The 72,089-nt window shown below is 47.1% G+C and overlaps 1 long non-coding RNA gene across 1 annotated transcript; it reads right to left on the bottom strand.

The window, feature by feature from the left end:
- Positions 1-2,875: 2,875 nt before the first annotated feature.
- LOC129033941 (uncharacterized) lies at positions 2,876-60,105 on the bottom strand. Its single transcript, XR_008501711.1, has 5 exons — positions 60,000-60,105; positions 31,706-31,778; positions 31,108-31,226; positions 13,697-13,889; positions 2,876-3,267 (listed from the first exon to the last, which is right to left on the bottom strand). It is a non-coding gene; the product is annotated as an uncharacterized LOC129033941 (long non-coding RNA).
- Between the last annotated feature and the right edge of the window lie 11,984 nt (positions 60,106-72,089).

Consider the following 72,089-nt stretch of genomic DNA (forward strand, 5'->3'; position numbering starts at 1 on the left):
AAAGTTCTGAGTAAAATATATGGTGAGTTAGGGGTGAGAACTACAAAGAAAAATGAAGTAGGGCAGGGAAATAGGAAGTGCTGGAGGCCCGAGTGAACGCCCCTAAGAAAGGAGCATCGAACCAGGACCTGAAGGAGGTGAGGGAGCGAGCATCTGGAGGACAGCCACCACCGGGGGAGGGAGCAGCCCGTGCAAAGGCCCTGAGTTGAGGACGAGAGGGCACGTGCTCAGGAAATAGTGAGGACTCTGTGGGCCTGAGGCAGAGTGAGCCAGGGGAAGTAGATAGAGAGGGTCAGGCCAGATGATGTGGGCCTGCAGCCTGAGTGAGGGTTTTGTCTCTGCCTCCGAGGAACGTGGGAGCCATGCAGGGTGTGGAGCGGAGGAGGAAGGTGCCGTGACTTCCAGTTTAGCTGCATGCATTCTGGCTGCATCCGGAAAAGGGATCATAGGAGGGTGGTGGGAGCACAGAAGGGTGAATTGAGAGGCTGTGGCAACGATCTAGGCAGGGGCTGGGGGCTTGGACCAGGAGGTAACCAGGAGTGGGGCAGGGAAGTCCCCCATCCCACCTCTTAGGGAGGCTCCTCCAGATTTGCCCCCACCCCCACCCCTCCCTGCACCCTGGCCCAGGCAGTGTTCACTCAGAAAGCCCTGCCAGCCACCCCCAGGAAAGGCCCAGGCTAGCGGAAAGAGACGTTCGGAGACTGCCAACCCTACAATTACCCGTAAGATGGATTCTTCTCCCTGACAGGGCGCGGGAGCGACCGAGCCTGTTATTACCAAAGCCTAATTACAGCGTCTCGGGCTGCAGTGCTCATTGCAAAAGAAATACCAGCGGCCTGCAAAGCGGGGCTAATTGTTCCCTCCTCCCTCTTTTTTTTTTTGTCAGAGTATTCAATCGGCAGAAATAATTACACATCTTCTGCCCCAAGGGGCTCGGAGACAGGCTTTGCTCTTCTCCCAGGCCTGGAAATTCAGCTCCCTGAATCTGGAATTACCAGCAGGCAGCTTGGATGCTCACATAGAGGGTGGGTGGCCCTAGGCGAGGCGGTTCTCTCTGGGCCTCTATTTCCTGGGTCCCAAGGTCCGGGTCTGAGTCTCAGAGCTGCCTCTGCCCGCCAGGAGCCTCCAGCTTATTTACTATCCAGAGCACCTGTTCATGCCTGAGCACACGACTTCACGTCTGGGAGCCTCAGTTTCCTCATGGGTTAGATGGTTAGATGGCGCCCAGCATAAGGAGTGGCAAACAAATGAGCACAGGCAGGTAAAGCCTTGGCCACATGCTGCTGCAGAGTGGGCGCTAATACCTGGTGCTTCATAGGTCAGAGCCTCTTCTGAGGGTGAAGGAGGTTCTGTGTGTTGAGCACCTACCACATGCCTCACACCCAATGTCCAGCAAGTATTTGTTGAATGGCCCAATGACAGCTCACGACCAACCTAGAAAAGAGAGAGTTATTGTTCCTATTGTACTGATAAGAAAACTGAGTCCCAGAGAGGGCAGGCGCTTCCCCCAGGGTCACGATCACGTGGTGTGTGTGTGTGTCTGTGTGCCTGTGTGTCTGTGTGTGTATCTGTGTGCATCTGTGTGCATGTGTCTGTGTCTGTGTCTGTGTCTGTGTCCATGTGCATCTGTGTGTCTGTGCATCTGGTTGTACCTGTGTATGTGTGTCTGTGTCTGTGTGCATGTGTGTGCACCTGTGTCTGTGTGCATGTGTGTGCGTCTGTGTGCATATGTGTGCATCTGTGTGGTTCTGTGGATGTGTCTCTGTGTGCGTGACTGTGTCTGTGTGTGTCTGTGTCTGTGTGTCTGTGTCTCTCTGTGTGGTCACCAGCACCTGGTGGTCTCTGGAAAGCAGAGCCAGCCCCCTAGCCATGAGTCTTTCAGAACCAGCCTCCTGCTGTGGGTCTTTAAGCACTTGCCGCCTCTTCTTTGGGCCTAGGTTCCCCAAGTTTCCCAAAATATGCCATTATATGGGACCAGAACACTAAGTAATGTGAGCCCGCCTGATGAAAAGGTCCATGATCTCCTCCTCACGCTGACTGCTGCATAGGGAAGGTCTCGGTTGCTGCCAGCCTGTCTCTAGTGCCCTCCAATGTCCGCCCACCGCCTTTATTAGCCAAGGGAACGGACCTCAGGCTTGGCATCCTGAGACACATGCTCACCAGCATTCATCACCACTCCTTAGAAATCACTGGGTTCATTGTTCAGTGTGTTCATCACACACTGCCTTGCATGCATGGTGTGTGATGCTGGATTTGGGGTTGTTGTTGTTTAAGGCAGTTTATCAAGTTTCCATTTGCTTAAGTGGAAAAACGTGAGTGTGCTTGAAGTAAGATGAGCCCAAAGACAAGTCTCCCAAGGATATGGCAAAAATAGGAAGGGGCAGGGCAGCTCCAGAACAACTCAGGAGCATCTGAACCAACCAGAAGCCCTCTCGTGTGGGTTCCCAAAGACTCTGAGCACTGAAATTCTATGAACCCCTGAGCTGAAACCTGGTCCATTCCATCTCTGCCATTGAATTGCTGCCACCCTTTGAAGCACTGTCCCCTCTCTTGGCCTCAGTTTCCTCATCTGTAGAGGGGAAAGGACTGTCCACTGTAGCTGCCCCTTTCCCGGCCTTTCCAGACCCCAGGCCAGGACCCCAGGCTGGACAGCTCTGGGCCTGGGTCCTCTGCCAGGTGCCACAGCTGAGTGAGATGTCAGTGCTCAATGGCTCCATTTAGGCTGATGGGCTAATGAGGGGGCATCTGACAGCCCCAAAGACCTGACATGTCTATTTTCAGGAAACGAAACATCTGGTTCCCAGTCCTGTTCTTCTCCTCTGCACCATCTGCCCAGCTTCAGCAAGGCCCAGTAGTGTCTGTGCCTGACAGATTGCCCTTCTGATATCTTTATTATTGCTTTGAAAAGACACCATGGGGGCTCATGACCCACCATCCTTTCCTGGAGAAATGCTCCCCCCAGGGTGTTCCGATGTCAGCCAGGTTAAGGATGTGACACCACCGGCAGTTCCTGGCCAGAAGTTCCCCTGTCACTCCGACGTCTCCATAAATAATGCCCAGCCTCTCTGAGAAGTCCAACTCAGGACTGGGATTGCAGATGCTTGCACGACACGCTGCCAGTTCCACATTTCCTGCCAGAAGTCAGCTCCTTCCACGAGTTTTGGGAAATAAGAATTTCCAAAAAAACAGTGAATAAGTAAATTCAAGTACCATGGGTTGCACACATCCTTGAGGCCTCAGGTTGAACTCAAAACTTGCCCACTTTTCCTGCAAAGAGAGAATGAGTGTGAGCCATCATGCATTCACTCACTCCTCCATCCATTCATTTCCAAAGCATGTCCATAGGACACACTTTGACCCTGCTTGTTTAAGAAATAAATGGCATGGAAATGAAAAGCAGGGGGAGCACATGTTATAAGGGACACTTAAGAGACTTATCAACCAAAAGCACCATGTGGATCTTACGGAGATCCTGATTTGAATAAACTGGGTGTGAAAAAACACCCTTGAGAGGACCATGGGTGGCCAAACATGGACTAAGCTAGAAGATAGCAAGGAATTATTGTCAATTTTTTTTGGATGCCATGAGAGTTTCATGGTTACTTTTTTTTTTTTAATCCTTATCTGTAAAGTCCAGGATTTCCTTGAAAACATTCCAGCCCCTCCCCCTAGGCACACGCGTGCACACACACACACACACACAACTAAGGACTTTGGGATGAAATGAGAGCAGCAGAGTGGGACAACAACTGCTGCTGCTGGGGCAGAGGTGCGGGAGAGTTCGCATCTGTATAATGATTATGCTGGGCCCTCCAATTCTCAGCTCTTTCTTAATGTCAATAATAATCATAATAAGTTAAAAGGAATGTCAGCCTGCAATGTTGGAAGAATCATTCTGCTAGGTGTGAAAATTAACTGGCACCCAGTAGGTGCTTATTAAGGACAATTCCCTCATCCCTTTTCATGTAATCATCCCCACAACCTTTGTGGTGAGCAGCTGTGTCTCGGAGACATGCAGTGATGGTCACGGGACCAGAACTGAGGCTACCTGGTATCTTAATCTTAGGGGGCCCAAGGCACTCCCCATGTTCCCATGGAAGTCAGCCTTGAGCCTGACTGCAAGGGGTCAGAATTCCATATGAATATAAGTAATAGAGCACATAATACAATATATCATTATATATCATCATCACATATAATTTATTATATCATATAATTTTGTTATAATTACCTACATGTTATCATATGACATATTGTATTATATGTCATATTAGTGTATTACACTATATTACAGTGTTATCACATATAAATATAACAAGGGATGTATTGTCTGTAATATTAGAATGAATATGACATGCAATGTGTTATATTTTATTTTTCTGTAATAACCTTGGGGAGATATGTACATGATTTTAAATTGCAACTGGTCCTCCCAGCACTTTCTCCTTCTCTCTGTTTTATTTCTAATATAGAGGAGCTGTTTTATCATAGAGGATATTAAATGACAGTATATAATGGAGTTATTTATTGTGTTTGCCAAAGCATCAGGAAATTCAGTCAGTTTTGATTCACTCCCAGCACATCATAGGCCCCCAATAAAGCTTTCTGGGCAATTAGACACAGCCTGGGTTTACACACATGTGAATCCCTGGTTCTCACCAGGGTGCAGGCCCAAATGCCCCCTCCTCTTGCCCCCACCCAGAAGCTTTACATCTAGGTGCTCTAAGATCACAGGCACTACTCACTGAGTCATTTATTCATTCCCTCTCTACCTCCCTTATTCACTTACCCATTCCCTCTGCATTTGTTAGCATGGGTATTAGCTCTGCACCAGTCCCAGTGCGACGTGAAGGATAGACAGGTCCCCAAGGGATATGGTTTGGCTGTGTCCCCACCCAAATCTCATCTTGAATTGTAGCTCCCACAATTCCCAGGTGTTGTAGGAGGGACCCAGTGGGAGGTAATTGAATCATGGGAGTGGGTCATTCCCGTGCTGTTCTCGTGATAGTGAATAAGTCTCATGAGATCTGATGGTTCTATAAGGGGAATTTCCCTCACAAGCTCTCTCTTTTCCTGCTTCCATCCATGTAAGACATGACTTGCTCCTCCTTGCCTTCTGCCATGATTGTAAGGTCTCCCCAGCCATGTGGAACTGTAAGTCCATTAAACCTCTTTCCTGTATAAATGACCCAGTCTCAGGTATGTTTTTATTAGCAGCATGAAAACAGACTAATACACTGAGCCTGTGGAGTTTCCTTTTATAAAGGAAGAGGCAAACCAGTAACAAATACTTACATAATTTAAAGAATTGCAGATGGGCATTTGAGAAATAAAAAAGAGGAACTAGCAGATGTTGCTGTGATGGAGAATGAAGGAGATCCACCTTAGACTGGGTGGTCAGGAGCAGATGACATTTGAGGCGAGAGCTGTGAGGAACTGGGGAAAGAGCACCCCAGGCAAGAGAAGAGCAGGTGCAAAGGCCCTGAGGCTGGACCAAGCCCAGCTGTGCAAGGATCAAAGACAGGCTAGAGCCAAGCTCAGGGAGGTGGAGGGACTGGCAAGACGGACAATGGGGTAGCTGGCCTTGAGGGACAGCCAGGATCCTTGTTCTGCGCCTCATTTAAAAAAAAATTACCTTCCTGAATGCTTATGCACTGTTGGTGGGAATGTAAATTAGTTCAGCCCCTATGGAAAGCAGTTTGGAAGTTTCTCAAAGAACTGAAAATAGAACTACCATTAGACCCAGCAATCCCATGACTAGGCATATACACAAAGGAAAATAACTTGTTCTACCAAAATGACACTTACACTGGTGTGTTTATCATAGCACTATTCACAATAGTAAAGGCATGGAATCAACCCAGGTGCCCATCAACGGTGGAATGAATAAAGAAATGTGGTACATATACACCATGGAATACTACACAGCCATAAAAAGGAATAAAATCCTGGCCTTTGCAGCAACATGGATGCAGCTGGAGGCCATTATCCTAAGTGAATTAACACAAAAATAGAAAACCAAATATAATACATTCTCACTCATAAGTGGGAGCTAAACACTGGGTACACATGGGCAAAAAGATGACAATAGTAGACAGCAGGGACTCCAAAAGGAGGAGGGAGAGGGCAAGGGCTGAAAAACTTCCTATTGGGTACAGTGTTCACAATCTGAGTGAAGGGATCAATAGAAGCCCAAACCTCAGCATCATGTAATATATAACAAACCTGCACATGTACTCCCTAAATCTAAAATTAAAATTAAAAAGAATTCCTTTCCCTTTGGTGGGAAATGAGTTTTCCACAGCAATGGGTTGAGTGCTAAGGTGACACAAATGGCATTTGTGCTCTCAAGAGGCAGCCTGGGGGAGCTTCTCACCAATCAGATGGAATTCTTTCTGCCGGGAAGACATAGAACCTCATAGGCCTTCAAAGGAATCCAGTTCTCTGTCTCTCATACCCCATTAAATGCCCAAATTCCCCTCTGCACTTCCTCCAGCACCCAAACCCTGCTCCCCTCTGCCATGGTAAAGTGCTTCCTCCCACCTGGGAAACCCTCCCTGGACAGCTCCAGGGGAAGGAATCTTTCTAACACTAAATTGGAAGCTGTTCCTTGTGGTTCCCTCCCTGCCAAGTATGCTGGTGTTGGCTCTGTCCTATGGTCTCCCACCCCTGGTGCTGCCCCTGCCTCACCTTGACTCATACTAACTGGCCCATGGGAGGTACCAGTTCAAAAAGCAAACTGTATATGTGGATTGCATAACAAAGATCTGATGCCCAGAAGTGAACAAGAAGTTGGCGAGTCCAGCTTCCAGTCATCTGGACACCCAGAAGATCTCAATCTGTGAAACTGCATTGAAGTGATGCCAAATTCTAGTGTCCACTAGGATAATGGTAGAAGCAAACAAAAATATTCTCTGAAAGAGAATACCTACAATCCTAGGCCTCGAGTTATTTTGGCAAACAATTTAGCATATAAAATATCTACCACATAGCTAAACATATCTAAGCAAATGAAGAGACAAGACAACATGAATGAAACCAGCAGTCAACAGATGATAGAAATAGACACACAGAGGCTCTGGATATTGGGATGATCAGGAAAAGTCTTTAAAATTACTATGTGTATAAGTCCCAGGAGACAACAGAAAAGACTGATGATTTCAGCAGAGAATTGAAAACTATATTTTAAAAAAATGAATGGCAGATTTGAGCTAAATAGAAATAAATTCCCCAATTTCAAAATATAAACACTGAAATTAAAAACACAATGGATGGGTTAACAGTGGATTAGACACAGCTAAAGAGAGAATTAAGTTAGATGATAGATTAAAAAGAAAATGTCTAAAATGAAGCACAGTGAGATAAAACTATGAGAGGAAAACAAATGAGGGAATAAAAGACAGAGAGAACACAGTAAAAGGTCTAAATACGTTTCACTGGAATCCAGTAGAAGCTGTGAGATAGAGGGGCAATAAATGATGATAAAATGGCTGAGAATTGTCCAAAGGTGATGAAAAAAATCCATCTATAGATTCAAAAATTCCAACAAATCCCAAGCACAATTTTTTAAAGCCTACACAAATATTTCAAAGTAAAACTGCTGAAAACCGAAGACTAAGAGAAAGTCTTAAAACAGGCAGAAGTACCCAAAAATTACCTTTAAAAAGTGACAATTAGAATGAGTGCTAGCTTTTCCACAAGAAATACAAAAGACAGAGGACAATAGAATGATAATACCAATGTGCCAAAGAAAATAACTACCAACCCAAGAACTTTATAACCAGAGAAAATATCTTTCAAGAGCAAAGATGAATAAAGGCAAGTTCAGATACATTTTAAATTACAGAACTGTCACTAGCAGACAGGAACTAAAGGAAACACTAATAGGTTTTCTTCAAGCAAAAAGGAAATAATTTCAGATGTAATTTCATCAGTTCAATTTTTTAAATGAAGGGTAGTAATAAAAATAATATGCTGTGGTGGGAATGCATAAGACTTCCAGCTATGGTTGTGTGAGGATGTGAGCAAATGCTCTGCTCGAAGAGCTGGATAAAACCGACAGACCAACCATTTAGGCATGCTGAACACGGGCCATATACGTACAGCCATCTGAGAGCTGTCATGCTTGAAAACTTACTGATATTCAAATAGCAACAGGTAAGACTATGACCATAGTACCTAGGGCTGTTCCCAATCCCCTCATCCAGTTGACACAGGCTTCTCTAGGGTATGAGAACCAGAAATGAGGCTGCCATGGTTGAAGGTGACTCATTGAATGTGGAGCAGTGTGTGATGGCTACTTGGTGAAAGTGATAATCTCAGAATGGGGAAACAGGCGGGCCAAGAGCTCTACTATTCTGAGTTGTCATTGTGACTGGGGCAAAGACAGTCCCAGCAGCATGTGTGAAATAAAGAATGGAGAAGGCTATGCACACATGTTGGCCAACCCTGAGTCTATGCACAGTTGTCTAAGAGACATGACAGTGCCCAGAAGAAAGTGAAAACCACAGCAGACTTGAAAACATCCTGAACTTTGAATGCACTCTTTCCCCCACACACATAGATCAGCAGAAGACAAAAGCCATACTGGCTCAAAGTGTTTGAGTGCAACCTCTGCATGATCATTTTAAGCTACTAGACACAGGGATGACCCCTAGGAAACCAGGCTTAAGAGTAAAAACAAGAATAAAAAACTGGACAGAGACATCAGGGGCCACACTGTGTAAGGGAGACAGATTTCACACTTTTAACTAGGCAATTTACTAAATAAACAAGCAGACAAACAGAGTGTCAACAACTGTCAGAGTGAACAAATCAGAATCCAGAGTTACTACAATATTTTATCTAAAATGTCTAATTTTCAACAAAACTATGAGACATGAAAAGAAACAGTAAAATGTGACCCATACTCAGGAAAAAGACTCTCACTAGAAACTATTGCTGATGGTTCCTGGATGTTCGACTTAGCAGAAAAATACTTCAAATACACTATATGTTCAAATAACTAAAGAAACCATATTTAAAGAACTAAAGGAAAGTATAACCATAACGAATCAACAAAAAGAGATCACTGATTAGGAGATATGAGTTATAGAAAAAGAACCAAAATGAAATTCTGGAGCTGATTATTTCGTAACTTGCCTGGTTAAAAGGGTGAAATCTGTCTCCCTTACACAGTGTGGCTTCTGATGTCTCTGTCCAGTTTTTTATTCTTGTTTTTACTCTTAAGCCTGATTTCCTAGGGATCATCCCTGTGTCTGGGTAGCTTATTGCACTCTTGTAAGATAATTGAAATGAAAAAACATCACTAGAAGGGTTCAACAGCAGATTTGAGATAGAAGAAACAATTCTTAAACTTGAAGAAAGATCAGTAGAAATTATTCAATCTAAAAAACTAAGAGTTAAAGAGACTGAAAATCATAAAGAGAGCCTCAGAGACCTGTCAGACAATATGAAGCACACAAATATATGTGTAAAGGGAGTCCCAAAAATACACAGAGAGAGAGAAAGAGGCAGAAAGAATTTTTTAATATATTAATATATTGGCCAAAACTTCCTAAATTTAATTTAAACATTTTTAATTACACATCCAAGAAGCTCAACAAACCCCAAACTGAAAATATACAAAGACATATGCACATAGGCACACCACAGTAAAACTGTTGAAAGCAAAGGAGAAAGTGAAAATCTTAATAGCAGCAAGAGAAAATAGACTCATGTATAGGGGAGCAAGAGTAAAATTAATTTTCCTGACTTCTCACTAGAAACAATAGACACCATAAGGCAGTGCGATACCACATTCCAAGTGATGACAGGAAAAGACCATCAACCAAAATTACTGTACCCAAAAAAACTATCCTCCAAACATTAATGCAAAATAAAAACATTCCCAGAAATACAAAAACTGACAGAATCTATTGCTGACTGGCTTACCTTAGAAGAAGTTCTCTAAGAAGTCTACCAAGCTAAAAAGAAATGACTTCAGAGAGTTACTAAAATCCGCATAAAGAAATGAAAAACACCAGAAATGGTAAATAAAGGCATACATAAAAGATATTGCAGGTTTAATTCCAGACCACTGCAATAAAGCAAATATCACAATAAAGCAAATTGCACAGACTTTTTGGTTTTCCAGTGCATATAAAAGTTATGTTTACATTATACCTTTATACTGTAGTCTATTAAGTCTGCAATAGCATTATGTCTACAAATGTACATACCTTAATTTAAAAATACTTTTATTGCTAAAAGATGCTTTAAAAAAACCATCTGAGTTTTCAGCAAGTCATAGTCTTTTTGCTGGTGGAGGATCTTGCCTCTATATGATGGCTATTGACTGATCAGGGTGTTGGTTGCTAAAGGAAGTGTGGTTGTGACAATTTCTGAAAATAAGACAACAGTGAAGCTTGCTGCATTGATTGATTCTTTCACTAAAGATTTCTCTGTACCACGTGGTGCTGTTTGGTAGCATTTTACCCACAGTAGAAATTCTTTCAAAATTGGAGTTAATCCTTTTAAGCCCTGCTGCTGCCTTAATCAACCAAGTTTATGTATTAGTCTAAATCCTTTGTTGCCATTTCAACAATGTTCACAGTATCTTCAAATGGAGTAGATTCCATTTTAAGAAACCACTTTATTTTATCATCATAAGAAGCAACTTCTCATCAGTTAAAATTGTATTATGGGATTGTGGCAGTTCAGTCACATCCTCAGGCTCCACTTCTAATTCTAGTTCTCTTGCTGTTTCCACCACAACTGCAGTGACTTTCTCTACTGAAGTCTTGAACCGCTCAAAGCTATCCATCAAGGTTGGAATCAGCTTCTTCCAAACTGCTGTTAATGTTGACATTTTGACCTCCTCCCATGAATCATGAATGTTCTTAATGGCATCTAGAATGGTGAATTCTTTCCAGAAAGTTTTCAACTTACTTTGCCCAGATCCATCAGAGGAATCACTATCTATATCAGCTATAGCTTTATGAAATGTATTTCTTAATTAAGAAGACTTGAAAATCAAAATTACTTCTTGATCCATGGGCTGCAAAATGGATATATTAGCAGGCATAAAAACAATATTAATCTACTTATACATCTGTATCAGAGCTCTTGGATGACCAAGTGCATTGTCAATAAACAGTAATATTTTGAAAGGAATATTTTTTGCTGAGCAGTAGGTCTCAACAGTGGGCTTAAAATATTCAGTAAGCCATGCTGTAACAAATGTGCTGTCATCCAGGCTTCGTGGTTCCATTTCTAGAGCACAGGCAGAGTAGATTTAGCCTAATTAATAACATAATTAGTAAGAGCTCTAGGATTTTTGGAATGGTAAGTGAACACTGGCTTCAACTTAAAATCACCAACTTCATGAGCCCCTCACAAGAGAGTCAGCCTGTACTTTGATGCTTTGAAGCCAGGCATTGACTTCTCTCTAGCTGTGAAAGTCCTAGATGGCATTTTCTACCAATAGAAGTATGTTTTATCTCCACTGAAAATCTGTTGTTTAGTGTAGCTACCTCTATCAATTACCATAGCTGGATCTTCTCAATAACTTGCTGCAGCTTCTACATCAGCACTTGCTGCTGCTTCACCTTGCACTTCTGCTATGAAGATGGTTTCTTTCCTCAAACCTCGTGAGCCAATCCCTGCTAGATTCAAACTTTCCTTCTTCAGCTTCCTTACCTCTCTCAGCCTTCATAGAATTGAAGAGAGTTAGGGCCTTTCTCTGGATTAAGCTTTGGCTTAAGGAAGTGTTGTGGCTGGTTTGATCTTCTATCCAGACCACTCAAGCCTTCTCCATATCAGCAGTAAGTCTGCTTCACTTTTTTATCATGCATATGTTTGCTGGAGCAGCACTTTTACTTTCCTTCAAGAACTTTTCCTTTGCATTCACAACTTGCCTAACTGGTGAAAGAGACCTTGCTTTTGGCTTATCTTGGCTTTCAACATACCTTCCTCACTAAGCTTAATCATTTCTAGTTTTTGATTTAAAGGGAAAGATGTAAAACTCTTCCTTTCACTTGAACACTCTCAGGCCATTGTAGGGTTATTAATTAGTGTAACTTTAATATTGTTGTGTCTCAGGGAATAGGGAAGCCAGAAGAGAGAGAGAAACACAGAATGAGTGGTTGGGGGAGCAGTCAGAACACACATATTTATCGATTAAGTTTACTGTATTATATGAGCATAATTTGTGGCACTCCAAAACAATTACAATAGTAACATCAAAGATCACTGATTGCAGTCACCATAACAGATAAAATAATGAAAAACTTTGAAATATTGTGAGAATTACCAAAATGTGACACAGAGACATGAAGTGAACACATGCTGCTGGAAAAATGGTGCCAATAGACTTGCTCAACACAGGGTTGCCACTAACCTCCAATTTGTCAAAAAACACAGCATCTCCAAAGTGCAATAAAACAAGGTATACCTGCACATTAATTAATATAAAAGACTATAAATACATATTTCTCATTTCTTTCTTTAACATCTTTAAAATACATAGTATTGCATAAAGCAATAATTGCAACACTGTATTGTTTGCTTTATAACATATATGAATATAATAGGTTTTAAAATATTAGCACAAAGGAGAGATATGAAAATAGAGATATGCTGGAACAAAGAGTTTATATTTTACCAGTATTAATAATAATTTGAAGTAGACAAGGATTGCTGCTCGCAAGACGGCTGAATAGGACCAGCTCCGGTCTGCATCTTCCAGTGAGATCAACGCAGAAGGCGGGTGATTTCTCCATTTCCAACTGAGGCACCTGGTTTATCTGATTGCAACTGGTTAGACAGTGGGTACAGCCCATGGAGGGCAAGCCGAAGCAGGGTGGGGTGTCACCTCACCAGGGAAGCATAAGGGTTCAGGGAACTTCCTCCTCTAGCCAAAGGAAGTGGTGAAGGACTGTACTATGAGGAACAGGGCACTCTGGCCCAGCTACTACGCTTTTCCCATGGTCTTCATAACCCTCAGACCAGGAGATTCGCTCCGGTGCCTACACCACCAGGGCCCTGGGTTTCAAGCACAAAACTGGGCAGCCATTTGGGCAGACACCAAGCTAGCTGCAAGAGTTTTTTTTTTTTTCATACCCCAGTGGTGCCTGGAAGACCAGTGAGACAGAATCGTTCATTCACTCCCCTGGAAAGGGGGCTGAAGCCAGGGAGCCAAGTGGTCTAGCTCAGCAGATCCCACCCCCACAGAGCCCAGCAAGCTAAGATCCACTAGCTTGAAATTCTCGCTGCCAGCACAGCAGTCTGAGGTCGACCTGGGATGCTTGAGCTTGGTGTGAGGAGGGGCATCCACCATTACTGAGGCTTGAGTAGGAGGTTTTACCCTCACAGTGTAAACAAAGCCACTGGGAAGTTCCAACTGGGCAGAGCCCTCCACAGCTCAGCAAAGCTGCTGTAGCCCGACTGCCTCTCTAGATTCCTCCTCTCTGTGCAGGGCATCTCTGAATAAAAGGCAGCAGCCCCAGTCAGAAAAAAACCCCCATCTCCCTGGGACAGAGCACCTGGGGGAAAGGACACCTGTGGGTGCAGCTTCAGAAGACTTAAACATCCTGCCGGACAGCTCTGAAGAGAGCAGCAGATCTCCCAGCACAGCATTCGAGCTCTGCTAAGGGTCAGACTGCCTCCTCAAGTGCATCCCTGACCCCCATGTCTCCCAGCAGGGATCAAAAGACACCTCATACAGAAAAGCTCCAGTTGGCATCTGGTGGGTGCCTCTCTGGGACGAAGCTTCCAGAGGAAGGAACAGGCAGCAATCTTTGCTGTTCTGCAGCCTCCTCTGGTGATACCCAGGCAAACAGGGTCTGGAGAGGACCTCCAGAAAACTCCAGCAGACTTGCAGCAGAAGGGCCTGACTGTTAGAAGGAAAACTAACAAACAGAAAGGAACAGCATCAATATCAACAAAAAGGACGTCCACTCAGAGACCCCACCCAAAGGTCACCAACATCAAAGACCAAAGGTAGATAAATCCACAAAGATGAGGAGAAACCAGCATGAAAAGGCTGAAAATTCCAAAAACCAGAATGCCTCTTCTCCTCCAAAGGATCACAACTCCTTGCCAGCAATGGAACAAAACTGGATGGAGAATGAGTTTGACGAATTGACAGAAGTAGGCTTCAGAAGGTGGGTAATAACAAACTCCTCCAAGCTAAAGGAGCGTGTTCTAACCCAATGCAAGGAAGCTAAGAACCCTGAAAAAATATTAGAGGAATTGCTAACCAGAATAACCAGTTTAGAGAAGAACATAAATGATCTGATGGAGCTGAAAAACACAGCATGAGAACTTCAGGAAACATACACAAGTATCAATAGCTGAATCAATCAAGCTGAAGAAAGCATATCAGAGACTGAAGATCAACTTAATGAAATAAAGTGAGAAGACAAGATTAGAGAAAAAAGAATGAAAAGGAACAAACAAAGCCTCCAAGAAATGTGGGACTATGTGAAAAGACCAAATCTACGTCTGATTGGTGTACCTGAAAGTGACGGGGAGAATGGAACCAAGTTGGAAAACACTCTTCAGGAGATTATCCAGAAGAACTTGCCCAACCCAGCAAGACAGCCCAACATTCAAATTCAGTAAATACAGAGACCACCACAAAGATACTCCTTGAGAAGAGCAACCCCAAGACACATAATCACCAGATTCACCAAGGTTGAAATGAAGGAAAAAATGTTAAGGGCAGCCAGAGAGAAAGGTCGGCTTACTCACAAAGGGAAGCCCATCAGACTAACAGTGGATCTCTCATAAGAAACTCTACAAGCCAGAAGAGAGTGGGGACCAATATTCAACATTCTTAAGGAAAAGAATTTTCAACCCAGAATTTTATATCCAGCCAAACTAAGCTTCATAAGCAAAGGAGAAATAAAATCCTTTACAGACAAGCAAATGCTGAGAGATTTTGTCACCACCAGGCTTGCCTTACAAGAGCTCCTAAAAGAAGCACTAAACATGGAAAGGAACAACTGGGACCAGCCACTGCAAAAACATACCAAATTGTAAAGACCATTGACACTATGAAGAAACTGCATCAACTAAAAGGCAAAATAACCAGCTAGCATCATAATAACAAAATCAAATTCACACAAAACAATATTAACCTTAAACGTAAATGGGCTAAATGCCCCAATTAAAAGACACAGACTGGCAAATTGGATAAAGAGTCAAGACCCATCAGTGTGCTGTATTCAGGAGACCCATCTCACTTGCAAAGACACACAAAGGCTCAAAATAAAGGGATGGAGGAAGATGTACCAAGCAAATTGAAAGCAAAAAAAAAGCAAGGGTTGCAATCCTAGCTCTCTGATAAAACAGACTTTAAACCAACAAAGATCAAAAGAGACAAAGAAGGGCATTACATAATGGTAAAGGGATCAATGCAACAAGAAGAGCTAACTATCCTAAATATATATGCATCCAATACAGGAGCACCCAGATTAAAAAAGCAAGTTCTTAGAGACCTACAAAGAGACTTAGACTCCCACACAACAATAGTTGGAGATTTTAACACCCCACTGTCAATATTAGACAGATCAACGAGACAGAAAATTAACAAAGATATTCAGAACTTGTACTCATCTCTGGGCCAAGCAGATCTAATAGACATCTAGAGAACTCTCCACCCCAAATCAACAGAATATACATTCTTCTCAGGACCACATCACACTTATTCTAAACTTGACTACATAATTGGAAGTAAAACACTCCTCAGCAAATGCAAAAGAATGGAAATCATAACAAACAGTCTCTCAGACCACAGTGCAATTAAATTGGAACTCAGGATTAAGAAACTCACTCAAAACCGCACAACTACATGGAAACTGAACAGCCTGCTACTGAATGACTACTGGATAAATAACAAAATTAAGGCAGTAATAAATAAGTTCTTTGAAACCAATGAGAACAAAGACACAATGTCCCAGAATCTCTGGGACACATTTAAAGCAGTGTTTAGAGGGAAATTTATAGCACTAAATGCCCACAAGAGAAAGCAGGAAAGATCGTATATCGACACCCTAACATCACAATGAAAAGAACTAGAGAAGCAAGACCAAATTCAAAAGCTAGCAGAAGACAAGAAATAACTAAGATCAGAGCAGAACTGAAGGAGTTAGAGACACAAAAAGTCCCTCAAAAAATCAATGAATCCATGAGCCGGTTTTTTGAAATGATCGACAAACTAGATAGACTGCTAGCAAGATTAATAAAGAAGGTGAGAGAAGAATCAAATGGACGCAACAAAAAATGATAAAGGGAATATCACCACTGATCCCACAGAAATACAAACTACCATCAGAGAATGCTATGAACACCTCTATGCAAATAAACTAGAAAATCTTGAAGAAATGGATAAATTCCTGGACTCATACACCCTCCCAAGTCTAAACCAGGAAGAAGTCAAATCCCTGAATAGACCAGTAACAAGTTCTGAAATTGAGGCAGTAATTAATAGCCTACCAACCAAAAAAATCCAGGACCAGACAGATTCACAGCTGACTTTTACGAGAGGTACAAAAAGGAGCTGGTACCATTCTTTCTGAAACTATTTCAAACAATAGAAAAAGAGAGAATCCTCCCTAACTCATTTCATGAGGCCAGCATCATCCTGATATGCAAACCCGGCAGAGACACAACAAAAAAAAAGAAAATTTCAGGCCAGTATCCCTAATGAACATTGATGCAAAAATCCTCAATAAAATACTGGCAAACCAAATCCAGCAGCACATGAAAAAGCTTATCCACCACAATCAAGTCAGCTTCATCCCTGGATGCAAGACTGGTTCAACATATGCAAATCAACAAATGTAATCCATCACATGAACAGAACCAATGACAAAAACCACATGATTATCTCAATAGATGCAGAAAAGGCATATGACAAAATTCAACACCCCTTCATGTTAAAAATTCTCAATAAACTAGGTATTGATGGAACATATCTCAAAATAATAAGAGCTACTTATGACAAACTCACAGCCAATATCATACTGAATGGGCAAAAACTGGAAGCATTCCCTTTGAAAACTAGCACAAGACAAGGATGCCCTCTATCACCATGCCTATTCAATCTAGTATTGCAAGTTCCGGCCAGGGCAATCAGGCAAAAGAAAGAAATAAAGGGTATTCAAATAGGAAGAGAGGAAATCAAACTGTCTCTGTTTGCAGATGACATGATTGTATATTTAGAAAACCCCATCGTCTCAAGCCCAAAATCTCCTTATGCTGATAAGCAACTTCAGCAAAGTCTCAGGATACAAAATTAATGTGCAAAAATTATAAGCATTCCTATACACCAATAATAGACAAACAGAGAGCCAAATCATGAGTGAACTCCCATTCAAAATTTCTGCAAAGAGAATAAAATACCTAGGAATACAACTTACAAGAGATATGAAGGACCTCTTCAAGGAGAACTACAAACCACTGCTCAAGGAAATAAGAGGGGACACAAACAAATGGAAAAACATTCCATGCTCATGGATAGGAAGAATCAGTATCATGAAAATAGCCATACTGCCCAAAGTAATTTATAGACTCATTGCTAACCCCATCAAGCTACCATTGACTTTCTTCGCAGAATTAGAAAAAACTACTTTAAATTTCATATAGAACCAAAAAAGAGCCTGTAAGCCAAGACAATCCTAGGCAAAAAGAACAAAGCTGGAAGCATCACCCTACCTGACTTCAAACTATACTACAAGGCTACAGGAACAAAAACAGCATGGTACTGGTACCAAAACAGATATATAGACCAATGGGACAGAACGGAGGCCTCAAAAATAACACCACACATCTATAACCAGCTGATCTTTGACAAACCTGACAAAAACAAGCAATGGGGAAAGGATTCCCTATTTAATAAATGGCATTGGGAAAACTGGCTAGCCATATGCAAAAAAACTGAAACTGGACCTTTTTCTTACACCTTATACAAAAATTAACTCAAGATGGATTAAAGACTTAAACATAAGACCTAAAATCATAAAAACCCTAGAAGAAAACCTAGGCAATACCATTCAGGACATAGGCATGGACAAAAACTTCATGACTAAAACACCAAAAGCAATGGCAACAGGAGCCAAAATGGACAAATGGGATCTAATTAAACTAAAGAGCTTCTGCACAGCAAAAGAAACTATCATCAGAATGATCAGGCAACCTACAGAATGGGAGAAAATTTTTGCAATCTATCCATCTGACAAAGGACTAATATCCAGAATCTACAAAGGACTTAAACAAATTTACAAGAAAAAAACAAAGAACCCCATAAAAAAGTGGGCAAAGGATATGAACAGACACTTCTCAAAAGAAGATATTTATGCAGCCAACAAACCTATGAAAAAAAGCTCATCATCACTGGTCATTAGAGAAACGCAAATCAAAACCATAATGAGATACCATCTCATGCCAGTTAGAATGGCGATCACTAAAAAGTCAGGGAACAACAGATGCTGGAGAGGATGTGGAGAAATAGGAATGCTTTTACACTGTTGGTGGGAGTGTAAATTTGTTCAACAATTGTGGAAGACAGTGTGGTGATTCCTCAAGGATCTAGAACCAGAAATACCATTTGACCCAGCAATCCTATTACTGGGAATATACCCTAAGGATTATAAATCCTTCTACTATAAAGACATATGCTCATGTATGTTTACTGTGGCACTGTTGACAATAGCAAAGACTTTGAACCAACCCAAATGCCCATCAGTGATAGACTGGATAAAGAAAATGTATCACATATACACCATGGAATACTATGCAGCCATAAAAAGGATGAGTTCATGTCCTTTGCAGGGACATAGATGAAGCTGGAACCCATCTTCTCAGCAAACTAACACAAGAACAGAAAACCAAACACCGCACATTCTCACTCATAAGTGGGAGTTGAACAATGAGAACACATGGACACAGGGAGGGGAATATCACACACCGGGGCCTGTCGGGGGATGGGGGGCTAGGGGAGGGATAGCATTAGGAGAAATATCTAATGTAGATGACAGGTTGATGGGTACAGCAAACCACCATGGCATGTGTATACCTATGTAACAAACCTGCACGTTCTGCACATGTACCCCAGAACTTAAAGTATAATTTTAAAAAAATTTTGAAGTAGACTGTGATAAGTTAAGATGCATATTGAAATCTCTGTAACAATAATTAAGAAAATAACCAAAAATATAGAAAAAAATCAATGGTGAAATTAAAATGGTACACTAAATAATATTCACTTAACACGAAGGAAAGCAGTCAAGGAAAAACAGAGAAAAAAGGCAGGAGACAGAAAACAATAGCGAAATGGCCAATGTAAGTCTAGCCATATTAATAGTTACATTAAGCAAATGACTTAAATACCCAAATATAAAGGCACAGAGGGTTAGACTGCATTAAAAAAGTGAGATCTAACTATAAACTGTTGATAAGAGACAAACTTTAGAGTTAAAGACACAGAAAAAGATCCATACTGTACAATAATAACCATACAAAGCCACAGTGGCTACATTAGCATCAGACAAAATAGACTTCAGGCTAAAAAATATTGCTAGAGACAAAAAGGACATGTCAGAATGAAAAAATTAAGTGCATCAGAAAGATATAACTGCCTCACTTTTAAAATTATAAACATACAGACATCTAATAAGAGCCTCAAAATGAAGGAAAAACTAATAAAATTGAAAGAAAAAATAGACGATTCAACAATAATAATTGGAGACAAAGAAGGACATTTTTATGACAATAGATGGGTCATTCTATGAGGAACATGTAACTGTAAACATATTTTTTCCAACAACAGAGCCCTAAAATACAAAAACCTTAACTGATGGAAATGAAGAGAGAAATGGCCAATTCAACAATAGTTGGACTTAAAACTCCACTTTTAATCATGGATAGAACACTCAGGAAGGAGATTAACACGGAAATAGCAGACATGAACAACCAACTAGATCTAACAGACATCTATAGAACACTCCACCCAACAATAGCAGACTATACATTCCTCTCAAGTGCACATGGGACATTTTTCAGGATAAACTATATGTTAGGCCACAAGCAAGTCCCAATACATTTTTAAAATTGAAGCCATACAAAATATGTTCCCTAACCACAAAGAAATTAAATTAGAAATCAACAACAGAAAGAAACCTGGGAAATCCTCAACTATTTGGAAATTAACACACTTCCAAATAACACATGAGTGCAAAAATAAATAACGAAGAAAGTTAGAAAATATTTTGACCTAATTTTTTTAATATCAAAATTTATGGGATGCACTAAACTAGTATTTAGCAGGACATTTAAAGTTTCCGTCTTAAGAAACTAGAAAATGAAGAGTATGCTAAATGCAAAGAAAACAGAAGAAAGGAAATAACAAAGGTTAGAACAGAAATCAATAAGAAATGAACAGTAGAGTAAATCAATAAAACCAAAATTTGGTTCTTTGAAAAGATTAATTTAATTGAGCTAGACTGACCTGGAAAAAAAGACAGAAGGCATAAATTACCAAAATCAGGAATTAAAGAGGAAACATCCCTACTTACCCTGAAATGGATTATAAGAAAATGTTATAAGCAACTTTATACCAACAAATTAGACAACTTAGAGGAAATAGGCAAATTTCCAACAGACACAAATAAACAAAATTGATTAAAGAAAAAATAGAAAATCTGAATACAACTATAATAAATAAATTGAATTAAGAATGAAAATCTTCACACAGGACAAGATGGAGTAGTTGCAATTTGGCCTATTCTTCTCTAACTACGGCTTGAAAACCTCATTTCATATGTAAAACAATGGTAAGATGCCAGAAAGTGGAGAGAAGAGAGCAGACCAGCTAAAGACCTTGAGACCCAAGGGGCAACAGAACAGTGTGCTCCCTGAAGTGTCCTTTTGCCTCCTGGATCTCGGACTGTGTGCTAGAAAAACCAGAAACACCAAAGGTTATAGAAGTTTTAAAGTCCTACTTAAAGCCTGATTTCTGTAGCCAAAGGACCAGGAAAGAAGTGACCTAGCCAGATTTAAAACTTTAAGAAAATAGCTGCCCTCCAAACAGCCCTATTCCTACATGGCAAAAAAAAAAAACAAAACACAAAAAAACCTGTGTACTCAGCCCCACTCTTATCAGCAGAAGTTGAGTAGGGAGCCAGGACATTTGTCCCCACCCAGTAATAATAAGGTGTCCCTCCTTCTCCCCTCTGGGTGTTGTCAGAGAAGGCCAAGTGGAAAACAAGATTTTCACCATTGCCTAGTGGTAATGAGAAACCTGCCCCATTATGTCAGTGGAAGCCACATGAGAGGTAACAAAGTGTCCCTCTCCCTCAAAGTCATATTGTGTTGGCAGAAGCCTATTGAGGACCTTCCACACCCAGCAGTAACAAACTGTCAGCTCTGGGGGATGTCCATGGAGGCCTATTAAAAAACCTGGACCGGCCAGGCACAGCGGCTTATGCCTGTAACCCCAGCATTTTGGGAGGCCGAGGTGGGTGGATCACAAAGTCAGGAGATGGAGACCTTCCTGGCCAACGTGGTGAAACCCCGTCTCTTCTAAAATACAAAAAATTAGCCAGGCATGGTGGCGCATGCCTGTAACCCCAGCTACTTGGGAAGCTGGGGCAGGGGAATTGCTTGAATCCAGGAGGCGGAGGTTGCAGTGAGCTGAGATCGCACCACTGCACTTCAGCCTGGCAACAGAGCAAGACTCCGTCTCAAAAAAAAAAAAAAAAAAAAAAAAGCAACAACAACAAAAAAACCTGGACCTCCACTCCTAATTGAAGATTCTGAGCTTCTTAATGTATCACACAAAATGTTCAGGATACAATCACACCAAGAACCAAGAAAAACTCAACTAGAATGAGAAAAGACATTAACAAATGCCAACACTAAGATGACACAGAAATTAGAATGATCTGACAAGGATTTTAAAGCAGCCATCATAAAAATTCTTCCACTAGCAATTATAAGCATACTTGAAACAAGTGAAAAAATAGAAAATTTCAACAAAGAAATAGAAGTCATATAGAAGGACAAAATGGAAATCTTATAACTGGAAAATACATAACTGAATTAAAAACTCAATGGATAGGTTCAACAGCAGAATGCAGGGAGTAAAGGAAAGAATCCATGAACTTGAAGATAAAGCAATAGACATTGTCTTATCTGCATAAAGAAAGAAAATAAACAGAAAAAAAAAAGCAGAGCCTCTGCAACCTATGGGATTATCAAAAAAAAAAAAAAAAAAAAATCTAACATGTCATCAAAGTCCCCAGAGGAGAGAGGAAAAAGGATGAGGATGAAAAAGTATCCAAAGAAATAATGACTGAAAATACTCAAGAGCTGAGCCGATGCCAAATAAGACACACTCAAAGATATCCACACCAAGACATACCACAATTAAACTCCTGAAAACAAAAGACAAAGAAAAAATCTTGAAAGCTGTGAGAGAAATATGACACTTTCCTATGTGAGAAAACCATTCAGATGACAGTAGATTTCTCATCAGAAACCATAGAGACCAGAAGAAATTGGCATGACATTTTTCAAAGTGCTGAAAGAACAGAACGCTTAATTCAGAATCCTATACCAAACAAAATTATTCTTCAGAAATGAAGAGAAAATCAAGATATTCTTAGATGAAGTAAAACTAAGAGATTGTCACCAGCAGACCTAACCTAAAATAATAGCTAAAGGAAGTTCTTGAAAGAGAAAATAAGTAATTTAAAAAAAGGAATTTTGGAACATCAAGAAGGAAAAGAAAGAATGAAAGTCTGGGTAAATACAGTAGATGTTCTTTCACCTCTTGAGCTTTCAAAATTTTGTTGGAGTAACAAAACTTTTAAAATTATCTGACGTAGTTCTCAATGTATGCAGAGCAAATATTTAAGACAAATTATAAATGAGAGAGGGCAAAGGAATGTGAAGAGAGATAGGTTTCTGCACTTTACTCAAGTTGGTAAAATGTCAATACTAGTAGGCTCTGATAAGTTATGTATGTACCATATAATATCTATAGTAACCACAAAAAATCTATACAAAGAGATATACACAAATACACTGTAGATAAATCAAAATGTGATTCTAATAATTGTTTAAGTAACCACAGGAAATGAGGGAAAAAATGGAGAAATAGAAACAGAGGGAAAAAATAGAAAAGAAAATGGCAGACATAGCCCTTACCAGGCAATAATTAATTACATTAAATTTAAATGGCATTATATTAAATGTAAATTAAGACAGATTGGCAGGGTAGATACAAATATGATCCTATATGCATACAACTATATGCTTTCTACAAGAAACAGATTTGCCTAACACATACAACATTGCATCTACAAGTACAAAATGTTTGTTTTTTTCAAACACAGATGGAGCATTGATAAAAAAATTGATCATATCTTAAGATGCAGAGCAACTTTTAACACAGGTCAAAGATTTGAAATCACCTAGAATACATTCTGTGACCAAAATACAATTAAGGTAGAAATCAATAATTTGTGAGGGAGGCAGGGGATAATATATTTCTACCTTAATTGTACTGTAAATTATCACTTTTTTTGAAATTAAAAAATACACTTGCAAATAACCAATAGGTCAAAAAAGGAATCACAATAAAATTGGAAAATATATTTCAGTGAAAGGTAATGAAAATGCTACATATCAAAACTTTTGGCTAAAGCTAATGCAATGATTAATGGCTAATTTAATATTTCTAGTATTCAGAAAGAAGAAAGGCTGAGAAATCAGTGACCCATCACAAGAAGTTAGAAAAAGATAACAAAAGAAACCCAAAGAAAGTAAGAGAAGGAAAATAATAAAGAAAATACCAGAAATTAATAAAACAGAAAACATAGCAAAGATGATCAATAATGCCAAAAGTTTATCTTTTTGAAAAAAGCAATAAGGTCAATAAACTCCTTACAAAACTGATCAAGAAAATGAGAGAGTAAATACACAAATTATTAATAATAGGAATTAAAAAGGGGATATTTCTATAGATCCTATAGACACTTAAAAAATGATGTTACAAACAATTTTATACCTGTAAATTTGAAAATTAGGTAAAATGGACAAATTTTTCTTTAAAATGCAATGTATCAAATGGAGACAAGAAGAAATAGAAATATTGTTTAACCATTTTCAAATTTTCATCTGTATTTAAATATTTTTCATGCAGAAAATAAATATACTGGCAAATTCTACAAAAACCATGAAGAAACAAAGTAATTTTCTGCAAATTTTCCAGAAAATCAAAAATAGAAAAAGAGATAAACTCTGCCATTAGTTTTATGAGAGCAGTATAATGTTGATGTTCAAACTCAACAAGGGAATCATAAGAAAGAAAACTACAGCCCAATCTTATTTATGAACAAAGAAGCAAAAATCTTAAAATAATAGTAATTAAAAATCAGTGATATGGTCTCTTTCACATGTTATTCTTTTCATATAAAAAAGTCTCTTTAAAAATGAAAATGATGCTTAGCTCCAGGGTCATACAAAAACAGGCTATCAGCAAGATTTGACCCACTAGTCATGGTTTGACAACTCTTGACCTAAATAAAAGGAGAGAAAACCATGTTCAAGAGTTTACACCTAAGTAATCTAAAGAATCAATCAATGCAATTCCAATAAAAAATACAACAGGTTATTTTGTGAAAATTGATAAAATAATTCTAAATTTTGTACAAATATATAAGAGGCTAAGAATAGCCAAGTTCAATATAAAAATTGATCACAAAATTTTTGTAATTAACACAATGTGCACTTGGCACAAGAATAGATAAATAGATCAGTACAGCAGCATAGAAAGTTTAGAAACAGTCCCAGCCATATTTGAACATTTGAGTTATGACAAAGGAGACTCTTCTGGGCAATGGGGAAGGGATGGTCTCTTCAATTCAGGAGAAAAAGGAAACCTGACCCCTACCTCACATCATATACAAAAATATAAATTCAGGAGAATCGTAGACCTAAATATGAAAGGTGAAGTAATGTAGCTTCTAAACACTATTATGAGGCAATATCTTTGTGAGTTCTACTTCCTGCATGATAGTGTGAGATGTCCTATGGACCACTCCCGGAGTAACTGGTGAAAAAAAAAATTCTTAACAATCATTTAATGTATCTGGAAGTAATTCTAAGGGTGTACAGCTAATTAATAAATTTTTTTTTAAATATACTAAAATTCAGGAAGAACAGCAAGAGTCTGTTGTGTTTAAACCCACAGTAACTGACACAACAAAAAGACAAAAAATCACTTTATTCCTCCTCTCATCCAGCTCAGTGAGACAGAAACTTTACTCCATATGGATACAGCCAAGAACACAGGGTTTCCTCTCCTTCCAGCTTCTAGTCAGGAGCTAGCTTCCCAAGAGAGGCACAATGTCAGCATTTCTCATCCTGCTCGCAGCTGTCTGTTGCTGATTCTATGTTCCAGGCAAGTTCAGCCAGGCGGTGAGGGCTCCCTTCTTCTACCCGGCCCAACTCATGGCATGGAAGCTCTACCTTGGGCACAGATCCACAGAGACTACTGGAGACCCAATCACTCTTGCCCCACTGATGGAGCAAGGATTCCACACTGAGAGACAAGCTGAGGAGACCTGAGGCTATTTCCCCTATACGCTGAGCACTCAATTCCTAAATCTGGTGTGTCATTCAGAGAAAAGTTTACCATTGCCACACTTCCAGCACTAGAGCTTTGCTTCAGAGATTTTTGCCTGGAGGAAGAAACAGACCATAGAACAGAGAGCTCTAAATTTCTCCCCAAAGGAACTGACTTCATTTGCAACCAAATGTGGACAAGTTTAAGCCTAAGAGCCCTCTCAAAAACATTGCAGGTTGTGGTGAAAGACAATCGGGAGGAAATTGATGGGTTCATTGGAGATATAGGCTAAACTATAAACAGCTATTTTACTGGAGAGAATCAAGGAAAGAGACAGCTGGAAAGAGCCCTCCTGGGGGTCACAACAGATCTCAAACACTGACCTCAGGAGCTATCTGTTCAAAGGAGTCTGGCTTTGACGGGATCAGTCTTTAAATAAATATATGTAGTGTTGAAAACAATAGGGCAATCAGCCACCAATTAGTGGAACTTAACAGATGAGTGTGGTCAGAGAAAGATACAATTAAAGACAGCCCTGCAAAAACCACTGTCATCTTAGGGTGACTGTGGGCATACCCAAGGATATACCCTCTAAGAGCAATACCAGAGTCTTCATGCAGGAAAACCAAATTAACTAAAATAATCCAGCAAGTCACAAAAAAGTAAACAAGTAAGTAAGTTCCAAAAGGAAGGACTAATTTATCCAGAGTTACTACATTATTTACAATGTCTACTTTTCAACAACAAAAAACTTAAGAGACATAAAAAGAAACAAGAAAGTATGACTCATACACCAGGAGGTAAAAAAGCAAGCAAAAGAAACTGCCTGTGAGAGAAATCATATGTTGGATTTAACACAAAGACTTAAAAGTGGTAATTGTAAATATGTTCAAATAACTTTAAGGAAATCATGATTAAAGGAGTAAAGGAAAGTATGATGACAAAGTCACATTAAGTGGAGATATTAATAAACAGATAGAAATTATTTTTTAAAATAATCGAATGGAAATCTGGAGTTAAAAGTACAATAACTGAGATTTTCAAAAAATTAACTAGAGGAGCTCAACAGTGTATTTGACCTGGCAGAAGAATTAGTGAAATTGAAGAAAAGTTGATAGAGCTTATGAAATCTAAGAGCAGAGAGAAAACAATAATGAAAAATGAACAGAGCCTGAGAGAAATGTGGCACATCATTAAGCATAACAAATACATGTAGTGGGAGTATTAAAAGGAAAGAAGAAGGAGAAAGAATCAGAAAAGATATTAAAAGAATTAATGGCTGAAAGCAACCCAAATTTACTGAAAAACATTAATCTATACATCTAGGAATCTCAATGAACTCTAAGTAGAATAAACACAAAGAGATCTACAAACAGACAAATCAGAGTAAAAATGTTGAAACCCAAAGACAAGAAGAAAACCTCAAAAGCAATGAGAGAAAAATGACTCAGTTTACAAGAGAATCCTGATAAGATTAACAATGAACCTCTCATCAGGAATAATGGAGGTCAGGAGGCAATGGGATAACATATTCAGAGTGCTCAAAGAAAAAAACTGTCAACTAAACATCCTAGATCCAGCATAGCTGTCTTTTGAAAATGATGATTAATTCAAGACTTTACAAGATAAACAAAACTAGGATCATTTATTTACTAGCAGATCAGCCTTACAGCAGATACTAAAGGAAGTTCTTCAGACTGAAAACAAATGACCCCTGATGATTACTTGATTCCACATGAAAAAAGGCAATTATGCAAGTATAAAAGGCACTACAAATGCATACTTTTTCCTTCCTTCTATTAATTGATTTAAAAGGTAATTATATGAAGCAATTTGCATATAATGTATTGTTGGCCCTATCATACAGAAATATAATACATTTACCAATTATAGCACAAGGAGATGTGTGAGAGAAAAGCTGTACTGGGATAAGAAAATGACTCCAGATGGTAACCCAAATCCACAAGAACAAATGAAGAAAACAAGAAATGACCAACAAGAAGGGTAAACATATACTTGTTCTTCTTTCTACTCTTAGCTTCTTCAAAAATATAAAATTATATAGAATAATAATTTTATAATAATGAACTATTGTGTTTGTACTATTTATAGATGTAATATATGTAACAACAATATCACTAAAATAAAGGAAGAAATAGAGCTGCATTGAAGTAATATTTCAATTTCTAACTGAATTTAAGTTAATATAAATCTAAAACTGATTCTGAAAATTTAAGATTATATATTGTCTTCAAAAATATAAAATTATATAAAATAATAATTCTATAATAATGTATTATTTTGTTTGTAATATTTATAGATATAATATGTATAATAATATCACTAAAAGGGAGGAATAGAGCCGTGTTGAAGTAATATTTCAATTTCTAGCTGAATTTAAGTTAATATAAATCTAAAGCTGATTCTGAAAATGTAAGACATATGTGGAAAGCCCTAGAGCAATCATTAAGAAAATAACTCAAAAATATGTAGTAAAAATAATTAAAGAGGTATACATGCTACATTTTAAAAATCACTTAATAGGAAATAAAATAATAATGACAAATAGAGGAACAGAAAAGACATGAGGAAACAAAAAGTAAAATGGTGGAATGGTGGATGTTAATTCAATGACATCAATAATACCATTAATGTGACTGGATTAAACAATCCAATCAAAAGGCAGAGATTTCCAGACTGGATTTAAAAAAAAAAAAAAACACCAAGATCCAACTATATGCTGTCTATAAGAAATACTCTTTAGATCAGGAAGACATAACAATTATAAACATATGTGCAGCCAACAACAGAGCCCCAGTGTACATGAAGGAAAAACTGACAGAATTGAAGGGAAAAATAATTCAACAATAGAATTAGATATTCTAATTCTAGAATATCTAATCTAGAAAGATAATTCAACAATAATAATTATAAATTACAATATCTTATTTTTAATAATGTACACAAAAAATTGGCAAAAGATCAAAAAGGAAACAAATGACTTTAACAATACTATAAACCAACTAGCCCTAACAGGCTTCTATCAAACACTCTACCCGGCCAGGTGCAGTGGCTCACGCCTGTAACCCCAGCACTTTGGGAGGCTGAGGTGGGCAGATCACAAGGTCAAGATATCGAGACCATCCTGGTCAACATGGTGAAACCCCGTCTCTACTAAAAATACAAAAATTAGCTGGGCATGGTGGTGCACGACTGTAGTCCCGCCTGTAGTCCCAGCTACCCGGGAGGCTGAGGCAGGAGAATCGCTTGAACCCAGGAGGTGGAGGCTGCAGTGAGCCAAGATCGCGCCACTGCACTCCAGCTTGGCAACAGAGCGAGACTCTGTCTCAAAAAACAAAACAAAACAATATACTTTACCCAACAACAGCAGAATATGCATTCAAGGGTACATGGAATATTCTCCAGGATAGACTGTATCTTAGGCCACAAAATAAACACCAATACGTTTAAAATGACAGAAATCATAGAAAGTATGTTCTCTAACCATAAAAGAATAAAATTGGTTAACATTAACAGAAAGAAATTTTGGAAACTCACAAATATGTGGCTATTAAACAACACACTTCTTAGCTAATGAATCAAAAGAGAAATCACAGGGGAAATTAGAAAATACTTTTAATGAAATGAAAATATTTAAAATGAATGAAAATTAAGACACAGCATTACAAAATTTATGAGATACAGCTAAATCAGTGGTTAGAAGGAAATTTACAGTTATAAGTTCCTAGATTCAAAAATGAGAAAGATCTCAAATTAATAATCTAAGTTTCCACCTTCAAGACAGTGAAAAATGAAAAGCAAACTAAATTTAAAGCAAGCTGAAGGAAGGACGTCATAAAGATTAATTAAAGGAAATTAATGAAATAAAAAATAGAAAAACAAAAGAGAAAATCAATGAAACCAAAAGCTGAAAAAAAGATTAACAGAATGTATAAGATTGACCAAGAAAAAGTATATAAGACTCAAATTATTAGAATCAGAAATTAAAGAGGGGACATTACTATCAACCTTAAAGAAATAAAATGGAATATTAAAGAAATAAAATGGAATACTATGAACAATTGTATGCCAACAAATTAGATAATCTAGATGAAATTGTAGAGGTTCGCTAAATGAAAATTTGGGGTTGGGGAGGGGGCTGAGGAGGAGCAGGGATTGGGTACATTTGTTTCCAAACAAAGCCCATTTGCCTAGTCCAGGGGCTGTAGATAGGGTCCTGGGAACCTGAGGTGTTGCCCAGGCTCAGCACCAACTAGCTGCATCATTTTAAGTCCTCCACCCTTTCTGAGCCTCAGTTTACCCATCTTTAAAATGCCAGGGTTGTTGGACTAGATGAGAGTTTCCCAAAGTGTGGACTTACACCACTGTTGGAATGGCAATGCTGCTATACACCAGGACCAGGATGAGGAGAGGCATTTCCTGTCCAAATCTATTTAGTCCTTTTGATTACTTCCTGGCCAAAGTGTCAGCTTGGTGTTGGGTGTCTTCAGTCTGCCATCAACAGTTGCTAGTCCCTCTGGAACTAGGGAGTAGAGGTCAGACCTTGAGCTCAGGGGCCCCCCAGACAACAGGACCCCACTGGAATGTAGTGGTCTTGCTCCATCACCATGTGCTATTGTCATAGGTACCTTCTGTTTACAGAAGGTGGTGGTGTATTTTTTCATTTACACTCACTTAAGTAGAGAAGTTAAAAATACTAAGTGAGAAAAGCGTGTTGTAGGACAGTGTGCATTGCATACTAAAAATTGTCTTTGAATTGGAAAAATATAAAAAATACATATAGTTCATATTCGTTGATGTAAAATAATAATCATGGCTTTGGGGGAGGGGCCAGGGGTGGGAGGCAGACTCCCCTGAAAGCACTTACTAAACTTTTTGATTTTTGAACCATGTGAGCACAGCTCAGATCCAAACAAAAATTAAATGTAAAAATAAATTAAAAATTAAGACAACCATGAAATAAATTATAGTAATGCTCACTCATAAGGCAAAAATCTCAAAGGTGGCGCCCAACTGACTGAGACTGGGGAGACGCCGGGCTGGCTGGGGGCTGTAGTCCCCTCCATCTCTGGCTGTGGTGGTGGGGCCGCATTCCCGGGCACACGGCCCACTCCCCACCCTCCACTGCCGCCTGGTTCCCAGCGGGTGCCCGGGCACAGCTCCCTCAGCCTGTAGGACTCCTATCAGTGCACAATGTCCTGTCTGTTTCTGGTGCCTGGTCCGGTCGGGCCTGCCCACACCAGACATGCCCTTCAGACTCTAGAGGCCCCCACCTCACAGCAAACCCTGGGCTGGGACTTTGGCCTGAAGATAGGAGCTGGCTGGAGTCAGTGTTCTTTGTGAGGACCTCCCCTTCCAGGACAGGCTGCCTTCTCCCTAAGTTGGTTTTCTCGTGTTTCCCCTAGAAGATAATAACAAACAGCACAGCTCTTCCATGCACTGCTCTAAGCATCCATCTTATATTCACTCACTTCATCTGCACAGCAGCTCCAAGAGGGAGTTCCCATTATCATCATCATCATCTTCATCACCCCATTTTCCAGGTGAGCACATAGAGGCAGGCTAAATAACTTGCTCTGAGGCCACACATCTGAAAAGTCAGGGTCTGGATTTGAACCCAGGCCCCCTAATCCTGAATCCACCACAGAGCCAGGTACAGAGCTAAGGCTCTACAAGGGCCTTGAGTCTCAGCCCTTGGACTTCCAGCTGGGGCACCACAGCCCAGAGAGGGAAGGACAACGCACAAAGTCACACAGCCAGGAGGCCAGATCCAGCCCTGCATGGTGGAATCCCTTGGAAAAGGCTGCCCCATCCACAGAGATGTATTTGGTTGGTGCAAAAATAATTGCAGTTTTTGCCATTACTTTAATAGCAAAAACCACAATTACTTTGTACCAACCTAATAATTTGTGCACCTGTTCTCTTGAGAGAGAGAGAGAGAGAGAGCGTGGGAGTCTGAGTCTAGTGAGCCTACCTAGCAGGTTCTGCTGCCAACAGTCCACTCCCCCACCCCACCCACAGCCCCTGCCCTCATAGCCAGGCCCCCTCCCCGCATTGTTCCCATCTCACCTAAAAGAACATGCACATTTTTCTGCAGAAGACACACCTCTTTCCTTGCTGCAATCCAAGGAGGGTGGGGGGACTGAAAATAAATTTAAAAAAAAAAAAACACAGGCAAGCAAGAGATTCAGATTGGAACAGATGTTCTTAAGAGACCCAGTCAGGCAGTGGAAGAGGCTAAGGTTGAGGATCAGGTGGACAGATTGGGTCTCAGAGCCTGTTTTGTCATCAGTAAACAGGGTTCCCAGCATGTCATTTGCATATCTATTGTCAGGGTTAAACAAGATTTGTGTAAAATGGCCTAGCTCAGTGCCCAATCCAGAGTAGGTGCTAATATGCATGCATTTCTTTTCTCTGTGCCTCAGTTTCATCATCTGCAAAGTGGGCATAACAGCAACCTTCTTTTTGAGGTTTTCAGGAGGATTAAATGGGTTAATAATTGTCAAGCTCATGAGAGGTGCCATGTAATCTGTGTGACCAAATGTCTGGATTTGCATCTGTCATCTTGGGGTAGCTGTTAATCATGCCCCTGTTCATTCCCAAAATGCCCTAGCTTGGGGCAAAAACTATTTATGCCCTGTGTCAAACCACTGGCCAAATGAAGAGTGAATACAGAAGAGAACATGGTCGCCAAAGCCACATCCCCCCAAACTGCTCATCTGCACAGGCCCTTGTCAGCCCAGCCTATCTCTGTGTCTCTCCCAGGGCAGGGCTGCCCCTCACAGAGGATCAGGATCCTGAGAGGGTTGGGGGAGGACCCTGGGGCTGAGCAGCCTCACTGCCACTTCCCATTTCGACCAGGGTTAAATTGCAGAGATGGTTTCTCAGGCCACTCACCACCCTCCCAGGTCCTGCAGTTCCCCGCTTCTGTCTCTTAGGCTGTCATTCCATCTTTTGCCTGGCTCCCATACCCAAGGACAAGGCAGACCCAGTGTGATGTCTCTGGCTGGGCTCACTCTGGTTTCTTCTTGCCTCAGGCCTGCACATATTTCCATTGCCTCTCTGGTTGGTGGACTCCTAAGCATCCTTCAAAGGCCAGATCAAATGACCCCTCCCAAAAAAAGCCTTCCTCTTTCCTCCTGGCAGATAATCGCTCCCTTCTCTGGGCCTTTCTCTAAGCTGGGCTCCCTCGCTGCTCTGAGATCCACCACTTACCAGCCGCCTAACCCAAGGAGAGTCTCCTAACCTCTCTGTGCCTCCATTTCCTCATCTGTGAAATGGAAATGAACATAACAAGATCTTCTTCCTAGGGCTGCTGTGAGAATTATATAAGCTGGTACATGTGAAGTGCTTAGAAGTGTGCCTGGGGCATGGTGAGCACATAACTTGTTGTTATGATTACACTCTATTAACTATCTGATAGTAATCATCCTCACTTTCACCCTCACAGCCCACCTCACACCTGTCATTGGTGGTTTCCTGTCTGTCTCGCTTATGAATTGGGGAGTACATACAAGGATAGAGGCTGTGACCATCTGTGGATTCTCAGCCTGCAGCCCTGAGTTGGGCAGAAAATAGATCCAAATGAATGAGTTCATGAATAATCAGATCCCAGTCACCGGATCCCTGGTCCTCCCTTTGAAAGGGACGTCACTGATAGGCCAGCCTGCTGTGGGAACCTGGGTTCTCTTGCAAAGCCGGGCCTGCCTCAGGAGCTCTTAGTTTTCTAACTAGGAACGTGGGCCGTGAGCAGTGACCTATTTAGCAACAAACCGTCCCCCAAATGGGGCAACCTAAAACGCTGATTTACCATTACTTTCTATTCTGTTTGTTAGCAAATACAGGTAGGTTCCTGGCTGGTCTTGCCTGGACACATCCATGAAGCTCCATTCAGCTGGGCTGAAATTTTCAAGACACAATGGGTGCTAGCTGTCTTCTGGAGTGACAGTGCCTCTCCCATGGCCCCCACCCCAAAGGCCAACCAGGATCCTCACACAGGGGCCCCCTCAGTTCCCTCCATGTGACCCCCACAATGGGAAACCAACCTCCTCAAATGGTCCCCAAACCCAATAGTAGACCAGCCCCCTCACACGGGAGTCCCCACAGTTCCCTCCAAGTGTCCCCCAATGGGAGCCCAGCCCCCTCACATGGTGGTCCCCTCAGTTCCCACCACATGGCCCCCCAATGTTAGACCAGCCTCCTAACATAGAGGTCTCCTCAGTTCCCTCCACGTGGCCTCCCAGTGGCAGACCAGCCTCCTCACAAGGCAGGGGTCCCCTCAGTTCCCTCCATGTAACCCTGTCAATGGTAGACCAGCCTCTTCACACAGGAGTACCATCAGTTCCCTTTGTGTGTCCCAACCCCAATGGTAGACTAGCCTCCTCACATTAGGGTCCCCACAGATTCCTACACGTGCCCCTCCACCTCCAGTGGTTGACCAGCCTTCTCACATAGGGACCCACTCAGTTCCCTCCACGTGGCCCCATCAATGGTAGACCAGCCTCCTTACACAAGAATCCCTTCAGTTTCCTTCCCAAGCCTCCACCCCAAAGGTAGACCAGAAGACTCACTGGCCCCCACCACCTCAGTTCTCTCCATGTGCCCACCCCAGTGGAAAAACAGCCTCCACACACAAGGGTCTCCTCAGTTCCCTCCACATGACCACTCAGTGGTAAACCAGCCACCTCACACAAGGGTCCTCTCACTTTCTTCCATGTGCCCCTACCAGTAGACAAGCCTTCTCACACGGAGGTCCCTTCAGTTCCCTCCACCTTAGGCCCCTCAATAGTAGACCAGTCTCCTCAGATTGGGACCCCCTCAGTTCCCTAAAGGTTTCCCCACCCAAATGATAGACCAACCTCCTCAAACAGGGTGCCCATCAGTTCCCTCCACATAGCCCCATCAATGGCAGACCAAGCCTCCTCACACAGTGGTACCCTCAGTTCCCTTTTTGTCCCCCAACCCCAGTGGTAGACTAGCCTCCTCACACTGGGGTCTCCACAGATTCCTACACATGCCCCTCTCAAAGGTGGACCAGCCTCCACACAGTTCCCTCCACGTCCCCCCATGAATGGTAGACCAGCTGCCTCACATGGGGGTCCAAGTTCCCTTTACATGCCACCACTAATGGTAGACTAGCCTCCTCACACAAGGGTCCCATTAGTTCCCCTCCATGTGGACACTTAATGGTAGACCAGCCTCCTCATATAGGGGTCCCCTCGGTTTTCTCCCTGTGTGCCCCCAGTGATAGACCAATCTCCTCACACATGGGTCCCCTCTTTTCCCCTCCTTGTGGCCCCCCAATAAAAGATGGGTCTCTTCAAATGGGGGTCCCCTAACCTCCCGCCATGTGGCCCCTGCAATGGTAGATCATCCTTCTCACATGGGTGTCCCCTCAGTTCTCCTCCATGTGGCCCTCTCAGTGGTAGACCAGCTTCCCCATATGGGGGTCCCTAACTTCCCTACACATGCCCCACACCCCAGTGGTAGACCAACCTCATCACACAGGGGTCCCCATGGTTACCTCCCAACCAAATAGTAGACAAGCCTCCTCAAATCAGGTACCTTCAGTTTTCTTCATGTGGCTCCCTCAATGGTAGACCAGCCTCCTCATATAGGGGTTCCCTCGGTTTCCCTCCATGTGACCCCAACAAAAGACCACTCTCCTCACAGGAGCATCCCCTCAGTTCCCTTCACATGCTCCCACCCCAATAATAGACAAGTGTCCTTACATGGGTGTCCCCTCCAGTTCCTCCAAAAGCCCCCACCACAAAGGTAGACCAGCCTTCTCACATAAGGGTCCACTCAGTTCGTTCCATGTGCCCCCATCCCAATAGTAGATGAGCCTCCCCAGATGGGGGTCCTATCAATACAGCCTTCCCAATGGTAAACCAGCCTCCTCACATGAGGAGGTTCCCTCAGTTCCCTCCATATGCCCCCACACCAATGGTACACCAGCCTCCTCACACGAGGGTTTCCTCACTTCTTTCTACTCGGCCACCTCAAGGGCAGACCAGCCTCTTCACACAGAGTAGCGTCCACAGGTCCCCCTCAATGGTAGACCAGCCCCCTCACATGAATGTCTTCTCAGTTTCTCTCATGTGCCCCACCATGGCAGACCAGTTGCCTCACATGGGGGTCCTCTCGGTTTCCTCCAGGTGGTCCCCCAATGGTAGATCAGCCTCCTCACACAGGGGTTTCCTCAGTTTCCTCCATGTGTCCCCACCGCTATGGTACACCAGCCTTCTCACATGGGTGTCTCCCCAGTTCCCTCCAAGTGCCCCCACCCCAATGGTAGACAAGCACCCCCACAAAGGGGTGCCCTCAATTTCCTCCAAGAACTCCCATTCCACTGGTATACTAGGCTCCTCACACAAGGGTTTCCTCAGTGCCCTAGACGTGATTCCCCCAGTGGTAGACCAGTCACCTCATATGGGGATCCCCTCAGTTCTCCCTACGTGGGCTCCCAGTGGTAGACCAGCCTCCTCACATGAATGTTCCCTCAGTTCCCTCCACATAATCCCACCCAATAATAGACCAACCTTCTCAGATGGGAGTTCCATCAGTTCTCTCCATGTGCCCCCACACCAGTGGTAGATCAGCCTCCTCATGTGTGGTTCCCATCAGTTTTATCCACGTGGTTCCCTCAGTGGTAGGCCAGCCTCCTAACATGGGGGTCCTCTCAGTTCCTTTCATGATCCCCCACCCCAAAGGTAGTCAATCCTCCTCACAAGGGGGTTCTCTCAGTTTCCTCCACATTCCCCCACCTCGATGGTAGACCAGACTCCTCACATGGCGTCCCCTCAGTTTCTTCCACTTAGCCCCCCCAATGGTAGACAGCCTTCTCAGATGGGGTCCCCTCAGTTTCCACCATGTGCCCCCACCACAATGGTAGACCAGACACCTCAAAGGGGGTGTCCATTCAATTTCCTCCACGTGGCCTCCCAAATGTATACCAGCCTCCTCATACCAAAGTCACCTCAGTTTTCTCCATGTGGTACCACCAGTCTGCTTAAATGGCAACCCTCTCAGTTTTCTCCATGTGCCCCCTCAATGTTAGACCAGCCTCCTCACACTGGGGTCCCCTCAGTTTCCTCCACATGACCCCACTATAATGGTAGGCCAAACACCTCACATGAGAGCCTGTTCAGTTTTCTCCACTTGCCCCCACTCCCATGGAAGACCAGTCTCCTCACATGGTGATCCTCTCAGTTTCCTCCACGTGCCCCCTCAATGAAAGACCAGCCTCCTCACACAGAGATTCCCTCAGTTTTTCTTCTTATATCCCCACCCCAATGGTAGACCAGGCTCCTCACACAAAGGTCCACTCATTACCTCTCCAGGTGTCCCCACCTCAGTGATAGAACAGCCTTCTCAAACGGGAGTTCCCTCAAATGTTAGACCAGCCTTCTCACTTGAAGTTTCCTGCAGTTTTTTTCACATACCTCCACCCCAAGGGAGGCTCCATCCCAGTGGTTAAACAGCCCCTTCACATGGGGGTCCCATCAGTTTTCTTCACGTGTCCCACTGAATAACAGATCAGCCTCCTCAAATGGGGGTCTTCTCAGTCCCCCCACCTCAATGGTAGACAAGCCTCCTCACATGGGATTTTCCTCAGTTCCCTCCATGTGACCCAACCCCAGTGGTACATGGGCCTCCTTTTCACGGGCATCCCCTCAGTTCCCTCAACATGCTTCCCCCAGTGGTAGACCCGACATTTAACATGTGGGTGCACTCAATTCCCTCCATGTGGCCTGCTCAAAGGCATAGGAGCTACCTCACGCAGGAGTTCCCTCAGTTTTCTCCTCAAGCCCCTGCAATGGTAGACCAGCCTGCTCACAAGGGGTGGGGGGAAGGATTGTTTCCCTTCACATGCCCCTACCACAATGATAGACGGGCCTCCCCACATAAAGGTCCCCTCAGTTCCCTCCACATGCTCCCATCACAGTGGTATATCAGACTCTTCACCTGGGGGTCCCCTCAGTTCTCTCCACGTGCTCACCCAATGGTAGACAAGCAGCTTCACACCGGGTTTCCTCAGTTCTCTCCACATACCCCCCAACTGCAGTAGTAGACCAACCTTCTTTCATGGGGGTCCCCTCAGTTCCCTCCACGTGCCCCCAAGAATAATAGACCAGCCACCTCTCAAGGGGTTCCCCTCAGTTCACTTCATGTGGTTCACTCAAAGGTAGACCAGTCTCCTAAGACAAGGGTCCCTTCACTTCCCTCCATGTGGCCCTTTTAATGGTAGACAAGCCTCCTCACATGGGGATCTCCTCAGGTTCTCTTCACATGCCCCAGCCCAATGGTAGACCAGCATCCTCACACAGAAGTCCCTCAGTTTCCTCCATGTGCCTCCACCACAATGGTGGACCAGATATCTCACAAGGGGGAAGTCCACTCCATTTCTTCCACATGCCCCCAACAATAGTAGACCAGCCACCTCACACAGATGTCTTAGTTCCTATTCATGTGGACGCTTAATGGCAAACCAACCTCCTCAAATGCAGGTCCCTTCAGTTCCCTCCACATCCCCTTCTGTGGTAGACCAGCCTCCTCACATGCTGATCCCCTCTATTCCCCTCCATGTGGCCCCCTCAATAATAGACCAGTCTGCTTACATAGTGGTCTCCTCACTTCCCTCCTTGTAGCCCCTGCAAAGGTAGGCCACTTTCCTCACACGGGTTTCCTCTGTTTCTCTTCATGTAGCCCCCCTCAAAGGTAGACCAGCCTCCCCACACAAAGGTTCCCTAACTTCCCTTGAGGTGCCCTCAGCCCCGTAGTAGACCACTCTTTTCAGTTCCTCTCAGTCCCTTCACACGCAGGTCTTCTCAGTTATCTCTACAAGGCCCCAACCCAAATGGTAGACCAGACACCTCACACCGGGGATACCCCCAGTTTCCTCCATGTGCCCCCACCACAATGGTAGACTGGCCACCTCACATAGGGGTTCCTACAGTTTCCTCTGCATAGCCCACTGCGTGGTAGACAAGCCTCCTCACACAGGAGTTTCTTCAGTTCCCTCAACATTCCCCGCTCAGTGAAAAACCAGCCCCCTTATATGGGGGTTCTCTGTTTTCTCCACATGCCCCCACTCCTATGGTAAACCAGTCTCTTCAGTTGGGTGTCCACTCAGTTGCCTCCACATCACCCCCATCCCCAATAATAGAACAGCCTCCTAGCACAAGGGTCCTCTCGGTTCCCTTCACTCGCTGCCAACCCAATGGTAGACCAGCCACCTCACAAGAGGGACCCCTCAGTTCCCTCCACGTGGCCCCATCAATGGTGGACCAGCCTCATCACACAAGCATTCTCTCAGTTTCCTCCACATGGCCTTTTCAATGGTAGACCAGCCTCCTCACATGGGGGTCCCCTCAGTATACTTGTGGCCCCCTCAATGGTAGACCAGCTTCCTCACCCTGGGTTTCCTCAGTTCCCTCCACGTGGTCCCCTCAATGATAGACCAGGCTCCTCACTCAGGGATCCTCTCAGTTCCCTACATGTGACCCCCAATGGTAGACCTGCCTCCTCACACAGGGGTCTTTTTAGTTCCACTCCAAGTCCCCCCACCCCAGTGGTAAATCAGTCTCCTCACACAAGGGTTTCCTCACTTCTATCCACATTCCCCAATCCCAACGGTAGGCCAGCCTTCTTTCATTAGCATCCCCTCAGTTCCCTCCACATGCCCCCCACACCATGGTAAACCAGCCCTCTCACATGTAGGTCCCCTCAGTTCCATCCATGTGGCCCACTCAAAGGTATACAAGCCTCCTCACATGGGGGTCCCCTCAGTTATCACCACATGCCCCCATCCCAATGGTAGACCAGCCTCCTCACACAGGGGTCCCCTCAGTTCCCTCCACATGTCCCCCTCAATGGTAGACCAGCCTCCCCACTTGGGCATCTTCTCAGTTCCCCTCACATGCACCCTCAATGGTAGATCAGCCGCTTTACACAGGGGTGTCCCCTCAGTTCCCTCCACATTCTCTCACTCCAATTGTATACTAGCCACCTCACATGGGGGTTTTCTCAGTGCCCTAAGCATGATTACCTCAATGGTAGACTAGACTCCTCACATGGGGGTTCTCTGAGTTTCCTCCATGTGATCCCCAATGATAAACAGTCCTCCTCACAAGAAGATTTCCTCAATTCCCTCCACATAACCATCCTCCAATGATAGATCAGCCTCCTCACGAGGGGTTCCCTCGGTTACCTCCACGTGCCCCCACCACAAAGGTAGACCAGGCTCCTTACATAGGGATCCTCTCAGTTTTCCCCATGTGCCCCCACCACAATGGTAGACCAGATGCCTCAAAATGGGGTGCACTTACTTCTCTCCACATGGCCCCCCAAAGGTAGGCCAGCCTCCTTACATGGGGGTTTCCTCAGTTATGTCCACGTGGCCCCCTCCAATGGCAGACCAGCCTCTTCACACGAAGATCCACTCAGTTCCTCTCCAGGTGCCCCCATCATAATGATAGAAAAGCCTCCTCACATGGGGCTCCCCTCAATTTCCTCCAGGTGCCCCCCACCCCAATAATAGACTGGCTTTACATGGGGGTCTTCTCAGTTTCCTCCTCATCCCCCTCCTCAGTGGTAGACCATCTGCCTCATACGAGGGGTTCCCTCAGTTCCCTTCATGTGCTCCCACCTCAGTTGTAGACAAGCCTCCTCACAAAAGAGTCCTCTCAGTTTCCTCCACATCTCCCCACACCAATGGTAGACCCACCTCCTCAGATAGGGATCCCCTCAGTTCCCTCAATGTGCCCCCATCAATGGTAGACTAGCCTCCTCACACAGAGGCTCTCTGTTTCCTTTTTATGCTTTAACCTCTATGGTAGACCACTCTCCTCACTTTGGTGTCCAGTCAGTTTGTTCCATATGACCCCCTCTAATGATAGATCAGCCTCCTTACACAAGGGCCCCTCAGTTCCCTTCAAGTGCTCCCAACCCAGTGGTAGACCAGCTACCTCACAGGAGGGTCTCCTCACTTCCCTCCACATGATTCCCTCAATGGTAGACCAGCCTCCTCACACAGGTGCCCCTTCAGTTCCCTCCATGTAGCCTTTTCAATGGTAGACCAGCCTTCTCACACGGGGACAAGTTCCCCTCAGTTCCCTCCATGTGCTACCCCTGCCAATGGTAGACCAGCCGCCTCACATGTGGGCCCCCTCAGTTCCCTCCACATAACTCCCTCAATGGTAGACCAGCCTTCTCACAGGGGGGTTCCCCCAGTTCCCCCCACGTGCCACCATCTCAATGGTAAATCAGCCTCCTCACATGTGGGTTCCCTCAGTTTTCTCCACGTGGTTCTCTTAATGCCAGACAAGCCTCCTAAGACGGGGGTCCCCTCAGTTTCATTCATGTACCTCCACCCCAATGGTAAACATGCCTCCTCACATGGGGGTCTCCTCGGTTACTTCCCCATTCCCCCACCCCAGTGGTATACTAGCCTCCTCACATGGGGGTTTCCTTGGTGTCCCAAATGTGATTACCTCAATGGTAAACAGCCTCCTCACTCGGGAGTTCTCTCAGTTTCCTCCACATGCCCTCACCTGTATGGTAGACAACTCTCCTCACATGGGATTACTCAGTTTTCTCCATGGGGCTCCCTCAATGGTAGACCAGTCTCCCCACACAGGGATTCCCCTCATTTACCTCTACCTGTCCCTACCCAAATAATAGACCAGCCTCCTTAGATGGATGTCCTCTGAGTTTTCTCCATGTGCCCGCCCCCATCACAATGGTAGACCAACCTCCTTACATGGGAATCCATTCAGTTCCCCTTCATGTGCCCCCAGCCCAATGGCAGACCAGCCTCCTCAGTGGAAATCCTTTCAATTCCCTCCATGTACCCCCCGATGGCAGACCAGCCTTCTCACACTGGGGTTCTTTTAGTTGCCCTCCGTGTTTCCTAACCCCAATGGCAAACCACCCGCCTCACATTGGGGTTTCCTCAGTTATCGCCACGTGCCCCCATCCCAATGATAGACAAGCCTTCTCACGTGGGCATCCCCTCAGTTTTCTCCATGTGCCCCCCAGTGGTAGACTGGTCTTCTCACAAAGGGGTCCCCTTAGTTTCCTTCAACGTGCCCCCACCCCCAAGGTAGACCAGCCTTCTCACACAGGAGTCCCATCACTCACCTCCATGTTACCCTACCCCAGTGGTAAACAAGCCTCCTCACATGCGCATCCCCTCTGTTCCCTACATGTACCCACCCAATGGTAGACCAGCCTCCTCACACACAGGTTTTCTCAATTATCTCCACGTGGGCTTTACCACAATGATAGACCAGCCTCTCCACACGAGGGTCCCCTCAGGTTCCTCTATGTGCCCTCACCATAATAGTAGACCAGATGCCTCACATGGGGATCCCCTCAGTATTTTTCATGTGCCTTCCTTACAGGTGTCATTTCAATTTCCCTAGACATTTCCTAACCCCAATGATCTACCAATCCCCTCATATGGGGGTTTCCTCAGTTCCCTCCAAGTGCCCCCACCCTGATGGTAGACCAGTCTTCTCAAACGGGGATCCCCTTAGTTCCCCTCTATGTGCCCCCACCCCAAAGGTAGACCAGACTTGTCACACAGGGGTCCCCTCATTTACTTCAATATGCTGCTACCCCAGTGGTAGATAAGCCCTTCCTCAAACCAGGGTCCCCTCAGTTCCCTCCAAGTGCCCCAGACCCAATGGTAGGCCAGCCTCCCAACATGGGGGTTCCAACAGTACCCTCCATGAGACTCCCTAAAGGCAGGACAGCCTCCTCAACTGGGGGTTCTTTCAATTTCCTCCACATGCTTCCACCTCAATGGTACACCAGTCTCCTCCCACGATGGTCCCCTCAGTTCTTTCCATTTGGCCCCCTCAATAGTAGACCAGCCTCATCACATGAAGGGCCCCTTAGTACCCTCTACAGGGCCCCCTCAGTGGTAGACCAGCCTTTTCTCAGTTTTCTCCATGTGCCCACATCCCAATAATAAAAGAGCCTCCTCACATGGGGGGCTCTTCAGTACCCTCCATGTGGACCCTCAACGATACACGAGCTTCCTCACTTAGGGGTCTTCTCAGTTCCCTCCACGTGTACTCCCCGTGGTAGACCAGCCTCCTTACATGGGGTTTTTTTTCATTTCCATTCCAAGGCCCCCACCCCAAGAATAGACCAGCCTCCTCACATGGGGGACCCCTCAGTTTACTCCACATGCCCCTATCATAATGGTAGACCAGATGTCTCACAAGGGGGCCCACTCAGTTTCCTCCACACGGCCCCCTCCAATGGTAGACCAGCCCCCTCCCTCACAGGGGTGTTTCCTCAGTTCCCTCTAGGTGACCCCCCTCAATGTACACCAGCCTCCTTACACAAAAGTCCACTCAGCTCCTCTCCAGGTGGCCCCACTCCAGTCATAGAACAGCCTCCTCACATAAGGGACCCCTCATTTCCCTCCATGTGGCCTGCTCAATGGTAAACCAGCCGCCTTACATGGGGGACTCCTCGGTTCCCTCTACATGCCCCCATCCCAGTGGTAGACCAGCCTTTTTACATGGTGTTCCTCTCAGTTTCCTCCACATGCCCCCCTCCAATGGTAAACCAGCCTTCTCACACAGTGCTTCTCTCCATGTGCCCCATCTACAATGGTAGACCAGCCTCCTTACATAGGGATTTTCTCAGTTCTCTCCACATGCCCCCTCAATGAAAGACCAGCCTCTTCACACAGGGATTCCCCAGTTTCTCTTTACGTGCCTCTGCCCCAATGATAAAGCAGCCTTCTCTCACAAGAGTTTCCTCAGTTCCCTCCATGTGCTCCCACCCTGGTGGTAGACCAGCCTCCTCACAGTTGTTTCGACTCAGCCTCCTCTCAAGTGCCCACCCAATGGTAGACCAGTCTCCTCACATTGGATCCTCTCAGTTCCCTACCTTTTTAATGTTAGAACAGCCTCCTCACATGGGGGTCCCCTTGTTCTCACCACATAACTTACTCAATGGTAAACCAGCCTCCTCACACGAGGGACCCCTCAGTTCCCTCCATGTGCCCTCATCCCAGTGGTAGATCAGCCTCCTCACACGGGATCTCCTCAGTTCCCTTCACATGGTCCCCTCAATGATAGACAAGTCTCCTCACACGGGCATCCCTTCAGTTCCCTCCACATGCCCCAACACGAATGGTAGACCAGCCTCCTCATACAGGGGTCCCCTCAGTTCTCTATATGTGCCTCCACCCAAAGGGTATACATTCCTTCTCACATGGGAATTTCCTCAGTTCCTCTATGTGGCGCCCCAATAGTAGACCACCCTTCTTACACAGAGGTTCGCCCAGTTCTCTCCACATGCACCCATAATAGTAGACCAGTTCCTCACATGAAGGTCCCTCAATTTTTTCCTTGTCCCCCCACCCTAATTGTAGATCAGCCTCCTCAAATGGGGGTCCCCTCCGTTCTTTTCACTTGGCCACCAATGATAGACCAGTATCCTCACACGGAAATCCCCTCATTTCTTTCCACATGGCACCACCAATGCTACACCAGCCTTCTCACATGAAGGTCTCCACAGTTCCCAATGGTAGATCTGCCTCCCCACCAGTGGTTTCCTCTGTTCTCCTCCATGTGCTGCCACCCCAATGAAAGGCCAACCACCTCACACAGGGATCTTAGTTCAATCCACATGCCCCCACCCCAATGGTATGCAAGCCTTCTTACATGGCCATTTCCTCAGTACTTTCCATGTGCACCTCCCCCACCCCACCCCCCCTCCACCCGCCCCGCCAAATTGTAGACCAGCCGCATCACACGGTGGTTTCCTCAGTCCCCTCTATGGAGACCCTTCCAGTGGTAGACCCGCCTCCTCATATGAGGGTCCCCTAAGTTTGCTTTTAGTGATCCCCCAAAAATAGGCCAGTTTTCTCACACGTGCCTTTATTTCTCCCTAAGTTTCCTCCATGTGCCTTTACTTCAATGGTAGAACAGCCTCCTCACACAGGTTTTCACTCAGTTTTCTCCACATGCCTCTACCAGAGTTGTAGACCAGCCTCCTAACATGGGGGTCCCCTCAGTTGCCTCAACTTGGTCCCCGAGTGGTAGATCAGCCTCCTCACCTGGTAGTTTACTCAGTTCTCTAGACACGGCCTCCTCCATGGTAGAGCAGCCTCCTCACACTGGGGTCCCATCAGTTCCCTCCACATGGCCCTCCCTAATAGTGGACCAGCCTCCTCACATGGGGTCCCCTCACTTCTGTCCACATTCCCTTCTTAATGGTAAACCAGCCTTCTCAAAAGGGGATTCTTTCAGTTCCCTTCTTATGGCCCATCAGTGGTAGACAACCCTCCTCATCCCAACGGTAGACCAGCCTCCTCACACACTGGCCTTCTCAGTTATCTCCATATTGCCCTTAGCCCAATGGTAGATGAGCCGCCTTACATGAGGGCTCTCTCAGTTTCCTCCACATACCCTCACCTTTATGGTAGACCAGCCTCCTCACCTGGGGGTCCCTTCAGTTCTCTCCATATGTACCCAACCAATGATAGATGAGCCCCCTTACATGGGGGTCCTTTCAGTACCTTTAAAGTGCTTGCACCCCAGTGACAGACAAACTACCTTACATGTGGGCCCCCTCAATTTCCTCCACATCCGCCCTGTAGTAGACCAGCTTTCTCACATGTGGGTTCCCTCAGTTCCCCTCTATGTGGCCTTCTCAATGATAGACCAACCTCCTCATATGGGGGTCCCCTCATTTCCCTCCATGTGCCCCCCGAATGGTAGAGAAGCCTCTTCACATGGGTTTCCCCTCAGTTCCCATCCATGGGGACCCCTCGACGGTAGACCAACCTCCTCACACTGGGATCCCCTCAGTTCCCTCCATGTGCTCTCACCCCAATGGTAGAATGACCTACTCACATTTGGGGCTTCTCAATTATTCCCACGTGGCCCCCCACCCTAATGGTAGACCAGCCTTCTCACATAGGTGTACCCTGTTTCCTCCACATGGCCCCACTACAATGGTAGACCACTTGCCTCATCCAGAGGTCCCCTCAGCTCCCTCCATGTGACCTCCCCAATGGTAGACCAGCCTCTTCACACAAGAGTCCCCTCCGTTCCTCTCCACATGCCCCCATGTCAGTGGTAGACCAGCCTCCTCACATGGTTATCCTCAGTTCACTCCACATTGCCCTTTTCATCCCACGTTTCATGCCAATGGTAGACCAGCCTCCTCACCCAAGAATTCTTTCAGTTCTACTCTAAGTCCCCCTATGCCAATGGTTGACTAGCCTTCAAACACATGGGTCTTCTCAATCATCTCCATGTGGCTTTTGCCCCAGTGGTAAACCAACCTCCTAACATGGGGGCTTCCTCAGTTTTCTCCATGTGCTCCCACTATGATGGTAGGCCAGCCTCTTCATACAGGAGTCCTTTCAGTTCAACTCCAAGTCCCCCTACCCCAATGGTAGACCAGCCTTCTCACACGGGGGTTTCCTCTGTTCTCTCCAAGTGCCCCAACTTCAGTGGTAGACCAGCCTGTTTTCATGGACATTCCCTCGGTTCCCTCTATGTGACCCCACCTTAATGGTAGACCAGTCTCTTCACATGGGGGTCCCCTCAGTTCCCTCCATATAACCCCCACAATAGACCAGCCCTCTAACACGGGAGTCCCCTCAGTCCCTTCCACCTGCCCCTGCCCCTATGGTAGACCAGCCTCCTTACATGGGGGTTCTGTTTCCTCCACGTGTCCCCCTAAATGTAGAGCAGCTTCCCCATATGGGGGTTCTCTCGGTTTCCTCCACCTTCCCCACTTTTACGGTAGATCAGCCCCGTAACTTAGGTGTCTCCTCAGTTTCCTCCATGTGCCCCTACCCCAATGCTAAGCCAGCCTCCTCACTCAGTGGTCCTCTCAGTTCCCTGTCGTGTGCCCACCCCAGTGGTAGACCAGCCTCTCACACCAGGGTCCCCTTGGTCTCCTCCATGTGCCCCAATCACAGCTTCTGTGCATGGCGTCTGAGACTGTGCTTCAAGAGTGAAGCAGAAGCCCCAAGGTGTCCTGAGGCACAGCCATCACTTCCCCCACGTTCTAGTGGCCAAAGAAAGTCATGTATCCAAGGGGAGGGGAAGTAGCCCAGGCTATGGGTGGGAGGGAGGGACACGTCCCACCTTGGAGAGGCATGGGGGCCAGGAAGGGAGGAATTTGTGGGGGCTGTCTTTGCAAACACACTGCCACATTGGCTTATTTATTGTGGATTATCGAGCACATCATCTGACATACACCTGATGATAGGTGCTGGGGGCACGTAGAAGGACAAGACATGCCCCTGCCCTAAAGGAGTTCCCAATTTGTTTGGTGCAAGAAAGGTATAAACTGATGGTGATGAGGCATTTTAATGAGGGCCACATTAGAAGGTTCTTCATACATCTATTCACTCAGTCATCCAACGGCTGTTTCTTGAATGGGCCTCTCATGCCTTGGACAATGGGGGTACTAGTGTCCCCCAGTGGACAAGACAGACATGGCCCCTGCCCTCCCAAGCTCCTGCTCCAGCAAGGGAGACAGGCAGTAAATACACATCAAAAAACCAATATACATAGGGAAAAATAAAACCGGGTAAGAGGACAGAGAGTGACCATGGGGTCTATTTTAGATACGGTGGTCAGAGAGGCTATCTGAACTCAAGAACATGAACTCAAGGAAGAGCACCTGCTATGTGCTAAGACCTTTATCTTGCTTAATTCCCAGAGCTGCAACATGAAGCAGGGACCATCATTAGCCCCTTTTCATGGATGGGGAAACTGAGGTTCAAAGGTTCCTGGTCTCCCCTGGAGCAGGGACCTTGGAGTGAAGTTCCGTGTGGAAGAACGCTCCCAGGGGAGAGAATTGCAAGTGCAAAGGCCCTGTGGCAGATGTGTTGGGTGCTCTCAAGGAACAGCGAGAAGGGCAGAGTGGAGGGAATGAGGGGAAGCGCAGTAGGAAATTAGACTGGAAAAGGTCCATTAGGTTGACAGAGGGAAGGGGCCTTTTGGGCTGGGCACAGCATAAGCCAAGGCCTGGAGATGGGGAATGTAGGGTGTGCTCCAGCAGGGAGCCTGGCTCAGTGGGACTGGGGCTTCAGGAACGTTGGAGTTAACAGCCTGGGACACTGGCCTTGGGAAGTCTCTCTGGCCCTGTAGGCAGGAGCACCCAGGACGGTGCCTGAGCAATGGCAGGCCAAGGCCCACCTTGAGTTGGGCTGCCCTCCCTGTAAACCCTGAGCTCCTCCTCACCTGGGCGTCACCCCTGCTGGCAAGCCCCTGTCACTGCAGCCCTGGCTGTATCCTACCCTGATGGCATTCACTGTACCCAGACGCCTCGCCAATCTCAAAGGCCTGGCTCTGACTCTCAGCCCCACTGCTGGCCTACTCAGTGACTGCAAATGACTAATTTTCCTTTGCTGCACCTCAGTTTCCCCACATCTAAAGTGAGCAGGGTCGGGGGCTGTTGGCAGTCCTTCCAGTCATACCTGAACCTCAGCTCACATCACAGAGCTTTGGGAGCAACAGCTGTGTGCTTATAACCTGGAGCAGAGAAGCTGAGGCCTTTGTACAGATAGGGAGACTAAGGGCAGGGAGGGTGCGGTTGGCTGAGGTGAGTCTGTTGATAATATATGAGGAGGGAGCATGCAATGTTGTGTGATGCTTCAGACTCTCAGGCTGTGGGACACCTAGTCCCCACTGTTTGGACAGATGGTGATCTCCCTAGCGGAAGTTAATGGGATTCCCATTGTCTGAGAGCTGGGCCCGCCCGACAGTAACAGGATCCTTGACCCCTCTTCCCACCTGCAGGGCAGCCTCTCTGACACCCGAGCCTCAGGATCCAGGCAAGGGGACATAGGCAGGCTTGCTGGTGGGGAGACGCAAACTCAAGGAGGACAAGCACCTGCTATGTGCTAAGACCTTTATCTCACTTAATCCTCAGAGCTGCAAAATAAAGCAGAAACCATAATTATCCCCTTTTCATGGATGAGGAAACTGAGGCTCAGGGAAATCACAGAGGCAAGAGGAGAAGGCATCCCAGGACTCCAAGGAAAACAGAATCCCAAATGCACAGGGGACCAAATTGCCTTTTGTAGAAATGCCTTTTTATTTATCTTTTTAATGTTTCCCCTTCTCATATGCAGGCCCTTCTCAGATGAGCTAGGTAAAATGACGCCTCCCCAGACAGCCTTCCCACCCTCCTGGCAGAGATAACCACTCCTGTCTCTTGGCTCCCAGGATCTCAGCTCTGAGATCCACCACTTACCAGCTGCCTAACCCAGGAAGTCTCCTAACCTCTCTGGGCCTCAGTTTCCTCATCTATAAAATGGGAATAAAAATAAGACCTTCTTCCTAGGGCTGCTGAGAGACTCACATAAGATAGTAGGTATAAAGCGCCTAGAAGTGTGCCTGAGGGATGATGAACTCATAACTTGCTTTTATTAGGATACTCTAATAACTATTATCATTGCCACTATCATCCTCACAGCCCTCGCCTTCATATGCAGGCCCTTCCCAAAGGGAAACTCTTGGTGTTTGCAACAACTTGGGGATGCAATGTTGTTCCATTTCTCAGATGAGGAAACTGAGTCTCCAAGATGTTTGCTGACTTGGCAGTTGGCAAAGGAGGGAGAGAAAGCCAGAAGGATCTGACTCCAAAGCTCTGCCCCACCCCATCTTTCCAGCCATCCCGTGGCAACCACAGACAAGATGCTAACTGTGCTAACCAGCTCCTTCCATTCAGGAATTTCTGCCTGGACCTAGGGAGAGACCCCTTGCTTCTCTTCCCCTGCAGTCAGGGGTGGAACAGAGGCATCTGAGGTGATGGGGTGTGGGTTCAGAACCCGAGCCAGTCTCCAACTGAGCCATGTCTGCCGCTGAGGGTGATAGCAGCTCTTCCCAACTCTAGATACCAGGGTCAGGTGCAAGTCCAGCAGAAGCACCCAGCAGCCTCACTTACATACCTCCCCTGCTGGGGAGGTCAGTACTGGTCCCAGCTCTGCCCTCTGCCTGCTCCGCGCACCCCAGGACAGCCCTGCAGAGACTGGGGGACAGGAAGCCTGGGCAGACAATGGGGCTGACAGGGAGGGGCAAGGAGGTCACCCAGCCTCCCGAGGAGCTCTGCACCTGCCCCCACCAGCTGAGCCACGGGAGGGATGAGGGGCGGCCGGCAGGCAGTGTAATGGTTGGGGCGTGGCCTTCGGGGACCCAACGCCTGTGTTCAAATTTTTCCAGCTAGTAACTGCTGCCCTTGGGCATCGTCCTCTGCCTCAGTTTCCTCATCCATAAAATGGAGCCAAAATGGAGCCAACGTGGAAAGGGCTTCTGTGTCTGTCACAGAGTGAGTGTCCAATATACAAATGTGAGTTGTTGTTTGCATTGTCCCATATTTCTGGATTGAATGAATGGTGCACCCAGGCAGTGGCTGGCATGGGGTGGGATAGAGCAGGACCTAGGCAAGCCCCTCTGGAGCACATCGGGGAGCCCCAGTTCCCCTGGATGGGGCAGGAATTCCCATCCCAAGCCCTGCGATGAGCTCACCCACTCAGCCTGCACCAATAATACATGATCAGCCCATAAATGCCCAGGGGATGCTGGGGCTAGGCCAGTATTTGAATATGAAAGGGTGAGAAACCAAGCAGCATTCTGGGGTCTGGGGGCGGGGTGGGAGTGCGGCTGTGCACAGTCAGCCTGGGTGCAGGCAACACAGCATGCACGCCTTGCACACAGACACATAAAAACACACACATACACGCAAAGACACATACACACAGTAATGCAAATACATACAAAGGCAAATACAAACTCACAAGCACACACAAACACACACATACACACACAAAGGCATACATGCATGTGACAGGCACACACACAAATACAACTCCCTTTCGCCCTCGCAGCTGCACAGAAACAGCAGTAAGACCAGAGTAATGGACATGCATCGAGCACACCGCCTGAATGGCACTCCAGCCACAGCCTCAGATGTTCAAGAAATTTTTAATAAAGATTTCTTTTTTTCTTTTTTGTGAGACAGAGTCTCATTCTGTCACCCAGGCTGGAGTGCAGTGGTGCGATCTCGGCTCACTGCAATCTCCACCTCCCATGTTCAAGTGATTCTCGTGCCTCTGCCTCCCAAGTAACTGGGATTACAGGCATGTGCCACCACACCCGACTAAATTTTTTTTGTATTTTAGTGAGACAGGGTTTCACCATGTTGGCCAGGTGGGTCTCGAACTCCTGACCTCAAGTGGTCCTCCTGCCTCCACCTCCCAAAGTACTGGGATTACAGGCATGAGCCACCGTGCCCAGCAAAAGATTTCTTTTATATCTCAAATTCATTTCTTGGGTCCTACTCTCATAGAAATTTAATCTTGGCCAGTCTGGTATGCCCACCTTTCCCCCAGAGCACCTGAGGTGGGAGCCATTCAACCTGGCCTGGTCTGCTGAGGACCCCACAGGCCACTAGGCCGTCAGCCCTGCAACTCTCCTGCATGTGCCTACAGCTCCCGTGTGCCCCTTCAGGTCCCTCTGATTCTCCATTGCCCCACCCAGGGAAGCTCTCCACCAGCCACCACTCCCATGGAGTGGCAGAGCAAGACCTGCCTGCTATCAGAGCCCACAGCCCACCTGAGCACGCAGAGCCCAGCCAGCTTCCCCCAAGCCTCCTTCCTCGTCTCCACCACCCCCAAGTCTGGGAAACCTCCCTGTGAGCTGGAGCAGGCAGGGAGGAGACTGGGGAGACTCGGACTCCAGGCTCACCACAGCCTATGGCAGAAGAGCACAGTGGTGAAGAATCCAAGCCCCCAAAAGTCACGACCCTCTGACATCACTAGCTGTGTGCCCCTGGGCAACACACATAACCTCTCTGTGCCTCAGTTCTCTCATCTGTGAAATGGAAATAATGAGAGCACCTGCCTCATGGACTGGCCTTAAGATTCCAGGAGACCACGTGTGCACAGCAATGGAAACAGTGCACAGCAATGGGAACAGTGCTCGGCACATGGTGAACTCTCACTACCTTTTTAAAGACCTCCTCTAGGATTTTCCATTCCCATTGGGTCTAGGCTTTCGAAACCAAAAGCTGAGAAGAAGCTGGTTCACTGAATTGATGGAGAAAAGGAAAAGGCAAAAAGGAGCCAAGGGGTAGCACAAGCTATTTGGGGAAAAAGAACTATTCATTAATATTTCAAAATAGAAGCCCTCCAACTCTTCTACTGTAGCCAACAGCATGCTAAGTTCTCTGTAAGCCTCAGCTTCTTTAAGCCTCCTAGAAGATTCATGGGGTCAGTACTGTCCATCACTACCTCCGCTTTGGAGATGAGGAAACCGAGGCCCAGATGGGTGGCACACATGACCCCAGGACCAGGGTCAGAATTGGGAATTAGACACAGCCCTGAAGTCACTTGCCCAGGGCCACAAAGCCAGAACTTTGGCTGAGCCTGGCCTGGAGCCCAGTCCAGAGCTGGGACACTGGACCACCAGCATCATAGCACATAGGTATCTGGGGGCATCGGAGGAAATCCTGGCCAATGGGAGGTGAGCCAAAGAGGCGCATGCCACTTCCAGGTGCACCAGTAAAAAAAACTGTGCCTTCCCCATGTCCTCTTCTTTCCCAGCGGGCTGAGGGGAGGCGAGCACAGGAGCAGCCACCTTGAACTCAGAGACAGAGGTCTTGATACCACAGTCCCCTCCTAGCCCTGAAACACCTTACTAGACCATAAAGTGAAAGAAATAAACAACCTGTTCTCAACCTTGCCGTGTCTCCTACCTGACCCTTTTGGTTAAGCCACTGTGTTTGGGGGTCTCCTCATCACAGCAACTAAGCTATATCCTATGTGATACCAAGAAGGAGGCACAGGGGCCCCAGTGGACCATAAGCTTTAGAAGTCCAGGAAGGGTTGAGCCTCTGTTTCCATCCCTAGCTCAGGAACAGGCATGGAGAAGGGGTCTAGAGACAGTGATGGAAGGAGTAGGAAGAATGAGAAAGCAGATCTCTCCTGGGCCCCAGACCAGCATATCCAAATGCCTGTCTCCCTCTCCCCTTGAAGCAAGGTGAATCTTGTGTGTTCCAGACTGAACTGCAGGTTTGTTCATGCTTTGGTCTTCCCCGTCACAGTAAATGGCACCCCTGGCCACTTAGGGGTCCAGGCCGGAATCCTAGGGGGTCACCTTTGTCTCCCTCATCCCCTCTCATCCTCCTCAAGTTATCACCAAGTCTTGATTTTACTTCTTAAATTTCTTCCAACCCATGGCTTCCCACTAGTTCCACCACCGTGTGTCCCAGCCTCAGCCATCGTTGGTCTCCCTGCCTTCACCCTCACCCGCTACAGTCTCTTGTGCACTCAGCACAAGAGAGTGACCTTTTTAAAACATCATCAGAGAATGTCCCTCCCTGCCCTCAACCTCCCGTGGCTCCCAATTCACTTGGAGGGAACCCTGCCTGGTCTGGCTATGTTACCGCTGACCATGCATCTCCCTCACTGGATGTGCTTCTTCCACCAGGCCCGCACTTGGTCCTCAAACACAGGCAGTGCGCTCCCTCAGCGTTGCAGCCTTAGCCCAGCCAGGCCTTCCCCCAGGACCACTCTCGTCTCCACTCTGCTCATCTGACTTCTCCCTGCAGGATGGTACTAAGGGTGGCTTGGACCCACCCAGCTCTCTCATGCCATTCTTACTTGCAGTTTTAAGAATGGCTGTAGAATGTGCTGGGGATGCAACATCCGGGGATAAGAAGGACCTGGCCAGAACACCTTGGGCTCTGTTCCTGTCCCTCCTAGAGCAGGATGTCCTACAGAGATTTAGCTCAGCAAGTTGCATTGTCCCGGGGATATGAAACCCAGGGCCAACTGCTTTCCAGAGTCCTTCAGCTGCAGTGCAAGTGGGGCACATGCAGACAAGACTCCATCCACCCTGGGCAGCTTTCCCAAGCCTGGGGGACCAGCTGGCCATGAATCCTAGGCTCTGCTGTCCCTTGCTACCTATCTCTAATTAACAAGTCTGGTTTGTGTAACTTGCCGTAGGTGAGTGTTGTCTCACTGGACTTATGCAAGTGATAAATTAACACAACTCAAAGTGCAGTGGGTGAGGTGTTTAGAGTCCTCCCCTGGGATTGACATGGTGCACAGTGACCCTGCTTCACACTCCCCAACCTCCCTGCTTGAGCTAGTGTCGCCTGCACCAGAAGACTGCCTGGCCCTGCTCTGCACCTCTCTCCCCGACCTACAGCAAGTCTCCGGTTACTGTCTCTCTCTGCAGCATTTCACTATCTTCATAGCCCTCCCCACACCTCCAGAGGTTGTAACTTCTTGTGTGTGTGTGTGTGTGTGTACATGCGCACGCGTGCGTGTGTGTGCATGTGTGTGTGCGTGTGTGTGTGTGTGTGACATCTGGTCTCCTCCCAAGACTGTCTGCTCCAGGAGGGCAGAATCATGGTCAATTTGGCTCAGTGGTGTGTCTCCAACACACGGCCCTGGGCCTGACACATTGTAGGGGCTCTGTATATGTTTGAGGATGAAAAACAGAAATATTGGCCCCTCCAAAAATCATGTTGAAATTAATCCCCAATATGGCAGTATTGAGAGATGGGACCTTTAAGAGGTGATTGGGCCTTGAGAGCTCTGTCCTTATGAGTAGATGAATCCACTCATGGATTAATGAGTTAATGGCTTAATGGGTTATCATGGGGGTGGGACAAGTGGCTTTCTAAGAAGAGAGACCTGAGCTGGCACACTCAGCCTCCTCACCATATGATGCCTTGCACCACTCTGGGACTCTGCAGAGAGCCCCACAGCAAGAAGGCCCTCACTAGATGCAGCCCCTTGACCTTGGACTTCTCAGCCTCAAGAACTGTAGGAAATAAATTCTTTTTCTTTATAAATTGACCAGTTTCAGATATTCTGTTATAAGCAACAGAAAATGGACAAAGACAACCCTGTTTCCATGCTTTGCCAAATAGGGTTTTGGCCTTCCCTGGAGGTTGGCAGGCCAGGGCTGGGGCAGCTGCTTGCGGCTGTCATCTAGAACACAGGCTCTTTCCAGCTCCTGGTCCTCCATCCTTAGTATGTGGCTTTCATCCTCATGCAGGCAGCGAGAAGATGGGAGGGTACAGAGGGAAAGGCCTGTGCCAGACTTTTTAGGAAACAATAGCCTTTTAGGAACCCACCAAGCAGAGTGTCACATCCCTCTAGACAGAACTGGGTCTGGTGGCCACCTGTAGCCAGCAGGGCATCTGGGGAAGGAGCTTCAAGGACACATCATTCCTCTGAACTAAACTGGTGTCTGTTAGGAAGAAGGAAGGAGGAGAACGGATGCAGGGTAGATCAGCAGCAACAACAGCTGCCACAACTGCCCAAACCTTTCTCTCTGCCCAAGCCAGAGCCATTTCTGGCTGATTGTAACTAAGATCCACATGGGGGGAACCGGATCCACCTGAGGGTACTGGGAATCTTCCCTGAGGAAGTGACATTTGAGCTAAGATCTGAAGGATACTAGGGGTGACCCTGACAACACAGTGCAAGAGGAGAATTCCAGGCAGAAGGAACAGAAGGGAAATGCTGAGCGAGAAGACAGCATGGGATATTTGAAGGAGAGAAAGTAAGCCAGCATAATCAGAGAACAGACAACAAGAGGGAGAGGGCAAGGAGAAAGGGCTGGAAAGATAGGAGAGGGCTGGCACTGGGCCCTGTGGGCTGCAGTAAGGGTTTGTGACTGCTCTATGAGCAGCAGGACCAGCCACAAGTTTTCCACAGAAGATTAACATGACTTTTAAAGATCATCCAGGCTTGGAGGGGGCCAAGAGAAGTGTGTATGAGTCAAAATAAATTAATCCTGTAACAAAGAGCCCCCAGATCACAGTGGATTGAAACTCCAAAGGTTTATTTCTCATTCATGTCACATCCAATGTAGGGTGGCCCAGGAGCTCAGCTCCACACAGTCATTCAGGGATCTAGGCTCCTCCCATTTTGTGCACCTCCATCTTTGACATGTGGCCACCAAGTTTACCTTGGCATCCTCCAGCTGGCGAATGAAAACAGAGAACATGGGGAGGAGGATGCAGGGTGTTGGAGGCCAGGCCCGGAGGTGGTGTGTGTCCCTTCTGCCCACATTGCTTTGGCCATAATTCAATCACATGACCCCTGCTAACTGCTAGGAGCAGGGAATGTGGCCTCATGCAGTACCCAGGAGGAAAGGAGGTGACATGGATATTGCTCTCCACTAGCAGTCTCTGCCACAGTCCACCCCTTGCCACCACATACCCATGAGGCCCTCCTTCCCACACATAGATAAAGCTCATCCTCTCCCCAAGGGATACAACCCAAAACTCATCCAGCCACTGCATGGTCTGGTGGCCTGTGGACTATAGAGAAAATGTGCTCATCATCCCCTTACACTCACATGTGCACACACACACACATACACATACACACACACACACACACACACACACACACAATGTGATGGTGAGGCAGGCATAAGATAACCTCAGTAAAAACTCCCATTCCGAAGAGAAAGGAATGGCAACCACTCAACAGCAAGCAGTCCATTGTGCAGGGTCCATTGCACAGGGGCAGGGACTGAGAGATTTCTCTACCCCGGCGGCCAAGGGGTGTCCCCTGACTAGATTCTGGCTCTGCTCTCTTAGAAAACCCCTTGTCAGAACATCACACACCAGGGACTGTTGTGGGGTGGGGGGAGGGGGGAGGGATAGCATTAGGAGATATACTTAATGCTAAATGACGAGTTAATGGGTGCAGCACACCAACATGGCACATGTATACATATGTAACAAACCTGCACGTTGTGCACATGTACCCTAAAACTTAACGTATAGTAATAATAATAATAATAATAAAGAAAACCCCTTGTCCAGCTGGGCACAGTGGCTCATACCTGTAATCCCAGCACTTTGGGAGGCGGAGGCAGGCGGGTCATTTGCAGCCAGGAGTTCGAGACCAGCCTGGCCAATACATGGTGAAACCCCGTCTCTACTAAAAATACAAAAATTAGCTGGGGTTGGTGGTGTGCACCTGTAATCCCAGCTACTTGGGAGGCTGAGGCAAGAGAATCACTTGAACCCAGGAGGCGGAAGTCGCAGTGAACCGAGATCAAGCCACTGCACTCCAGCCTGAGTGACAAGGGGAGACTCTATCTCAAAAAAAGTAATAAAATAAAATAAAATTTTCTCCATTCCCCCCGACCCGAGTTCACCCTTTATGAGCTCTTCCTTGTTAATTTTCCTCCGCGGCCGCCTCTGATGTGGGAGTGCAGTGGAGTTCCCTCCTCAGATGCCACAGAATTTTCGGAACCTACTTCCTGCTTGTGGATAGTAGGGGACCCTAAGGGTATTTTAAGTTTCAGTCAAAGACTTCTTAGTCCAGGATCATTGTGTCCTTAATGCAATTCACTCCATAGCTAACTTTCTGATCTATTCGCCTCCTGTCAGTCCTATGTGCCAGTCAATGATCATACCCATGGTTCTTTCCTAGGCTTAATTGTCCAGCCCCATTTATTTTTTCCCTGCTTCCTTGCCTCCCTGCCTTTTCCTCCCAACATAATAATGACAATCTCGAGGCTATGTAATTGAGTGGAAATGTCACATCCTTCTTCTAATCTTCACTGCAGTCTGAAGTGTCTCTCACTCTTATTTCCTACTGTTTCAGTTCCAGATGTGCTTAATTTTCCAACCCTGAAAAGCCCGTCTTTCTGTTCCCTTTTGTTTCTGCCTCAAACCAGCTGTGACTCTCCTGAGCTCATCTCTTTCCTGTAAGACCTTGCCAAATGCAGCCCATGGTAGCCAAGACACACTAATCTGTTAATTCCTTCCAACCATTTCCTCTGGAGCTAGAGGCTCAATGTTGGTATGCTCTGTCTTCCCAGCTATCACAGGCAACCGTTCTCCCAAATACTTCGCCACTTCATAACATGGACTGCCATATTTCACAGCCTCTAATATCAATTTCCACACTGTCACTCCACAGCCAATGCCACACTTTACAGGTTCTTCTGGTAATGCCCATTTCAGATTACCAATTTTTGTACTGGTTGGAGAAAGCTAACAGCCCCAAATCTCAGCAGCTCATCACCATGAAGGTCTATTTCTCGCTCTTGTTGTAGTTCAAGGAGGCTTGGCCAAGGGGCTCAGCTTCACGCAGTCACTTCAGGACTGAGGTTCCTTCCATGTTGTGCACCAGTGTCTTCACTGTGCAGCTTGGAGGCCACCCTGGCATCTTCCAGCCCGTGAGTGGAGACAGACTGTCTGCAGGAGGAGGTCGCCTTTTCTGGGCCAGACCTCAAAATGGCAGGCATCACTTCCATCCACAGCCCGGGGGCCAGAACTCAGTCCCTTACTGCAGGTCAGCCTGAGGGATGTGCTTATCCGTGTGCCCAGGAAGAATGGCAGCACCCCAGATTTCAGATCTGGGGTCTAGCTGGTGCCCACAGGGGCCTCAGTTCGTGCTCCTTTGCCTGGATGCCTCCATTCTGCCTAGAGCACGCCTTCACAGCCTCCAGGGTTCTGATCCATGGGTGACACTTCCCTCCCCCAGGCAGGAGGGGAGGAGAACAGGTGCAGGGTAGATCAGCAGCAGCAGCTGCCACAACCGCCCAAACCTTTCTCTCTGCCCAAACCAGAGCCACTTTTGGGTGATTGTAACTAAGATCCACAATTGATATGGGGGGACCCTAACCACCCCATATCTACCCCAGGCAGAAATGGCAAGTCCCTGCTCTGTGCCTGCCCTGTAGTCTATACAGGCCTCTTCCCAGCACTCCTCGATGAGGATGGCAATGGTCCCCTTAACTGACATCCAGAGCTCAGGATACAATAACAACATCTGACTCAGATCCACGTGCCCAGCGTGGCACAGCACGAAGCCTGGCATGGAAGAGACACCCATTAGTGTCTGTGAAAAACCAAATGTCAGCCAGGACATTGGCTCCGAGTGACAGGTGGCTTCCATTAGTTATACTTCCTGCCAGCTTGGAAAATGTATCTGACATCTCTTGTCTCCCACCTCACATGTGCTGGGCCATGCCTGCCCTCCAGCTGTGGCTGCAACAACCAGTTCTGCATAGGATCAACCCAGAGTGCCTCACATCCCAGCCCTGATGATCTCTCATGGGCCTGCTGAAGCTACCACATGGGACAGGGTACTTTCCCCCAGAGCCATGCTGACACATGGGCAAACCAGAAGTGCGGGGAGGGAAGGGACGCTCCACTCCACAAGGACTTAACCTCCTCCCTGGGAGGACAATCCTGAGGCACCCGACACACTCCACAGAGGGCCCCCAGCAGGCTTGAGCCCTCATTGCCCACAGCAGTGACTGGCTCAGTAATGCCCCCTTGGACTGGCCTTGGGGGCTTCCGTCTCACTCCTCTCAATCCTCCTTGTCCTTGGGATTGCACCTCAAAATAAACTGCCAAGTCCTAAACCCTTGCTTGCCTCAGACTCTGTGTTTAGCTGGGAGCCCAGGCTAAAAAACACATTTTTCAAGCTGACAAGAAGTGTAACCAACAGAAGCCACCTGCTTCTCAGAGCCAGTGTCCTGACCGACATTCGGTTTTTGACTGACATCAATCAGTGCCTCTTCCGTGCCAGGCTCCGTGCTGTGACAGGCTGGGCACATGGAGATGAGTCAGATGTTGTTCTTGCACCCTGAGCAAGACTGGTTACTTTCGCTAGACTGGAGGGCCCCTAAGCCCCCAGAAAACTGGTCTGTTCAAAGAAGACCTGACACTTGAGTGTGCTGCTCCTGGAAAGACAGCTGCCTCCCCTGGTACCCCCGACCCAGTCCAACCCAGCTGGCGTCAGCCTAGTTGACTTCCAACGTCCTTTTCATCCTGAAACTCCCTGCCATGGGGACTGTGGCATGTGTCCATCACACAGGAGGAGAGGACCAAATCCTCAGCTTGTCAGGCAAGGCTCCCAGAACCAAGCTCTCCCCCACCCACCCTCTTACATCTTCCTTCCCTCCTCAGTGTTCCCACCAACACCCACATGACAATTTCCACTGCTTTGGGTGCATTGTGTCACCCTCCAAAATCCACATACTGAGGTCCTAACCCCCAGTATCTCAGAATGGAAACTATATCTCAAACAGGCCTTAAAGAGGTAATTATGGTGAAATGAGGTCCTTAGGATGGGCCCTAATCCAAGTTGATTGGTGTTCTTATAAGAAGAGGAGATTTGAACACAGATGCCCAGAGGAAAGACCATGTGAGGACCCAGGGAGAAGATGGTATCTACAAGCAAGGAGAGAAGCTGCAGGAGAAAGCAACCCTTTCTCTTGTTTAAGGTCCCCTGTTGGTGGTTCTTTGTGATAGTGAATACATCCCCTCCACACCTCCGTCCTCACCCTTCTCCCCCCGCTCAGCTCACCAGGTCCTGTGCCTCTCGGGGCCTTCACACACTGCCACTTTCAGGAGCCCATGTCTTGCTGGAGCCCTTCCCTGGCCATGAAGCAAGTGACTTCCCTTCTTCATCTGTGAAATAGGACAACCACGTCTCACTCACGGGAGAACGCACCATAACATACATAAAGCACCTCGTGGTGCTCACAAAAGTTGAGGATTTTCATCTCAACAGCTCTGCTTAGAGAACATTCTGGCTGACTGAGCTAGAATCTGCTCCCCACCCCATTGAGCCCTGTGTCTGCCTGCGTGCCCTGTCCTGGGGCAGCCTGCAGAAGCCAGGGCTTAGCCACAGACCCCCTACCCCCAATGAGGCTCAGCAGCCCCAGACCCTCTCTTCTGACAACAAACAGCACAATTTTGAGACCTTTTATCCTGTCAAGTCAGGCCCTAGAGACAACACATTCACTGTGTCAGCTGGCCCATTTTGGGAGAATCCAGAAAAATTACTGAATATGCAAAGAGAATGCAAATGAGCTGCTTCTAAGCCCAAAGTGCTCCCTTTGGCATTCTTTAAGGGCCTGCTTTAGCGAGTAGATATAAATGCCTGTAAGTGGCACAGAGCAGCTGTTGGCATGGAAACGGGGCTTCCATGGTGCTTAAGGAGACTTCAAATCAGCCCTGGAACCAACTATGCTAAACATCCTCTCCCCCTGCGATATTGTTCACACTCAAAGTTCCCACTTCAGCTGGAGAGAAGGTGAGGGTGGCTTCAGATGGTGAGTGCTGAGTCGAGATTCAAGAGATTTGCCCCTAAACGGACACAAGCTTTAAAGTCACAAAGACCTAAGTTTAAACCTTGGCTCCCAAAATGCCCAGCGGTGAGACTGTGGGTGGATTGCCAGATGCCTCTGAGTCTTCGTTCCTCACTGTAAAATGGCTAAGTTGTGGGCGAGCTGTCCTGAGGATGCAACCAGTTAGAGGGGTCCTTACAACCCCACCCAGCCCTGGGCAAAGGCTGCCAGGGGCTCTCATGCGCCCAGAGCAAGGCCCAGGACACGTGAACACTCAACATTCCGTCCTCCCTCTGTCCTCCCTCCACACCAGGAGGAAGGAAGAAACTTCTCTCAAATTGATCCATACATCTTGTGGGCTATTTTTATTTGTGTTCCGGGTGAAATAAAACAAGTTAAAGCACAGCATGAAATCTGAGGATTCCACCTTAAGGGGAAAAAAATCAACCTTTGCAATAACAAATAGTTGGAGCTGGTGCACTACTTGGGTGAAATTGTTACCCCTCGAGACAAGTCTAAACTCTTCAGCGTTATGAAAAGTCTGAGGGTTGCTTTGCCACCGAAAATTTATGGCCCCCAAATCATTTCTAAAAGACAGCACACATTCCCAACTGAGGGTTTCCTTCTGGTACAACCAGCTCCCGTCTCTGGGCGAGCTGGGGAGGCCCTTGGCTGCCACATTTGGGGACACGAGGCAGTTGGTGCATTTCTGTCTGAGGTGTCTGCTCTGTGGGGCCCCACACAAAACCCAGCACATAGTAAATGCTCAACAAATATTCTGCCTTTGTGTATTTCTGCCTAGTGGCAGCACCAAAAGATGGATTGGGAGGGTTCCCTCTCCCTAGAATGCCCTTGCCACCCCTCCCCCAGCAGACACACAAATAGAACCTCAGCTCTGGCTGCACGCTCACCACTCACCAGCAGGGATTGAAGACAGTTGTCCCCATACCCCTCCTCTAAGGAACACATTCACCCTTGAAGATGAAGAACCAGAACTTGCCTACACTGAAGGAAACTTCTAGACAAGTGGTTCATCCCTGAGTTTTATGGATGTGGAAACCAAGGCTCCAGGGGTACAAAGGAATCTGCCAGGGCCACATGGAGGTGGAGCTGAGACCCAAAGTCCTGGCTGACTCACCTGGGCAGGGACAGCTTCACATCCAGGGTGTGCAGGTTTAAAGACCCAGACCCGCCCTCCCCTGGCACTGGTCTGTCCATGGGCCCCGGAACCTGAGGAGAGGCGTTAGGTGACTGCGTACTTTCGCATCTCTGTTTACTTTGGAGAGCGGAGGTGCCCCCAGCTCAAGAGCCTCCATGGGCCCTGTCCCCACCGTGTGGTCGGAGGGCATTGGTGGCTTCCTCTGCCCTCTGCCAGCCACCCTGCCGCCCCTGCGCCCCCTCCCAGATGAGCTGCGGTCTGACTAGCTCCTCTTTGTCCCCCTTCAGGCGGGGTCATTCTCACACTGTCACCCTTTCCTGGCCTCCCAGCAGCCCTCTCAGTGCCCAGCCTCCCTCCTCAATGGCATCTTTTTGGGTCTCTAATTTCCCAGGGTTCTACTTGCTGGTCCCTCTGGCTTCACAGCCTGAGCTGCTCCCCTTAGCCCACTGCCTCCATCTGATGCCACGCAGGAGGGCAGGGCAGAGCTCTCCTCCCTCTGTCCCCACCGAGCTCAGCAGCAGTCAGCCATGATGCCTCCTGAGCACAGACGAAATGCCAAGAGCCTGTGCTGAGCCCGCTCCAGGCATCACATACTTTAGTCCACTCCAAGGCTCAGAGAAGCTAAGTGACTTGCCCAAGGTCACACAGCAGGTAAGAAACAGAGCAGGGAGTCCAAGAAGGTCAGTTCAGACGAGCTGGGAGTTACAAACAGAGGCAGCTTAGGGGCCAGGCGGAGCACATTAATGAGGGCCCTGGCTCAAAAGGGGTGTGGTGGGGGAGGACACGTCCTCCTCCTTAGTGGGGCACGGCCCCCAGCTCCAGCCGGAGGTTAGCAGCTTGGGATCACCAGTACAACCAAAGTTTCTAATTATTCAAGAGAAGGTGGAAACCCAAATTTGTATGGGAAACCTGCTACATTTGAACGTCAACACCTGCCCTGATATTTTATGTAACACAGGACGGGGAAAATACACCTGCAGGCCTGACCCAAGCACCACGGTTGCCAGTATGGGGCTTGGCGTTCTTTCCAAATAACAGTTTCAGAGCACGAGTGTACAGCCCCTTTTTACAGACAAGGAAACTGAGGCCCAGAGATGGGGAAGGTGGCTGTGGTTACATGGGGCTCAGTGGCAAAGCCCAGCCAGCCCGTCCTTCAGCAAAAGGGATGAAAAACAGCAAACAAATGCTGCCCGGCTCCCATCTCTGTGTGCACAGGACCTGGGGCCGTTTCGGGCAGAGACTAGCAACGGGGCTAGAGGCCTCTCTGTGTGGTTAGGAGGCGGGCCTAATGTCTCTGGGCCTCAATTAACCCACCTGCAAAATAAGGAAAGATAAAAATATGAACTCTTCCCTTCATTTCTGACTTTGTGAAGATGATAAAGTAATCATGGGTAGAAGAAATACGTAAGTAAACCTAAAATCAGGAGAAGTGACAGGTCTTTCCATGTCCTGATCAGAGCTTCCTAGACTAAGAAATTAGAACAGGTTTCCGGGTGTCACAGCCCTTGGCATTTAAAACAGGCCACAGAGGTAAATCTCGTCCTCCTCTCAGGGGCTGGGAGCTAGGACCACGTTTTACAAATGAGAAGATGGAGGCTTGGCAAGGCTTGGTGTGTGTCCATAGACCCAGGACCCGAGGCCTCTCCTGGGGACCAGGTGACGGACCCCTGGGCTCAGCAGGCTGTCACCCCAGTGTGGCTGCACTCACTGTTCCCTTTGAAGTTCAAAGAATGGGCCTCACCCCTCCAAAGCAGGCAGTAAATCAGGCAGGAGAAGGAAACTGTCCATCCCGGCTGAGTTATGGCAGCCACGGCGAGACAGCCCCCACCCTCCGGGACCGCCGGCCCCACCCTTACCTGCCCCCGCCCGCCCTCTCCTGCCCCCTCTGCCCTGGCCCATCTCCTCTACCCCCACCTCTGGCTCCCACGGTGTCTGGCTGGAGGCTTCTGCAGGACTCTCCCTCCAACCCCATCTACCTCTAATGCAGTCTGGAGGCCCCTCCACACCTTCTCTATCAAAGAGTGGTTTGGCCAGTGCTTGCATACCTCCTGTGATGGGAAGCTCTCTCATGCCCAGCCAGCTTTGACCTGGACAAAGCTCTCCCTTCCTTGGGTTTGGAGTGGCTCCCTGGTGCTCTCCCATCTCACTCCTATGGGCCGGCCCTACACTCTCAGTCACAGGCCCCTCTCCTCCCCCAGCCCAATATAGCCCTGCAGAGACGGGGGGACAAACACTGCAGTCACTTCAGGTGGCTCTCGGTGTCCTAGGCTACCCAGGGAGGCAGACAGCACCCTGCCACAGGGGGCCTGAGGGTTCTGGTGGAAACTCCAGAGTGAGGGTGTGTGTGACTGATTTGCACTTGGAATTGTGTGAACTCGTGGGTGAAATGCATGGGTCGGGGCAGTGGGGTGTGCACCTGAGGGAGCTCAGCCAGTGTGAGGCTGTGTCTGACCCCAGCCTCTAAGGACGCGGCCACGAGGCAGTGCATCAGTGAGTGTGCATGCACATGAGCGTGACTGTGCAGTGTGTGCACAGGGGGCCGGTGGGGCAACAGGGGGAGCCCAGGGTGCGGCACGGTGAGGAAGCATGAGTGTTGGAGGCTATGAGCCTCCGAGCATGTGTGAGAACACGGGACTGTGTAAGAGTGTGTGTGTGTGAGTGTGAGTATATGAGAGTTGTGTGGGTGTGAGGATGTGAGTGTGTGTGAAGGTTGTGAGAGAACATGGGATGAGAGCTGTGTGAGAGTGTGAGTCTGTGTGAGAGTTGTGTGGGTGTATGCACCTGTGTATGAGGGTTGTGAGAATGTGGGTGTGAGAGTGGTGAGTGTGGGTGTGGATATGTGTGTGTGACAGAGTGTGTGAGAGTTGTGTGGGTGTGAGGGTTGTGAGATAGACTCTAGATGTGAGTTGTGAGTGTGTGTGGGGTGTGAGTGTGTGAGAGTGTGTGTATGAGTGTGTGAGAGTTGTGTGGGTGTGAGGGTTGTGAGAGACTGGATGTGAGTGTGGGTGTGAATGTGTGTGTGTGTGACAGAGTGTGTGAGAGTTGTGTGGGTGTGAGGTTGTGAGATGAACTCTGGATGAGTTGTGTGTGTGGGGTGTGAGTGTGTGTGTGAGTGTGAGAATTGTGTCAGTGTGAGGGTTGTGAGATGGACTCTGGATGTGAGTTGTGAGTATGGGTGTGGGTGTGTGTGTGAGTTGTGTGGATGTGAGTGTGTGCCTGTGTGTGAGGGTTGTGAGAGAACATGGGATGAGAGCTGTGTGTGAGAGCGTGAGTCTGTGTGAGAGTTGTGTGGGTGTATGCGCCTGTGTATGAGGGTTGTGAGAATGTGGGTGTGAGTGGTGAGTGTGGGTGTGGGTATGTGTGAGAGAGTGTGTGAGAGTTGTGTGGGTGTGAGGGTTGTGAGATAGACTCTGGATGTGAGTTGCGAATGTGTGTGGGGTGTGAGTGTGTGAGTGTGTGTGTGAGAGTTGTGTGGGTGTGAGGGTTGTGAGCTAGACTCTGGATGTGAGTGTGTGTGTGACAGAGTGTGTGAGAGTTGTGTGGGTGTGAGGGTTGTGAGATGAACTCTGGATGAGTTGTGTGTGTGGGGTGTGAGTGTGTGTGTGAGAGAGTGTGAGAATTCTGTCAGTGTGAGGGTTGTGAGATGGACTCTGCATGTGAGTTGTGAGTATGGGTGTGGGTGTAAGTGTGTGAGTTGTGTGGATGTGAGTGTGTCCCTGTGTGTGAGGGTTATGAGAGAGAATGTGGGTATGAGTTGCGAGTATGTCTTGCGGGTGAGTGTGTGTGACAAGGAGGTTGGTGGCTGAGGTGGGCTGCCTGCCCCAGCCCGGTGGGACAGCCCTGGGCCGGTGGCAGGAACCGTGCTGAGCTCCTCCCTGGATGCGATCTGAGGAGAGGTCGCAGGGAAGAGGTGAGGCATTGGCTGCGAGTCTCAGGCTGCTGGGTTGGGGGTGCTCAGCCACCCCAGGGCCCTCCTCTCCTATTCAGGGCCTCCTGGGGCAGACGGAGGGGGTTGGCTCCTGACTCACCCAGGGTCCCCGGGTTTCTGGGCCGGGGCAGCAGCCGAGGGGGCAGGTATAGTTGAGGCCTGACTGCAGGCCCTGGACAGGCCACTGCCTCCGGCACCCACCTCTGGAGAGAGGATAGCGCCTTCCTTCTAGGCTGCCATGAAGGCCCGGTGCCTTCCTGCTGTAGTCTGGGTCCAAGGCCACCCGTGGGGCAAGCCCAGGGGACAGCCGGGGGAAGGCCCTGCTCCGTCTAGACCCTCACCTGCTCAGCTGCAAGTCAGCCAGGGCCCAGAACCAGATGCCTGGGGGCCGTCCTGACCAGCCACTCTCTGGCCCCACATCCAACCCACCGCCAAACCCCTAGGTTCTTCTCCATCTCTCAGGCACCCATCCCCAGCTTTTGGTCTCCACCGGAACCATCAGGCCAAGCCACCACCACCTCCCGCCAGGACCACACAGCATCTCCTTCCATGACACATTCCTGTAGACACATGCATGTGGCTGTCCGCCGATGTGCACATGTGCACACACACACGCACACACGCACATGCACAAACACACACGCACACACACGCACATGCACAAATGCACACACGCACACACAAGCACATGCACAAACGCATACACGCACATGCACACGCACACACATGCACAAACGCACACGCACAAACACGCACACACACGCACATGCACAAACGCACATGCACAAATGCACACGCACACACGCACACGCACACACGCACATGCACAAATGCACACGCACACACGCACAAATGCACCCACACATATGCACATGCACAAACGTGCACACACACATGCACACACATGCACACGCACACACACACGTACATACACACATGCACACACACACACACGCACACAGGCCTGAAAGAGGAATTAAGAAATGCCACAAAGCTCAGAGCAGGGAAAGATATTTTCCACGTGGAGTCCCTGGAAGAGGAAGAGAACCCCCGGCTAGAGCGTCTTTCCTCATGAGACAGGCCCCTGTCTCGCAGCCCTCTTCTCTGTCCCTGTCTTCCTCCCTCCTGGCTCCTCAGGCCCAGGAGGAGTACCCCTGTGGCCACCAGTCCTGAGTCCTGACGTCCTGCACAATGGGCTCTAGACACTGTGCCCTTTTCTCTGGAAATAGTCCCCTGATTGAGTATCTCCCCTCCCCACCCCGGCCTGTGCCCTTCCGGTTCAAGTGGGCCTCTGTTTCCCGCTGTGGTCCTGCACCCGCTCCCAGGCCTTCTGTGAGTCACTCACACACTCCCCTTCCTAGGAGGGCTCCTCTCTGGCCTTGCTCGGGCCAGGTTCCGTGTCCCCACTAAGCCACCACAGGCCAGGAGTTGGGGGTACTATCTGGCCACAGTCTCCACAAGGCCTAGGGTCAGGGGAGGAGCCAGCAGCCCAGAAACACGAAGGCCACTGTGGCAGGAGTGGACCCCACGCAGCCAAGTTCCCCCCGCCTCCCTCCTGAGCTCAGCCTGGGTGTGCTGGGTCTGGGGTGTTCATGGCACATCCCAAAGAAGATGCAAGGAAGCCACTGGATACAGGGGCCAGGGGTTCAGGACAGAGGTCTGGGCTCCAAGGGTCTCCAGGGTGCAGGAGATTCAGAAATAGTTCCTTGACGTAACTACCCAAATCTGTGTGCCTCTGTCACTGCCACCTGCTCCCAGCAAGCGGAAGCTTTGTGCAGGCAAAGGCCAAGGGTCACTTGCCACCTTTGGACATAAAGCAGCAGGCTGCAGTGCCACACACAGTAGGTGCTCAGTAAAGAGATCCTCACTTGAAGCACAGAAACACAATGTCTGAGCCCAAGGGTCTTTGGAGATCAAAGACTCCCAGAGGAAGCTGAAAACTCAGAGGTCCACAGGGGCCCAACAGTTGCCATAAATGAAGGGAATGGGCCAGTGTGGGTCATGGGGAGCTGGAGAGCCCGTGTTCTGGATGCAGGGACTCCACTGCCAAGAGCTGTTGACCATGGACCTGCAGGGGTGTGGGCCCAAGGTGCACAACGGACTCACATCAATGGCTTCTCCCCTCATCTAAGGCTCTCTTTCTACTGAAAACAAATTGGGGTCTCCAAGAAATTTAGTGGCCCAGCTATGCACAGCACTAGGACAGAAGTCTAGCCCAGGTCCCCAAGGAGCATGGGAGTGGCCAGGCTGGTGAAGGCAGCAGGTGGTGTTAGTGCCAAGCCCAGATCCCCCTTGTCAGGAGGTACACCCATCCCTCAGCCACTGCCAAGGTCTCCACCATTGACTCACAGCCACGCTTTACTGGAGAAGCACCCACAAGCACCTGGAAATACCAAGAAGGTTTATGCATCATGCCACCTGCACCCCCAGGGCTGCCTGCAGCTGTTACAAGGTCTTGTAGGACTGGACTTCAGCTCCGCGGTGCCCTTTACTCCCCAGCACTCCTCATGAGGTCAGGCTGAGTCTAGAAGTCTAGATTTCTCCTGCACCTTCATGCTTGCTTGGTGTCATCCCCCACCTCACCTGCTTCTCTCCATCAGTAATCACAGGCGCCCAACCCCTGTCTCAGGCTCTGCTCCTAGGGAAGCAACCTGAGCAGCGAGGGTGGCAGCAGGAAGACTGGGTGGGCACAGCGAAGGCCTGAGCACACCTGAAGGTGAGAGGAGGGAGACAGATGCGGTGTGCAGAGAAGGAAGCTGCTGGGGAGAGGGGCCCCCATGCAGCTGAGACCTGCAATCTCCAGGGGAAGTGTCCAAAGATGCCAAGTTGATGGACAGTCATTGTCAACGTGGAGGAAAACCAGGGAACCGTCATTATCACCATCTTCCCTAAGGAATTCCACAGCCAGCCAGTCAAAAAAACTCATTGAGGGCTTGCTAGGTGCTGCAGCTGTGGGGGACGCATACAAGTGGGTGAAGCCACAGCCTCTTCAGCCTCATGGAAGTGCCCACCTGCTTCTATCCTTCCTTCCATCCACCTGTCCTTTCTCTCCAGATAGTCTTTCAGCCCTTACATTCTTCCACATTCTGTTTACAATAGATTTCATGTGTGCAGCACAGCTAAAGTTTCTTGAAAACCTAAGAGAGGAATCGAGGAAAGAAGCTCTGGAAAAGCCCCAGAGAGGGAGGTACTGAGTCAGAATGCAAATCCCAGAGGGCTTCAGAGAGAAGGAGACCCCCCAAGTTGCCCTGAGGGAGGAACATATGAAGAGTAAAGGGGGATTTGATCTAGGTAAGGGAAAGTCTGTGATTTTTAGCTGGCAGCATCCAATCTCTCTCTTCAAGCCCCCAGATGTCTCTCAGAATCTCCCCTTTGCCATTCTAGGGGCCCTCTTGGCAGAAAGAGGTGCTCCCCTCCCACCATGGAAGCCCAAGGCTCCAGCTCCCTGCTTCCTGCCCTATGGCAGCTCCAGGCAGGCATGGACATGGGCTGAGCTGGTCAGATGTCCAGCCCAGGACTCTAGGTCTTGAGAGAGCCACCCACAGGCTTCAGAAGACTGAGGAAGGCTGGAGGAAGGCCACCTGGTCCCTGCCAGCTCCCCAGAGAGCACTTCAGACTGGCCCCTTTTTTTGTAAACATAATGCCAGATTCGGTGCTGGTTGAGCCCCTCACTTTTCTGTCCCTTTGCTCTCTGCAGGCATGTATCTGTGATACACAGTATTGTTTTGACTGATTTTGCATTTTATACAGAGGTATCAATTGCATGCATCCTTGCACCTTGCTTAGTCTGGCTCAGTGTTGTATTTTTTGAGATTTATCTATGCTGACCTTGGTAGCTCAAGTTCATTCATTTTAATAGCTGTATGGTTATTCCAAAGTATGACTACCACAGAACTGCCAAGATGAGCCACAGATTCAAGCATAATAACAAAAGTGGTTTTTATTTATTTATTTACTTATTTATTTATTTTTTGAGATGGAATCGCGCCCTGTCGCCCAGGCTGGAGTGCAGTGGCGAGATCTCAGCTCACCACAAGCTCCACCTCCTGGGTTCACGGCATTCTCCTGCCTCAGCCTCCCGAGTAGCTGGGACTACAGGCACCCGCCACCACGCCCAGCTATTTTTTTTTTTTTGTATTTTTAGTAGAGACAGGGTTTCACCGTGTTAGCCAGGATGGTCTGGATCTCCTGACCTCGTGATCCGCCCGCCTCGGCCTCCCAAAAAAGTTTATATTTTAAGCAAGCAAGTTTTGGGTGTTTTGTCATGTAGCAATAGCTAACTAATGCAGATGTCTTCGGATTTAACCACCACAGACAGAGAAAGCAGGCTTACGTGTCTCTTGGTGCCCACACATGTGAGCAATTCTTAGAAGTGCACTCAGAGTTGGTGTCACAGTGGAGGAGAGTTTGTCCATCATGAGCTAACCTGGATCTTCTGGCCAGCTTCGGAACTGACCCCAGTGATGCTGTGCCCTCCCACTATCTCTTCAATGAATCCCCATTTCCTCAAGACAATGAGAAGAACCAACCAGCAGACCTGAACTTGTAAACAATAATCCATGGTTATTTTCTAACTTTGTTTTTAATTATTGTTACTGATTTGGGGGATGTTTGTTACATGGCAATTGCTGATACAGCTACCTAAATCCAGCTGCAATTAACAAGCACCCATCGGCCAGGCGCAGTGGCTCATGCCTGTAATCCCAGCACTTTGGGAGGCCGAGGCAGGCGGATCACCTGAGGTAAGCAATTTGAGACCAGCCAGGCCAACATGGCGAAACCCCGTCTCTACTAAAAATACAAAAAAATTAGCCAGGGGTGATGGCGGGCACGTGTAATCCCACCTACTCAGGAGGCTGAGGCAAGAGAATCACTTGGACCTGGGAGGCAGAGGTTGCAGTGAGCTGAGATCACGCCACTGCACTCCAGCCTGGGCTACAGAGCGGGATTTCATCTCAAAAAAAAGGAAGAGAAAAGAAAAGAAAAACACCCATCCAGCTTCTTAGATCCAAGTCCTTTAAGATCAAGAGAAGGAATTCAAAGCAGTCACACTCACACTGGCTGGTTGGAGCTCACGCAAAAAAGTGACCGTCAGAGCTCTTTAACCCCTCTAAACTGGGGCTCAGAATAACTGGTCCCATTGCTCCTGCTGGAGTATCGTGCAAAGTAGGGCAGCTCCCCTCTCATCTCTGAGTCTCGGTATTCTTTGTTGTCTGTAAAAAAGGTCACTAATTTCTGACTCACAGACATGTTGTGAAAACTGAGTAAAATGATAGGATCTAGCACAGTTGCTATTTTTCAGTTCCTCTTCCCCTGATGGACTGAGTGACCCGGGGTACAATCTGTCACTTTTTGGACTTCTTCATCTACAGTTTAGGAATAGTCACTACTATCTTAGGAGAATTTGTGGAGTAGATGACAGAATGGATGTCAGATATTACATCAGGAAAGATGCCTTTCGTGGCAAGTCACAGAAGACCCATTTTAACTAGTCCAAACTATAAGGGGAATTTATTAGATCACATAACAGAACATTCCAAAAGTAGATGGTTTCAGGCATGGTTTGATCAAGGCTCCAACTTTGTCTCTCTACAACTCTTCCTCCTCTACAGCCCTTTGGATGTTGGCTTTGCCTCAGGGTGACTGTCCTCATGCAGTGATTGGCTTAGGCACTTACTATGGCTCCATCACTCTGATAAAAGAAATGAGGCTGTGCCTCCTGGTTCAGGCCAAGCAGTGCTCACTCATGGTAGAGCTAAGGTAAAGATAGTCACCTTCAACATGTCATGATCACTGCATAGTGGGAAGAGGAGAGGATTGGGTGCTGAAGAGGCCACACCAGGACTCTGACAGGTGTCCAGCCCTATGACATATGTGTTAAAGTACCATCTCCTCTATCACTGGCATGTCCCTACCTGGGCCTCAGTTTCCCCTCCAGTAATATAAGGGGGCTGCCCGGATGTTGCCTCTCGACTTCCACCCTGCCCCAACTCCCAGAGCCCAGGCCTTGATGGACTAGTTTGAGTCTTAGGTGGGAGGCTAGGGCCCACTACCTGCCACTTGGGTGGAGTGGGCTCCACGGGCAAATGCGTCTGAACAGAACAAATTGCTAGGGCATTGTTTCTCATTCTTTCTCAGGATGAATGATTTCCAGTAGCCGACTGGGTGGGTGAATGATTTCCCAACCCTGCCAAGCCCTTTCCAAGACCATAATTGCATTTCTCGTGACAGGTTCCC

Source organism: Pongo pygmaeus, chromosome 2 (assembly GCF_028885625.2).
Source record: "Pongo pygmaeus isolate AG05252 chromosome 2, NHGRI_mPonPyg2-v2.0_pri, whole genome shotgun sequence".
Lineage (NCBI taxonomy): Eukaryota > Metazoa > Chordata > Mammalia > Primates > Hominidae > Pongo > Pongo pygmaeus.